General features: G+C 34.3%; 3 protein-coding genes, 3 long non-coding RNA genes and 1 pseudogene across 9 annotated transcripts in view; 4 read left to right on the forward strand and 3 right to left on the reverse strand.

Moving 5' to 3' along the window:
* Window positions 1-10,720: 10,720 nt before the first annotated feature.
* Window positions 10,721-15,208, forward strand: LOC112727150 (uncharacterized). Of its 2 annotated transcripts, XM_025776797.3 has the most exons (4): window positions 10,792-11,086; window positions 11,193-11,533; window positions 13,240-13,326; window positions 13,471-15,208. In XM_025776797.3, exons 2-4 carry the CDS (start codon window positions 11,195-11,197, stop codon window positions 14,842-14,844), a joined length of 1,800 nt encoding a protein of 599 aa, XP_025632582.1. In that variant the 5' UTR covers window positions 10,792-11,086; window positions 11,193-11,194; the 3' UTR covers window positions 14,845-15,208. The 2 variants fall into 2 exon arrangements, with proteins under 2 accessions (XP_025632581.1, XP_025632582.1); XM_025776796.3 differs by having other exon boundaries at window positions 10,721-11,533.
* A 7,531-nt stretch (window positions 15,209-22,739) lies between these two features.
* Window positions 22,740-26,196, forward strand: LOC112727152 (uncharacterized). Its single transcript, XR_003165597.3, has 5 exons — window positions 22,740-23,667; window positions 24,749-24,899; window positions 25,200-25,379; window positions 25,525-25,673; window positions 25,866-26,196. It is a non-coding gene; the product is annotated as an uncharacterized lncRNA (long non-coding RNA).
* A 4,730-nt stretch (window positions 26,197-30,926) lies between these two features.
* On the forward strand, window positions 30,927-33,102 carry LOC112729844 (protein NLP9-like; annotated as a pseudogene).
* Window positions 33,103-42,873: 9,771 nt separating this feature from the next.
* On the reverse strand, window positions 42,874-44,861 carry LOC112727153 (large ribosomal subunit protein uL2my, C-terminal part). The gene is made up of 2 exons (XM_025776799.3): window positions 44,692-44,861; window positions 42,874-43,655 (listed from the first exon to the last, which is right to left on the reverse strand). Exons 1-2 carry the CDS (start codon window positions 44,771-44,773, stop codon window positions 43,147-43,149), a joined length of 591 nt encoding a protein of 196 aa, XP_025632584.1. The 5' UTR covers window positions 44,774-44,861; the 3' UTR covers window positions 42,874-43,146.
* A 163-nt stretch (window positions 44,862-45,024) lies between these two features.
* On the reverse strand, window positions 45,025-58,818 carry LOC140177299 (uncharacterized). The gene is made up of 3 exons (XR_011869118.1): window positions 58,665-58,818; window positions 45,397-45,520; window positions 45,025-45,089 (listed from the first exon to the last, which is right to left on the reverse strand). It is a non-coding gene; the product is annotated as an uncharacterized lncRNA (long non-coding RNA).
* An 11,631-nt stretch (window positions 58,819-70,449) lies between these two features.
* LOC112727154 (UTP--glucose-1-phosphate uridylyltransferase-like) lies at window positions 70,450-71,819 on the forward strand. Of its 2 annotated transcripts, none has more exons than XM_072209045.1 (6): window positions 70,450-70,589; window positions 70,670-70,885; window positions 70,968-71,028; window positions 71,258-71,335; window positions 71,424-71,474; window positions 71,553-71,819. In XM_072209045.1, the coding sequence occupies exons 2-6, from the start codon at window positions 70,875-70,877 to the stop codon at window positions 71,685-71,687; spliced, it is 336 nt and encodes a 111-aa protein (XP_072065146.1). In that variant the 5' UTR covers window positions 70,450-70,589; window positions 70,670-70,874; the 3' UTR covers window positions 71,688-71,819. The 2 variants fall into 2 exon arrangements, with proteins under 2 accessions (XP_072065146.1, XP_072065145.1); XM_072209044.1 differs by having other exon boundaries at window positions 70,670-70,779.
* A 128-nt stretch (window positions 71,820-71,947) lies between these two features.
* The window catches only part of LOC112727155 (uncharacterized), a 2,949-nt gene continuing 2,807 nt past the window's right edge, over window positions 71,948-72,089 (reverse strand). For both annotated transcript variants that reach the window (XR_011868413.1, XR_003812647.2), the window contains exon 7: window positions 71,948-72,089. This exon is cut by the window's right edge and continues 605 nt beyond it. This is a non-coding gene — a long non-coding RNA (uncharacterized lncRNA).

Raw genomic sequence — 72,089 nt, forward strand, 5'->3', positions numbered from 1 at the left:
GAAAACTATGAAAAATAATAGAAAATAAAATAATATGAAATCAAACTAAAATAACAAAAAGAAAATTAAAAAGAAGAAAATACTATGTGATACTTATGGTTAGGTTTCTTCCCAACAAGCGCTTCTTTAATGTCATTAGCTTGACATTTGATTGTTGAATTTCTTCCTCTTCTTCCAGTTGGTTAAAAGAAATGACTCCATGGGAGAAGATGAGAAGATTAGTGCCCTCGGATGTGAATTTCTTCTAACAAGCTTTCTAGTATTGTTATCAGCTTGATTCTCCTTGCTTGTTAGGGTAGGGGTTAGATTGCTTTTGGCTGACCTTCTCTTATTCATGGATATCTACTTTTGTTCCTTAGTCACAATCCCCTTTTTAGTACTTTCCTTGATTATCTTTACCACAATGAATTCAAGACTTGGTTGTTGTGTGATAAGTGGAGTGTACCCGTCATCAAGAACTTTTTGAATTGGTGGTTCAAGGAACTCACCCTCTATGCCATTCTCTGCTTCTTTTTCAGTGGGTAACCTCTTCATAAGTGCAGCAGAGCGAAGTTTTTGCTCCAAAATCTCAGCAAAAAGAATATTAATTTGTAACTTCTTAGAGCCTTCCAAGGATTGTGAGTAGTGCTCATCCTTGGTCTCCTTTTGAGGCCTTTGAGAGTGTGGTACTTCAGGCTTTCTTCCCATAAGAGGGGCGTGTAACAGTGTGCTTCCAGCCTCTTTTTGAGAATCTTCTTCATTTAGTTCCTCAATAGTGTGTAGCACCTTAGGCTCAGCCTCCTTGGTCCTGATGAGGGCCTTGGGTAATACAGGATGAGTGTCCAAAGTGACTGGAAAGGGGTTGTTAGGGTGCCAGGGGAGAACGTCTTTTGAATTGATATCTATTGTCCCCTCTCTGGGTGATCAACGTCCATTCTACTCCCCTTCAGGCGTTCAACTTCCCCTCTACCCCCTCTGGGGCGTTCAACTTCAATCCTGCCCCCTCCTGGGCATTCAACTTCAGCTCTGTCTGCGTGATTCTTCCGCCCTTGATTAAAAGCCTGAGAATAAGTGGCATCATAGGGGTTTCTGAAGGAATTGTCCATGCAATTAACCTGCTCAGGTGTCCACTGGCCGTAGTTGTGAGTTTCACCTTGAGGGAAGTTAACACTCATATCACAAGGAGTATTTGGAGGAGCACTATGAACCTCAGCAACTTGACTTTGCATGCTACTCGATTGTTGGGTGCAAATATACATTTGTTCCAACATAAGTTCCTTCTCAGCAATCAGTGTAGCTATAGTCTCCACTTCGTGAGCTTCTATCCAAACTGGAGGCCCCTCAGATGAGTGTATGTACTGGTAAATTACCACCCTTTCGATGAGCTCCTGTGCCTCCTCAGGCATCTTCTCCATGTGCAGAAAACCACCTGCATAGTGATCCAATGACCTCTTGGCCATCTCACAGAGACCTTCTTAAAAGATGTCTATCTTGACCCAATTTGAGAACATATCAGGGGGGCATTCCCTATCAACCGCTTGTACCTCTCTGAAGCATCAAAGAGGGACTCGCTCTCTTCCTACCTGAAAGTCTGAACGTCTGTTATTAACTTAATCAATCTCCCTGAGGGAGAGAACCTGTTCAGAAATTTGTTAACAAGCATATCCCAAGTGTTCAAACTTTCTCTGGGTTCAGCATGCCACCAATTCTGTGCTTGACCCCTCACAGCAAATGAGAAGAGTATTAGCCTGGAGACTTCAGGGTCTATTTCATTAGTCTCTACAGTGTCACAGAATTACAGGAAGTCAGAGATGAATTTATTGGGGTCTTCTTGTGGGTGTCCATGAAACTGGAAATTTTACTGCATTATCATGATCAGGTCTATGTTGACCTTAAATTCATAGAAGTCAGGAGTGGAAACTGTGTAAGAGCCCGGAGTTCTCCTGATTTGTGTATTCTCCTTCGGATCCATAGTGACTTTGGTGTTCCTGCATACACAAATAAGAGCAAAGAAAAATGGGAGTCTCTATGTCACAGTATAGGGAGGTTCTAGTGAGATATCCAAAAGAAATAAAGTAAGATAAAATAGTTTACAGGAAGGTTCGAAAACAAGAATGTAAGAATCAATCCCTTCTCTTTTTTGTTTTTTTTTTAATTTCAAAAATAATTAAATAAAATAAAAAATTAGAAAACTAATTCGAAAATAAATAAAATAAAATAAAAAATTAACTTAGAAAATTAGAAAAATTTTAAAAAATTAGAAAGAAAGGTTTAAGAATTTTCAAAATTCAAGAAAAAGAAAGAGAAAACACTAAAGGAAGACCAAACTTAAAAATTAAAACAAGATAAAGCAAACAATTAATTAAAAAGATTTGAAAACAAAGATAGAAGATTTAGTTTTTAAATTATTTTTTGAAAATTAAAAAGAAAAAAGTCAAATAAAGATTTTAAATTTTAAAATTAGAAAGAAAAAGTCAAGAGAAGGAAACAAGATAAGATATGATTTGAAAATTTAAAGATTGGAGATTTGATTTTGAAAAGTTTTTAAAATTGGAAAGAGAAAGTCAAAGAGAGATTTTGAAATTCAAAATTAAAAAAGAGAAAAACTAACAAAATACTAAACTTTTAAAGTTTGAATTTAAAAAAAAAGATAAGATAACAAAATTTTAAAATCAAAGAAAAAGATAAGATAAAGATCAAAGAAGAAAAGATAAGTAAGAACATTAAATTTAAATAAAAAGATTACTAACGGGATATCAAACTTTAAAATTTTAAAAGGAAATAAAGAAAAAATATCAAACTTAAAATTTTGAAATTAAAAATAAGATAACTAAATTGAGAAATGGAAATCAAAAGATAGACAAGATAAAGATAAATAATCAAGAAAGATAAGATATGATTTGAAAATTTAAAAATTACTAACAAGAAACACCAAACTTTAAAATTTAAAATTAAAATTAATATAAAGATGCAAGAATTAATCTACAATTTCGAAATTTAAAAAGAAAAGGTTTTAAAAAGTTTTGAATTCAAAAAGAAAGAAAAAGAAGACACCAAACTTAAAATTTAAAATTAAATCAAAATAAGATAACAAGAAGATTTGAAAATTAAATTTTTAAAAGAAAAACATCAAAAGACACTAATCTTAAAAATTTTGAAATCAAACTAGCACTAATTTCGAAAAAATGGGGTAGAGAAACACCAAAAGACACTAAACTTAAAATTTTAAAAATTAATTAAAGAAAATAACACAAAAATTTTGAACAACTAGGAAAGAAAACCAAGAACAATTTTCGAAAAATCCAAGAAAAGAAAAATCAACAAAAACCCAAAAGGACACCAAACTTAAGAAATGACACAAGACTCAAACAAAATAAAAAGATGACTAAAGATGAATATTTGAAAAAAAATTTTCGAAAAGAAATAAAGAAAGTTTGAAAATTTTAACAATAAACACAAACAAAAAAAAAATAGTAAAAATACCTGATCTAAGTAGCAAGACAACCGGTAGTTTGTTAATCTCGAACAATCCCTAGCAACGGCGCCAAAAACTTGGTGCGTGAAATTAGAACTCTCACAACTGAACCGGCAAGTGCACCGGGTCGTCTAAATAATACCTCAGGTGAGTGAGGGTCGATCCCACGAGGATTGTTGGATTGAGCAAGCAATGGTTATCTTGCAGGATTTAGTCGGGCGAATAAAAAAGGTAGTGGTTGTTGTAGGTGCATGAAACAAAATAAGAATGAAAGTAATACCAAATTGACGTAGAACCAATAATGAGAAATCAGTTAAGGTCTCGGAGATGCTTGTTCTTCTGGATTAATACTTCTTACAGACTATTTTAACGATGAATGATTCATTCAATGGCAAGGCTGTAAGTGATTAAAGCTAGGGTCAGTGGTCATTAATTTCCTCTGATCCATACCAAATGCCAGGGTCAGTGGTCATTCGATATGAACGAGGGTGAAACTCACGCAATTCAATCTCTGATAATCCTACTCAAAACGTCACAGACAATGTCAGATCTTCCGGATCAGAGAATGAAGCTCATGATTCTAGCCTTAGCGCCACAAAAACCTCAATTACCCATGACTAACGAGATTTTATGTCACTTATCCAATTTATCCCAGATATTCTGTTGGAACCTGTGATGCATTCTCAAGCTGCAACTCAATACTATCCTGTCTGGGACTCGCAAGAACTCATGTAGAATAAAGAGGTCATACTTCTGTTCCACCCCAGATTCACAAGGATGAAGAATGACAATGAATCATAGAATAGAATCAAACATATATTAAAATAGAAAAGTAATGATATTAATCTATGGGAATGAGCAGAGCTCCTATCCTTAACTTAGAAGGTTTAGTTACTCATGCTTTACAAAGAAAACAAAGAAGAAGGTGCAAAGTAATATGTATGTGCTTCTCCCCTCCTAGGAGGCATGATCCTCAGGAGGAAGGAAGTCCCTTATTTATAATAAAAACTCTAAGACTAAACCTAAAAGATATTATTTTTAATTAAAAACTACAAAAGAAAAATAAAATAAGCTAAGAAGTGCTAAAATCCACTTTGGGGCCCACTTGGTGAGTGTTTGGGCTGAGCTTAGCGTCCAACTTGGATGAGTGGCCGTTGAACGCCCACTAGGGGTGTCCATGCTGCCTTGTACTCCCTTGGTAGCGTTGAACACCAGTTTTGGGCGTTCAACTTGGGGGTTGGTCCTTCTTGGATGTTGAACGCTAGAAAGGGAGTAAGTTGGGCGTTCAAAACCCGTTTTGGGCAATCCTTTCCAAAGAAAAGTAATAACTATTATATATTGCTGGAAAGCTTTGGAAGTTACCTCTCCATGTTAATGTATTTTTCTGCTGTCTTTTATACTTCGTACAAGGAAGTCGAGTGTCGCTTGGATATGAATTGGGAGAATGGCCATTCTTTAAAGCCATTAACCAACCCCATTATTACTGCTTCAGTAGGTAAGTTTTGTATTTCCAAGTAGGCTTTGTTGAGTTTCTCCATATAATCTCAGAGTGTCTCTCCGACTTCTTGCTTTACTCCCAACAGGCTTGGAGCATGCTTCACCTTTTCCTTTTGTACTGAAAATCTAGTAAGAAACTTTTTGGCCAGGTCGTCAACGTAGGTTACCAATTTGGGAGGTAAGTTATCAAACTATTTTATTGCAGTTTTGGTCAGAGTTGTCGAGAAGACTTTGCAATGAGTTGCATCAGAAGCATCAGCTAAGTACATCAAACTTTTGAAATTGCTGAGGTGATGCCTCAGATCAGTCGTTTCCTCATAGAGATCCATGTCAGGAGTTTTGAAATTTTTGGAAATCCTGACTCGCATGATCTCTTCAACAAACAGATCTTCACCTCTCAGTGGGCTTTCCTCCCGATCTGCCCGATTGCTCCGTTTTTGGAGGTCGACATCAAGATCTTTTCCTCCAGCACTTTTCGTCGTCTTGCTTTTTTTTTGTAATTCTTGTTTTGCTTCTCATTGTCGCTACTCGAGTTGTTCTAATCGTCCACGGTGATTGTAAACTAATTCCAGTATTTCCGTCGGATGGGGAAGTTTTTCATCTTCGGGCGGGTGGACCTTCGATTGAATCTGCCGCGATTGAGAGTTTTCTGACGTTCCTTTCCCGTGGGGAACATTTGTTCTTTCTCAAGGTGGAGGTAATGCTAGCGTCAGGTCGTCATGGTAGGTCTCTAGTTCTGACTCAGACGTCTTGTGGCCGTCTTCATACTGGTTGTCCGTCATACGGGGATGTAGACTTCCAAGTCTCCGATAACTGCGCCAATGATCCAAGAGTTACCTGAAAACGGTGATTTGGGTCTAAACGTGAGATCCAGACTCTTTCTGTGGCAGCGTCCGACTTGTATTGGTGCCGAGGTACTACAGTCCAAGTTCCTCGTGAGGAGGTGGGAGGTGGTACCTACAAGAGACTCCGATGCTTAACTTAGCAAAGGCTTTAGGAATGTTTTTAGTAGATTATGATGTGTATATACCTGAGGAGTGTCAGTGTATTTATAATAGGATAGATAACTACCTTTTGGAGTAGTTCTACCTTTGTTGCTGGATAACTGTTCCTTTATCTTGGGAGTTTGTTGAGATCTACCTTCTAGATGAGGTAGATATAAATAGGAGATATTTAAGGAGGTAGTTACTTATTTAAATAAGTAGGGCTGGACCTCCTTGTCGTACCCGACGTCTTATGAGGTCGGACAAGTAGAAAAGGTCACCCTTTTTTTGGTGGCCCTTTATCCTTATTGGTCATGACTTTATTTTGGGGCAGGGTATAAACATATATCATTTTGTCAATATCAGAATCTTTTGTGTACCGATTTGGTATTTACCTCTAATTAGAATAATTGACAATTAGTAGAATTATTCATTAAATGCTGATTTCATATAATTATAAAAAAGATATTTCCTAAAATAAATTTAGACAAGAGATGCAAGCATATTGGCACCAAAATGCACCACGTCAGCATTCTTGACACCAAAATGCTACCTATTTTAGAATAATATAATGATTAGTATAATTATTCATTGAATGCTAATTTTTATATAAAATATAAAGAAGGTACTTTCCAAAAAAAGCCGAGAAGAGAGAGGTGCTATTAACATAAATATCATATAAATGATAATTATGTTTGATTGACAATTATATTTTAATTATTGATAATTAGAATGATCGACAATCAGTATAATTATTTATTAAATGTTAATTTTCATATAATTATGAAAAAGATACTTTTCTAAAATAAGTTGAGAAGAGAGAAGTGCTATTAATATAAGTATCATATAAATGCTAATTATGTATGATCGAGAATGAAAATATAATTATTTACTAAATACTAATTTTCATATAATTATAAAAAAGATACCCTCCTAAAATAAGTTAAGAAGAGAGAGGTGTTATTAATATAAAAGCTAATTATGTATGATTGAGAACAAAAATATTGACAATTAGTATAATTATTCATTAAATACTAATTTTTATATAATTATAAAGAAGATACTTTTCTAAAATAAGTTGAGGAGAGAGAGATATGCATATTGACACTAGAACACGTCATCAGATACTTTTCTAAGAAAACTAACTTTATCTACATTCTATTAGATTGGTTATAAGATCCAACAATCCTTCAGTAAAATAGAGTTTATTGTCTTTTCGTTGAACTTTTACATATATGTAATTAGAACCCAATCAGTGAATACAACTCGATGTGATATTTGACGGATGTGATGCATTGTAAACGATTGCGACAAAAGAAAATCCTATTGTAACGTTAAACGAAAAGAATAAGTTTGAGTAAGGACAATTATCAAATTATCAAAAGAATAATAATAGAATGACCACATTAAAAAAAATATCATAAAAAATTGTAACTTGTATGTTAAAAAGATCAACTTCGAAGAAAACCAAAAAATATATTCTTATTCCATGAAGTAGTAAAAAAAAATAATAAATTAAAAAATTAAACAGCATATTTTGGCTCTTAAACCTAGACTCATAAACCACAAAAAATACTATATATAACCTTTAGTAGCATGAAATTAATTATAGAAATTAATTATTGATATCAATATGAATTTATGACACACATGTGTATTAGAATGAATATTAACAAAGCTATTAATAATTTTGATCATATTTATGTCTAATTATATTTTATTAAAAATTATTGGGTAAAGTATTAAATTGGTCTTCTACGTTTGGACGTAATCCTATTTTAGTCTTTAAGGTTTAAAATGTCTTATTTGAATCCAAAAAAGTTTCATTTAGCTTCAATATAGTCCCATAGTGAGGTCAAAGTTAAATAAATAACAGAATGTCCTATATGACAACAGTACAACAACAAGGTCGATAATCTGAAGAACAAGTACAAGCTCCAGAGGCACAAAATCAATCGTGGATGCATCAATACATTTATTTATCATTCTTCTTACAATTTAAATGAAATATTTTCTATAGAACTAAAGAGAATGATAAATAAATGTATTAATGCATCCATGGTTGATTTTGTTCCTCTGGAGCTTGTACTTATTATCCAGATTATCGATCTTGTTCTTGTACTGCAGTTATATAAGATATTCCATTAATTATTTAACTTTGACCTCACGGTGGGACTACATTGAAGCTAAATAAAACTTTTTTTGGATTCAAATAGGACACTCTAAATCTTAAAGACCAAAACACAATTACGCTCGAACGTAGGGGACTAATTTAGTACTTTACCCAAAATTATAGTATAATGATTGATAATTAAAATTATTGACACTGAATATAATTAGAATGATTGACAATTAGTATAATTATTTATTAAATACTGATTTCAAATAATTATAAAAAATATTTTCTTAAAATAAATTTAGAAGAGAGCCGCAAACATACTAACACCAGAATGCGTCACGTCAATATTTTTAACGTTAGAATGCTACGTGTTGTAGAATAATAATATAATAATAATGATTATAGTTGATTTGGTTTAATCAATTAAATAAAATAAAAATATTCTCAAGCCAAAACTAAATCTATCAATTTTTTCATTAGTTATAATTGATTATAATTGATTTAGGATTTAATGTGTTCCGGCCCAGCTCATTAACCTGAAATTAAGGTCCGGGCGTCCGCCCGACCCGGTGGGTTAACGGAGCCCAACCAAGGGGCGACCCGAGTGGCATCTCTCTCCGCGTGAATCTGGACAGCTGGAGAGGAAGCTTCTAGAAAAGAGGGTCTGCCCATGTGGGACTCACGTTGGTACAGACTATATAAGAGGAAGGTCCAACCCCTTCCCCAGGTACGTCACCTACCTTGACATAAACTCTCCATCTCGTACGGATACTGATTTGGGTGTCAGAGTCCTTTTGCAGGTGGAAACCCCCCCCCCCCCCCCCCACATACACGGCTCGGTAACTCGGAGGAGCTACGCGTCAAGGCTCACCTACACCCATCTCTAGTCGCCCCACCTTTCTCATCTTCAGATCCGACCCGTTCGACAAGTGAACAACCGAACCTAATGTAATATATGCATTAATTAAATCAATTAGTTGTATAATTTATTTATTATAATTGATTTTATTTGATTTATTTATTATAATTAATTGATTAATATAAATTATAATAAATTATCTAATACTGAAATATCTAATTAAATTAATTAATAATTAATTTATCGTAATTAATTGAATTTAATGAGTTATAAAAAATAAATTAAAAATCTTTTCAAATTTAAAAACATATCAAGTCAACTCTATTAATTTTTTGGTTATGACTTCATCTCTATCATTAAATGTAAAAATTTAATTTTTATATAATAAAATAAAAAATAGATTAATGCAATTAAAATTTTAAGATATATTCTAATGATTTTGAATCCTCTAAATTTTAGATTTTCACTTTAGAGGATAAAGTAAATCTTTCACTATTAAATATTTTTTCTCTTATATTTTTCTCTTGATTCTACTTATAAAATAAATAATAATAGATCATAAAAATTCAAAATTTAAAAGATCTAAAAAAGATATTTTTTCAATGAAAAAAGATCTTTTTTATTTTTTAACGTGTTTGGCAAATTTCTAGTAGTAAAAGTAAAAGCACTAGAAAAATAAAAAAAAAAAGATCTTTTTTGAGAAGCTATAATTTACATCTTTTTTTAAAAGATCTTTTTCTCTTAAAAAAAAAGATGTTTTTCATCTAATAAATAAACAAAAAAATACTTTTATATCGTTATACCCAAACATATAGGGCTTGTTTGGGTGAGCTTCTAAGAAAAGATCTTTTGTCGAGTTATCTTTTTTTAAAAGATCTTATAGAAAAGTAAAAGTAATTTTATGTTTGGATATCTCATACAAAAAGATCTTTTTATCTATCAATTATGTTTGGATATAACAATATAAAAGTACTTTTTTGTTTATTTATTACCTGAAAAATATCTTTTTTTTTTAAGGAAAAAAGATCTTTTAAAAAAAGATGTAAATTACAGCTTCTAAAAAAAGATGTTTTTTCTGATTTTTCTAGTGCTTTTACTTTTATTACTCGAAATTTGCCAAACACGCTAAAAAATAAAAAAAGATATTTTTTTTATTGAAAAAAGATATTTTTTTATTGAAAAATGGCACCCAAACAAGCACATAATTGATAGATAAAAAAATCTTTTTGCATGAGATACCCAAACATAAAATTACTTTTACTTTTCTATAAGATCTTTTAAAAAAAGATAACTCAAAAAAAATATTTTCTTAAAAACTCACCCAAACAAACTAAAGACCAACCTAGTAGTTTAACTTTTTTTTTTTTGGTACTATTATTTTAAATTTATGTGAAAAAGTACTCATATATTTATCATATTCGAATAAGTAATTGTTTATGAGTATCGTAGTAGTAGAATTTTTTTTTTGGTAACCGTAATAGTAAAATTTAATTTTAACATATTGTCAATATAAAATAATTTTATATCTATATTTAATTACATAATATCATAATAAAAATAACTATATTTTATATTAATTGTGTGTATAATCATTTAAAAAAAATAAATATAATTGTACGACTATTTTACAATCTCAATAATGCAATTAAACTCATCATAGTAATCATGAAACGGTTGCCAAAATTAACATTTGTTTTCTCATCATTATAGAAAATAATCTACCCCTCGTGATTTTTCCCCAAAATGTATAAATAATTTTGGTTCTAAATTGAGAAACTAAATAATGCATTTTGGATTGTTTAATCTTTAATGTTTATTGCCAAAATAGTAAAAAAAAAAAGAAAGAAAGAAAGAAAAAGAAAAGAAACAATTGTTACTCAACTTCTCTGTTCTCTATCCCTAGTCCCTACTTTCGCAACCTCAACAGTCTTTCTAGGCAAAAGGCGTTCCTCAATTCCACACTCATTGTGTGCACAGTGCACACAAAATCCCATTATTGTTCTCTTCAATCTATATGGCCCTTAACCTCAATTTCTCCGAAAGATTCAGCCTTTCGATTCCTCTCTGGTGCACATCACCCCCGTGTCTTGATTCTCACCGCAACCCTTTCTTTTTTCTTTATCTTTCATGATGTGAATTTTTCTGGGACAACGATTATCGCAACCCAGAACAAGGTTGTCTCAAAAATTCGTCCTTTTTAAGGTTTCCGAGGTACCCTTTTTGTTGCTTTGCTTTTTACTTTGTTGCTATTAAACATATTCCTGTTGCTGTGTGTGGAAGCCATGCCTGAGGTGTTGGAGATAAGCTCCGATGAAGAACAGGGTCCCGAGAAGGGACTGAAAAGCATGGACTATGATTGGATAAGGGAGTTTCTTGGCATGTCTGATTCTGACTCTGATGATGATGGAAAATCAGATGATTCAGATGACGTTATCATCATCCGTGAGAACAAACCTCATCAACCCAAGTCAAAGTCTTCAACAGTGGCTGTGAAGAACTTGGTGGATGATGAAGATGGTGATTGTGTAGTTCTTGATGGTGACCCTGAAAATGGTGTCACTTGTGTGGATGATGAGCCAACTGGGTCAGATGAGTTGCTTGTAGTTGGAGAGAAGGGTCAGGTATGTTGTCTCCTTTGAGTTGAAGTTTACATATTTTAGTTGTTATTGGGAATTAACAAGCATAAGTCATTTTTGTTTATGTTTTAGAAGTCAACTATTTATCTATGTTGTTGTTTTTGTAGTTGATTATTGATTGATTGGTCTTGATGTCTTACAAGTTGTTTATTGATTTTGCTTGGTGTTTTAGAAGTGAATCTAGTGATATATCAATGTATAGTGATTTGTGTTGGTGTTTTAGAAGTTGATTATGTATTTTTTTTTTGGTGTTTTAGAAGTTGGATATTGATTTGTGATGGTGTTTCGCATGTGAATTTAGTGATTTCTCAATGCATAGCAACATGATAGTTGATGTTGTAAGAACTTTGGCTTTAAGATACAGTAAGATTAGAGAGAGCAGTAAGGAGCGAGGAAGCATATGGGATTCCTAACATATGTTATTGATAGGCAAGGCTCGAGGAAGAGGAATTAAGAGGAATCTGATGAAAAATACATTAATACTACATCGCACTCATAGATTTGTCACTCAGTAATATGAGCACGTGACTGGACAAATGGTACTCCCAATGATGTATTTTGGTTAGAGGAGTTGTGGTTACTTATTGGTAAAGAATGTGTCTAGCTTTAATGGCTATTGTGGTTGGTCTTTAAGTTGATCTTGTTATCTAATGTCTTAAGCATTGGATGTTTTTCTATTTCCTGAATGTGTTGCATTCATTATATTTAATAAGGCTTCAATGGCATTATATTTTCTAGAATGCTTTGCAACTTGCCATAATATTCCTGTGCAATTTGATGTTCATTGTTTCTTTGGTTTAAAAAATTTTACCCTGTTACGTGCAAGTTTTCATTTACTTGTGCCATGCTTTTATGTCAACAAGGAAATCAAAGTAATTTTCTTCTTGAAAATTTTACTTAGGTATGATAACTTTTAAAATATGCATAAATCATAGTTTCTTCAAATGCTTAATGTTTAATGCTCTGAGTACGGATTTTCTTGTCGGATTACAAGGGAAACTGATAAAGCTTGTTTGCAGATTCAAACATGGCTTGGCATAAACACAGATTGCAAAGTTTCTCTAAACTTGTCATGTCATGTGTACAAATATATATCATTAATGTAGATAATTATGTCGTATCTTCTTCAAATCTCTATATAACCTCAACAAACCCCGTCCAAATAGTCTATTGGATACCCACATCTCAACTTGATGGTTGCTGATTTGTTAGCTAACTTCTACGTTCTAGTATGCTTTTGAATGCGCATAGAGAGAAAGTTGGTATGCATCTATTGTCGAAAAGGGAGTAGCATCCTGCATTAGACAGGGCAGCCCAATAGGGTGGCGAAAAAGAAGACCAAGAAAAACTATAGATGAAATCATTAAAAAAGAATTAAATTTTAAACAGATTTTCTGCAGACATGGTATATAGTAGGGCTCAATCTCATTGTTTGATTAATGTAGCCAATTCCACTGAATGGGTATAAAACAATGTTTTTGTTGTATATATCTACATGTAAATGTAACTTATAGAAAAGTTCCATGCTTCTTAGGTAGAGTATGCTTGAGAATATATTTAAAGGATTTGTTGATCCAAATTTACTCTTTTCATTTTTTTTCCCTTTATTTTATTTTTAATTTTTGGTAGTAGATGTGATTGGGACTGTATAGCTTTTCAAATGTGAAGGCTCATTCTGTTTTGGCTTGCAGGTTGCTTGTAGAGACTATCCTCATGCCCGGCATGCTTGTGCTAAATTCCCTTTTTCTTCCACACCCCATGAAACACATTGTGACCAGGTAAATAAGTGAAGATTATAGCCTCGCTCTATTATCTAACTTTTGCACTCATGTCTCATTTTATCTTGAATATTTCTAATTGTTACTTACTATTCGATATCATCCTTCTATCTATTATGCTGATTTCTGTTTGACACTATGCAGTGTCACTGTTATGTCTGCGACTCCCTAGCACCATGTTTAATGTGGGGCACTGGTTTGCACATTTTAGATCATTGTCATGCAAATGATAAAACTGAGCTATGGAAAATTCAGAGGAAAAACTTCAAGCTGGGCAATTTTTCTCCCTTACCAGCTTTGCCCAATCATGGTACTTCATTACGTGCGGGGCATCGGGAGTGTAATGAAACTCTGCCTCCTGAGGTTATTCACTTGCCTCCAGATTCCATTTTACGGAATCAAGCACGAAGGTCAACTGCAGTGCACAGTTATTCATTGAATTCTGTGCCTCAGAATAACATTTCTCGTCCAGCAAGATTGGTTGCTCACTCCCCTGCACTGAATTCCAGGGTGCAGAACCAGCTCCCTATCCCGAATAACATCCCTGTATACTCGAAAGCCCCCAACATATCAATCCCGAATGGTGCAAACCATGGTAGGTCCTACAGAGGTGCATTCGTTAGAAACAGACCCCAACCTCTCTTTTTTCCAAAGCATTGTCTCGGTGTGCGTACGCATGCCATCCATAAGGAGCGAGGAAGTGGTGTAAGTGGTTTAAGTCATCAGTTCCTTCATCCCCTTACAGTGCCGAACAGAGTAGCCACTGCCGCAAACTTCCCAACAGTGAATCACTCTGGTCATGTTTCGTCCAGCCTCAGCAACCATGTTAGTTCAACACAGCTACAAGGTGATGAATATCATACTGCTCCAGGATTCTCTAATCAGAGCAATGTCAATGACGCAAATCGTGTTTGGCTCCCCGGAAATTCACCGTTGTCACCAAATTCCAGGTCTCGTCCGCAAACATACAGCCAACCATTCATCCAGTCAAATGAGGGCAACAATTTCTATGAACCTTACATTCAGGATGGTGATTCACCTTTAATTTATTCGGCGCCCTCTAATAGCAACCAGCATCAAAATGAGCATCAAATGAGAAATCAAAATGAAAATGCTGTTGGAAATATTGTTCCATGTGAAATTGAAAGTCAAGAAACTTATCAATCAAATCAACAAGAGGTCAACCAAAGGGAAGCTTCTGGAAATGCGGATAACATTTCAGCTTTTGAATCAAATTGGTGCAAAAATACTGGTCAAAGTGTTGAACCTCCAATTGCATGCTCTCATCTACAAGATTCCGGATCCTCCAACCAAGTCCAACCACCCAATGTAAACGAATCCGATACACATGTAACCCCTACTGGAAATGTTGAACCACCAACCGAATGTTCCAGTTTACCTGATTCGTTTGTTGATATCGAAAACTGGCTTTTCGATAAAGACTCAGTTCCAAGGTTAAGTGACAATGGTTCCTTGCCATCTGAACTGATCAATATTCCATCTCCTGAATGGTGGTGAGAGTGTTCAAAAATTGAAAAGTTCTGAAAATAATGCTAAGGAGGCTATTGATTTTTCTGTCAAATGACTTGCTTAGCTATGAGTACTATATAGTGTATGTCACATTTTGAGGCTCATAAAATCCTTTGTTAAGAGATAACCTTGCTAGGTGTTCAACAATCCCCAAAATTTGATGATAAATTAGATTGTATAGTTAGTGCGTAGCCTATAAGCCTAATCAATTAGACATGCTTTTATTATGATTGGATACTTGGATGTATTGAAGGCTCAAAGAAAGTCTGAACCTTTTGCTGCTTTTATGAACAGTTCAAGACCTTCTAAAGTTAATGGATGAAGTGAACATGATAAATGAGCTTTGGTTGCATTTCCTTTGGTTCTTACTCTTTATGCCAATCAATGGGTTGCTGGTGGAGTCAAGGATTCAGATTGAATATATTGCATTATTGAGAAATTTCACGAACCGTTATTTTTTATCAATATTAACCAACATTTTAGATCAACAATATATTTTTATACTATTAGGATTTAGGAGTTTAACCAATACTATATCCTTTGGATATTACGTATAAAAATACATTTGTTGGCCAAGTTTTAATCCAAAATGTTAAGTTTCGTTTGTCATGTAGCATTGCCTTTTAGTCGGAAATTTTAGTATTCAATATTTTATTCACCAAATTAGTTTTCAAATCTTAATTTCATTAGACAAATTTGTCTCGACGTCATATTATTCGTCTTTCATAGAAGAACTAATATGAAATTTTAAAAAATTCTTATGAACTGTTATTTCTTTATTAAATAATGACAGAGGTTGATTTATTTAATTTTTTTTATCATAATTTGTTTTGATATTGATTTGGCTAACAATAAAAAGTTAAAGACTAATTTAGTAATTAAAATTTATTGAGAATTAAAATATTCGATTAAAAATTTCTTAAAAACTGATTTGATATTACTCCAAAGAAAATAATTGATTCAATAATTGAAAAATATTGAAATTTCTTTGCTTATCCATGTCTATAATATCTTCTCAATTTGTAGTTGTAGCATGTGGGAGTAAAGTGTTTTCTATATACTCCAAATAGTTTAGAAAAAAGTTATACACACTGACACACTAAACATAATTCACCAAATTAACTATTATGTATTTTGTATATAAATATATATATTATTAATTTATTTTTAATATGTATTTTATATTTTAAAATATATTTTATATTAGTAATTAATTTAGTAGTTAATTTTTTGTACACCTAGCATTGTTAATAATTTTAACCTATACGTGTATATTTATAAATTTAGCAAGATAGGCCAAAAGGAAATTATAAAGATTTTGCAGGATTCAATGGTTAATTAATAACTAATAAAATTCAAAGTGAATTAGCTTAATGAAAAAAGAATCACTCAGATAAAGATGTTTATTTTATCTTTTGCTAAAGATATTTTTTTATTGTATTTTAATTTTTTTTTTAATTTATTTGGTGTTCTTTTTCACATATTACTAAATTGTTTTAAAAGATTTTTTTTTTCAAAAAAACTGAATTGGACTAAAACAAAAACTGAAATAGCTTAATTATTAGGTTTTTCCTAATATTGTTTATACGAAAGAAGTATGTCATAGTAAAAAAAAAATACGTCACCAAATAATTTATTATCCGAATTATATATGAATCAAATCGATAATATGAAGATTAATACTAAAAAGATCGATAATAGGACTAAAGACTCATAAAACTTTCTTAAATTCACAAAAAAAAACCTATTTATATTTGTGACATATAAAATAATTACCATATTATTATTACATTATATATATATATATATATATATATATATATATATATATGGGAAAAAAATCTAACTGATTTAAAGTACAATTTTTTTCTAATATCTGATTAAATTGTTCTTGTATTCTTGTATTTTTTTGGACTTCTTCTTAGTTAAAAGTATAATCATTATAAATATTTTAATTAATATTAATCGAATATGACCAAAATTTCGATCCGATTTGCACTAAACTCATCAAATTGGATTCAGTATTTGCACTTTTTATATTTAGATCGAATATCAAATATATACGTAAAATAAAAAATATTAAATTTTTTTTTATAAAATAATCAATATTTTTTTTATTCTTTTAAACATATTTATTTCTATCCAATTAGAATGTGGATCAGATCCGATCTAATCCGATCATCTTACAGATTAGATCATATCCACAAATTATGGATTAGATACAGATAAATACCATAAATTTATGGATATGATCCGATCTATGATAGGTTCATTGTTGCAAAAATATACTTCTTTTTTATCATAAACCATTATTAGATCTTAATTACCATTAAAAGTCCGTGGCAGTAACAGTTGATGAATTCAATGAACCACAAAAAATCTTTGATCCAAATAACTTCAATGACACATCCAAGATACTCCATAGAAATATCTTCATTTGACTTGTGTGGTTGAGTTCTTCTGTCAACATATTTTGTCAACATATTTCATTAGCATTGTCTTTTAGCCACACAAATCAGATGAAGACATTTCTATGGAGTTTCCTGGATGTGGCATTGGGATTATTTGGATTGAAGATCTCTTGTAATTCAATCTTCAAAGAGGAAAGGACCTTGAAGCATGATCATGCTTTTTCAAAGTGTCTATTTTCGGAAGGTAGGATAATAGAGTGACAAGTAAGGACTAAAATGTTAAATATATAGTTCCATACATGACGGATGCAGCTTATAGAGTTTTATAGTTAGATAGCTTATAGAGTTTTATAGTTAAATAGTTGCAGTCAAGAGTGAGAATAATAATTTTAGGTTGCTTTTATCCCAGTTTTTGTATAAAATCATCAATAATTTGGGATAGATATTATAAATAAGTTTTTATATAATTTTGTTATTTTTATTCTCATAGGATAATCTAATTAATAATAAAAGTTAATACCAATGCATAATAACTATTATCTCTACTATTTTTGGTGTACTATTTATCCAAAAACTTACACAACAAAAAAAGGTAACAGATAAAAGCAAGAAAATATAGTAGAGACATTTTTATTAGATACAAAGAAAGATCTCTCAGATAATTATATTATCTTTTTCACAATCTACTTATCTATTAGTAATATATTATAATATTGCTAAAGGTAACTTCCGTATTTATTCTTAACTTTTTAGGATTTTTAATATGATGCCACGTCAATTTTAAGTGGTTCTAGATTCATTCTTAACTTTTTAAAATTTTACAGTTCAAGAGGTCAAATTCAGCACTATTGTTTAATTATTTCATTGTCATTCTCAATATAACAAGAATGAAATCAGGCTCTCTAAAATTTTGAAAATCCACATTCTACCGAACTAAATCAAGAGCGCTTATTATTTATTTTTTTTTAAAACATAATAATATTTATTATTAAATTTTAAGTGATCCCAATACATCTTGCCCATATACCATATACTATATATAAATATTGATATATATGTATCTCCGATTTAAATCGGTTTCAATTGATCTCTTATTATTTCTCTTTCGATAAGTATTAGTTCAAGATAGGGATGACATGATTTGAAATTGAAAAATTTATTATTTTTAGATCACCAATTTAATATTTCATTCAAAATATTTTTTCTCTATACAATAGATAGATTCAAAAATAGATATTTATATGAGTTATAAATAAAAATTTTTATTTAATAGATATTTATATGAGTTATAATTAAAATAATTCTAAAATTTTATTTCTTTAATTTTATTAAAAATATAACTATTTAAAATTATTTTAGTTAATATTATATACAAACTCTATATTCTATTAGAGAATAGAATCCACCTAATTAAGAGTATTCCAACATTTAAATTTTTTATACAAAAAAGTTTTTTGAATTTTCCGTAGAAATTGATTACACTGATGAATAAGCTTTCAATGCTTCCAAAAACTTTTCCTTTTTCAAAGAGTTTTTTGAATTTTGTTTGGATCTCGAGGTGCATTACTTTAAAACTGTCATGCAACTAATATAATTTTTTATTGTCCTACGAAAAGATCTGTCCAAAAACCCTTTCTTTTTTCAAAGAGTTTTTTGAATTTTTTTGGATATCGAGGTGTGTTTCTTTGGAAGAGCCAAAAATCTTTCCTTTTCCAAAGAGTTTTTTGATTTTTTTTTTTTGGATCTTGAGATACGTTTCTTTGAAACTGCCAAAAATCTTTCCTTTTTTAAAGAATTTTTTGAATTTTTTTAGATCTCGAGGTGCATTTTTTTGGAACTGCCATGCAACTAATATAATTTTTTATTGCCCTATAAAAAGATCTGTCCAAATTTTTTTTGGATATCGAGGTGTATCTCTTTGGAAGAGCAAAAAATCTTTCCTTTTCCAAAGAATTTTTTATTTCTTTTGAATAAGGGCAGGGGCGGATAGCAGGAATCAAACCCGCATCTTCTCCTTGGTAAAGAGAAATTTTACTATTCGACTATATCCACATTTTTAAATTGTATTTGATATGTAATATATCAATTTTATTTGTGTTTTAATTTTATATAGATTACTCTATACTTTCAATGTTAATAGGATTTTTTTAATATTATTTTTTATATTTTTTATTCTTTAATTTTATATAGGTTAGTATATCCTTTCAATATTAATAAATTCTTTTTAATAAGTATAAATTGAGTTAAATTCTAATTTATTTTTCCATTTTATATTTACTCTTTGTTATATCTCTATATATAAATCAACATTCACTTTACACAATTTCTTTATCCCTCCTCACATAATCTCATATTTCTTCTATTCTTTTTAGTGTAAATGATTTATAGATAACTAATCATATATTATTATATTAATAAAAATAATTAATTTTCACAATCATTACTTAAAAAGACATATAAATGCATGAATTTAATTAATTAGATAATTATACAAAAAATTTTATATTAAAATTAAACTCATATATATGTAAAAAAATAATAAAATAAAATATAAATACTATTAAGCTTTTGCAAAGATCAAAATTGACAAATGTAATAATAATAATAATAATAATAATAATAATAATAATAATAATAATAATAATAATAATAATAATAATAATAATAATTAATTAATTAATTAATTAATTACAGTTTTATATGAATAAATATTTTATTTGATCACCTACTAATTTAAAAACTTAGCTATACAAGGATACACATAAAATATATAATAATTAAATAAAATATCTGGCAAAAATCGAATAAAATAAGAGAAAGAAGACAAGAATCTCAATCTTCTCTTTACTGGGTATCCGTTTTCCAAGATTACAACCTTACTAGATTAGTATCCACACAAAGAGAAGACTTTGCTGGGTATCCGTTTTTCAAGATTACAACCTTACCAGTAGGGCTGCACACGGATCGGATCGGATCGGATCGGATATAGCCTAAAATTCTATCCGATCCGCACTGCACTCATCGGATACGATATCCGTATTTTTTCAGGCTATATCCGATCTGATCCGATCCGCATACTTGCGGATCGGATCGCATCGGATATCGGGTATATCCGCATAATTAAAAAAAAAAACTATTTTAAGATTTTGTTTGGCTGTTTTTACAAAAAAAAAAAAAATATCCAAAAAATTTATTTTTCACCTGTTTAAGCCTATTTACTTCTAAAATATTATCAATAAAAGTTCTCTTGAATAACAAAAATGAAATAATAACACAATATTTATGTTTAATTACTCTAAGTTGAAGTACAACATAAAAAATTAAAAACAAGATATCATAAAATTCATAAAATAACACACTAAAATTCATATCACATTAGGGTCTACTTTCTTAAACTATGCTATTTATATGAGATGTGCGGATATGCAGATTTACAGATCAGATCCGCGGATATCACTGCCAAATCTGCAATCCGATCCTACCATAGTGCAGATCGGATCTGATCCGATTTGATGACTCTGCTGATCGGATAATATCCGCAAAATTCGGATCGAATGCAAATAATTACCGCGAATATGTGGATATTATCCGATTCATGTGCAGCCCTACTTACCAGATTAGTATCCACCGTTTTTCAAGATTACAATTTTACCAGATTAATATCCACACAAAGAGAAGACTTATTTAGTCCACTGATTGAGTTTTTGTTTTTTTGAAATGGATTATAAAATGAGAGAAAGAAAAATAAATAAAAAATAAGTTCTTGATTAATTTTTTTTAAGATACCTATGTTGCAGCAAAACTTAATTATCTCTAAATCTCTGTGAGATTTATAAGTTTTTTAATTAAAGTATATAAGTTGTCTTAAGTTTTAATAGTTAAAAACCTATGAATGATTCATTTTAATTCGAATTTATATGTTTTCATAAAAAAAATATTTAAAAACCTATTATTTGTTTTTATATTTAATTATATAATATTGTATTAATATAATATCAAAATACATAATTATATTAAAAAGAATAATTTAATTAAATAATAATATAAATATATATGATACTAAAATAACATAATAAAATTAAACTCATGATATTTGTATGTTTAATTAGACATGTTGTGGTAATTAATAAAAAAATAACAATGAAATGATTTTTGAGACTTTTTTTGGATTTTATCTTTACATATAGATTAAAAAAATAGAGACAAAAAAGTACTTAAAATGAAAAACAGAGAGATAAATACATAAAAAAAATCTCAAAAAAAAAATTATCGCTCCAAAAATTAGGATAAAAAACTCAATCAAAAGAAAGAAATTTTTGTTAACTTTTCTTTTTGTTTTGTTCTCATACAAATGACAAATTTTTAAATTTTAAGTCTCTCTCTTTTTTTTTTTAAAGAAAACAAAAACTGATTTCATGTTTTATTCAAATTGATAGTTAAATAGTTACTGTCAAGAATGAGATAAATAGTTCTAAGTTGTTTTTATTCCAGTTTTTATATAAAATAATCAATAATTTAAAATAGATATTAAAAATAAGTTTTTATATAATTTTGTTGCTTTTATTTTCATAAGATAGTCTAATTAATAATAGAAATTAATATCGTGCATAAAAGGGATGGCAAAATTTCTCGAGACGCGGGAATTTCTGCAAGGATTGTCCCGAATGGGATTCGACTGTGGGGAATTTTCTCCGTAAGAATGGGGACGAGAGACAAAATTCTTCCGAGGCAGGTGCGGGGATCCGAGCAGGGATCCCCGCCCCATATCCGCTAATTCCTGAAATTCATAAATTTACTGAATTGTCCTTAATAGTTTATTTCTCATATATATTTTTAGCCATTTCCCAGACACACACACATATATAGAAACCCAAAACTCCTAATCCTCATTTACATAACTTTTCTTCAATTTAGAAATCCCTAACGCTGTCCATACTCCATCCAACCTCTTTGCAGCCACCCTCTCGCCACTCTCTCTTCTCACCGCATCGTCACACTTCACCGTACCATGATCATCACTGCGTCGTGCTCTCTATTTGCGGTGTTTCTTTCCGTAACTCTGTCATCGTATTCATTCTCCTCTCTGTTGCCACGTCTCCCACCTTGTCCACTTCTCTGTCCTCTGGCTCGCCGTTGCGTCCCCCCACTGCGTCATTTCGAAAGAAGTCACCATTTTGTCGTTTAGGCTTTTTGTATAAATCTTGTTGTTTTTGTATAGAATGGATACTTATACCTCTAATCATATGAAAATTAATAATTAGTTAAAATGATCAGATAGATGAAAAATGGGATTCTTGCAAAAACACTACTACATTTTGAACATTTGGTAACATTTATTGCTTAACATTTATTAAAGCGTTAGTGATTATTATAAAATTATATATAAAATAATATTTATAATAAAATGTTAGTAAATATATATAATTTTTTTAAAAAACTTTAAAAATGTTACCTATTCCGATCATGGAAATCAAGATAGGAGACTACCCTAACTGCTCGGAGGGAAGAAAGAAATATTTACTAACCGTTTCCATTCCCATTTCCGATATTCCCACAAAACTCGCCTTCTCTCTGCTTCCTTTAATTCTCTCTGTAAGAATTCCCAAATTTGCCATTCTAATTTCAGGAAGAAGCAATTGAAATAATTACTGAAACTGAAGGAAGGAATTGGTACATCTTCGTCGTTGCTTGTTATGGAAAGTAACGGTTTCAAATATATGTGCTTCTAGCTTTAATATTACTGGTTTAACCTTGCTTTTTATTTAATTATTTTTTTTATCTTAAATGAGATTTATTTTTTAATTATCATATATACTAGATAGTTTGATTATAATATATATTACAGATAAAGTGAATCATCTTATTATTTTTTATATTTATTATAAAAAATAATAAACCATATGCAAAATGAAAAAATTGAATTAATCTATTCGTTTTTTTGGGAATTAATAATATACAAAACTCCTTGTTTTGGTGTTTATTTATTTAATGTTAAGTAGGTGTTTAGCGTGTAATTAGCTAATTAAGAATCATGTCGAGGCCCTGAGTGGAGCTTTGAGCAGGATAAAGCATTTGAGAATGCCTTGGGTACTTACCCTGAGGACGATCCGGATCGATGGGAGAAGATTGCTGCCGATGTAATTGGGAAGACTTTGGAAGAGGTTAAACAACACTATGAGCTTCTGGTTGATGATGTCAACTTAATTGAATCTGGGCGTGTGACTCTACCGACTTATAATTCTACTTTAGAAGGCTCAACAGGCAATGCTAGTGATGAAGGAGCTGGCAAGAAGGGTGGCCAACCTTAGAATTCGAACAACGAGTCTAATAATGGATCTAAGGCTTCAAGATCAGATCAGGAACGTCATAAGGGTATTGCTTGGACAGAAGATGAACACAGGTCAGTTTATTGTTTACTTAAGTATTTAGAGAACCTGGGTACAGTTATATATGGCTGTAGGAAACTTCATAAGGTAGTTTATCTATTTTAATTTGTTACCGTTTCATCTCAATTTTGTTGTGTTAAACCATATCATTTTGGAGCTTTATCTGATTGTAGTCTCCATATCCTGGTCAATCTTTGTAAATGTCATGACAGCTTAGAAGTTCTTTTCCACCATAACAAATTGTTTCTTCTAATCTTGTTAGTTTAGTTTCCATTCACTCTTAATTGTTGAGACAATTTGTAGTGCTCCTTTGGCAGGGTTGCCATTGCTCTGGTTATAATTGATTTCCAGTAGGTTGAAATCGACAACACTTTGATTATTTCCAGTAGGTTTAATAACTAATTTGAGAAAAATAATTATTCAAAAAAAGTATTTTTGGCAAGAAGTAATGATGATGATTTTTCCCCTTTTTGACTTCTTCTCATTTGACGAGTGGAATTAACACCCATTTTTTTTAATAACAACTTATTTTCTAATTTTCTGCTTAATTACACAAAGAAAAAGTGTACATTGAGAAATATTTAACTAATCAAGTACTATATAATACTTTATGTTTATTTAATTTTCCAATAAATATCCCTAATGTGTGCCTAATATTGAGCAACTTCAATAGTAAGTGCGGATGAACCTAAATGTTGGCTGCATCCTCAAGCCAAGTCCATTTTGATTGTGTATAGTCAACTTTTTCATAACTAGGGATAGTTGCATGAACATCATTCACGCCATACTTGATTCTTAAGCAAGTATAGACATTGACTAGGGAAATAGTTGTTTAATGTACACAATTAATTCAAAACAAAAGTATAATTATTGTAAGTTTGATACTTTGATGATGGAAGACATTAGTTTTTATTGGCAGTATTAGATCTCAATCCTTCATGTTCTCCCTCAATAAGTTACATTCTATTTACAGAGGTATAAATTTTCTTGTCTGATTTAGCACATTTAAACATTTTTCATCCAAAAATTATTTGCAGCCATGCATATTTATATACTTAAAAATTAATCCTGTGATTTTGGTTTATAATAATTCAGGAACCAAGCAAGGCTACAGAGAAATCTAATGTACCTAGCAGCAATATATGATTCTCAACCATAACCACATTTTATTGGACTGCTCCCCAAATTCTGCTTGTTGCCGCTACCGATAATCCTCATTTTAGCAACTGTTTGAACTTCAAAACAAGTAGGATTTTCTTATCCATATCTTAATAAGTGAATGCATGTGTTAGATTATATGTTGTACTTGATTTTATGCATTATTGTCAAGAATTCTTTGATCTCTTCTTCTAATTGTTTGGTAGAAAGTTTGAGGAGGTACTTCTCCTATATTTAGTCTTGAGATTTTATCTTACATACCTTCTATAATTGTTATAGTGTTATGGCAAATTATAATGCCTTGTTTTGCAACAATAGTTTGGTAAAATGCTCCTTATTTTAGTTTTTTTCCTTCTCATTTTGGACATTTTGAATTTTATAATATTAGTTAGTCATGGATAAGAGTTGGATGCTCAAACCGCGAACTTCTAAGAAGTACTGCATTATAGAAAAACAATGAAAAGGACACTACATTTATGAAAAGGGTAGCAAGCCAAAACCCGATCTTTCAATACTACCAATTGTTGAAGAGTTGAGAAGACTTGCCAATATTATGCCTGGTGGAAAGGTGCTTTTCTTTTGAAAATTCTGTATTGCAAGTGATTGTTTGATCATAAGCTTCCTCTCTCACTAGATTGAATCTATATCTTCTTGAATTTGCTCGTCGGCATTAGCTTGTGTAGTGAAGCTGATAGCATTTATTCCTTTTGCAGCCTATATCTATTACTGACCAAGAGATTGTAGAGATGATACTCTTTCCAATAGTGAACGAGGCATGCCATGTTTTATATGAAGGAATGGTTATTCAAGCATCAGACCTCGACATTGCTTGTGTTCTTGGGATGAGCTTCCCTAGTTACAGGTGGGTTTACCCTTTCCTTTTTCTTTCCTAGTCTAAAATATTGAAGGGCTAAAGCTAAGAAAAGAAATTTATAAAAGCATTGCAAAATCATTTTCTTCCATGTAATAATTTGTAAACTATTTGAACTCTTAAACCATCATTTATGTTACTGCCCCTTTTGTACTTATCTAGTCCAGCATGTTTTATGATCAGCTTTTTGGTTGGGGCAAAGCATGTATATAACAGCCTAAAGAAATGGTCAGAATTATATGGTAACTTCTATAAGCCATCAAGGTATATGGAGGAAAGGGCAATTCAGGGCATTCCTTTGTTAAGACTTTATATCTGTTATTTTCTATTTGAATTTTATGGAACTTAGTATTTTCAATTTCCTTTGTACATGAGAAAAAAAATGTTAAATTGACATAGTTACCTTAGGATATTTGGATAGTTAAAGTTGAAAAACCAAGATAACTAAGTCCTGCTTACTTTCTTGTATGTGACTGCTTACTTCCTTTTGTACATGAGAAAAAAAATTGTTAAATTTCCTTGGTGTAAGTGACTGCTTACTTTCTTGTGAAGTCCTGTAAATGGTAACTAATGAAATTCATGCTCTTCTGCCTATTATACTCTCTTCCAAGATTGTATTTAATGAGGAAGTTTCTAAGAATCTGGAAGTTGGCCCCCGGGCCAGAAAACACTTTACTTCATGGTCTGGTGTGGGTTAAATGTTACTAAAGATATTGTGTATTTAAATGTTACTAAAGATTTATTATAATATTTTTTTTTGTTAGCAAAGAAAATCTTTTGTAACATTTATTTGAGTATTACTATAGAATATCTATTGTAATATTTTTTAAAATGTTATTAGAAAGACTTATTGTGACATTTTTTAAGTGTTACATAAAATATCATACAGAAAATATCTAAGGTAACATTTTTCTAAGTGTTACAAAAATTATCTATTGTAACATTTCTCTAAGTGTTACCATGAATGGTCTATTGTAATATTTTTCATAATATTACTATAGAATATCTTTTGTAACATTTTTACTAAATGTTATTAAATTTTTAGAAAAATGTTAGTAGAACTCTTTAGTAACATAGGGTATATTTAACATTTGTTAAAATATTACTAATATACATAGGTAATATTTTTAAAATTTTTTAGATTTTTTTGTATCTTGAAGTGCGTTTTTTTAGATGCATTTAATATAGTTTTTTTTTAGATCTCCTTGACAAAAGAGAAATTTTATCATTGGACTAATTTGCATTTTTAAATTGTATTTTATATGTAATATATCAAATTTTTTTGTGTTTTAATTTTATATAAATTACTCTATGCTTTTAATGTTAATAAGATTTTTTAAATATTATTTTTTATATTTTCTTATTCTTTAATTTTATATAAGTTTCTATATCCTTTCAATGTTAATCAATTCTTTTTAATAGGTATAAATTGAGTTAAATTCTAATTTATTCTCACATTTTATATATACTTTTTGTTATATCACTATATAAATCAACATTCACTTTATGTAATTTTTTTTATCTCTCCTCATATAATCTCATAATTCTTTTTTTTTTCCTACCACTTTTGCTAAATATATGTAGTAAGTGATTATGTAATTGTATTTATTAGGAAGAAAGTGAAGAAAAAAATGATAGTGACCCAACCAACCATGAAAAAGAAGACTTGACTTAAATTACTTTAGCTCTTTTGATTTTAATTGAATTACTTTTAACTATTTTATTTCATTTCTCATGTGCCTTATTATTATAGCGTAGGATTTTTTTTTTCATTTTTTTTCTCACTCTCATGACATTTATTTTTCTTTAGATTACTCTATAATTTCATATTCTCTTCTTCTCTACTTTTATATGGGATACTATATGTCTTCAATGTTAATATTATTTCTCTTTATTAGCTATAAACATAATTCATCATCTTTTATACTCACTCTTTCTTATGGTTATTATTTAGTGTTACAATTTAGGATTCTTCTTCATTTTCTTTTCACTCTTATGTCATTTATTTTTTAGGTTACTCTGTTTTTTATAATCTCTTACTATTTGTTTTTATATAAGATACGATATGGTTTTAATGTTAATGTTATTTCTCTTTAATAGGTATAAATTGAGTAATAAAACATAATTCATCCTCTTCTTTCATACTTACTCCTTCTTATATTTTTTATATAAATCAACATTTACTTGACACCACTTCTTTATCTTCTCTTTCACATAATATCATGCCACTTATTTTTTTCCTCCGTTTTTATTGATATTTTGCACAAATATTTAAAGAATTCAGTTGATAGCCACAATTCTTTTTTTTAGTTTAATAAACATATGTATGAAGTAATAAATTCTTAAAATACTATATATATATATATCAGTTTTGAATTAGTCTCAATTTATCCTTTATTACTTCTCCTACGATATGTATTAGTAAGAGATAGGGATGACAGGATTTGAAATTCAAAAATTTATTATTTTTGGATCACCAATTTAGTATTCTATTCAAAATATTTTTTTTAATAAAATAAATAGATTCCAAAATAGATATTTATATGAGTTTTAAGTAAATTTTTATTTAATAGAATTATTTTTATATAAAGATTCTATTAAAATTAAATAAAAATAATTCTAAAATTCTGTTTCTTTGATTTTATTAAAAAATATAACTATTTGAAACTATTTTAGTTAATATTATATACAAATTATATATTCTATTAGAGAATAGAATCCAACTAATTCAGAGTATTTCAATGTTTGTATTTTTTTATACAATTTTTTTTTTAAATTTTTCGTAGAAATTGATTGCGCTGATGAATAAGCTTTCAATACTGTCCAAAAACATTTCCTATTTCAAAGAGTTTTTTGGATATTTTTTTAATCTCGAGGTGCGTTTATTTGAAACAGTCATACATCTAATATAGTGATAGTGATTGCGCTGATGAATAAGCTTTCAATGCTGTCCAAAAACCTTTCCTTTTATAAAGAGTTTTTTGGATTTTTTTTATCTCGAGGTGCGTTTCTTTAGAACTGTCATGCATCTAATATAGTGATAGTGATTGCGCCATTCAAAAACCTTTCCTTTTACAAAGTGCCTTTTTTATTTTTTTTATCTCGAGGTGCGTTTCTTTGGAACTGTCATGCATCTAATATAGTAAATGATTGTGTTATCCAAAAACCTTTCCTTTTACAAAGAGTTTTTTGAAATCGTCATGCATCTGATATAGTGATAGTGATAGTGATAGTGATTGCGCTGTCCAAGAATTCTTTTTATCTAGAGCTGCCACACATCTAATATAGTTTTTTTTTGGGATCTCGAGATGCGGTCCATACATCTAATATAATTTATTTTTTTTGGATCTCGAGGTGCAGTTTTTTAGAACCGCCATGCAACAAATAATTTTTTATTAGGTTTAAGAAAGAGTCATAATTTTCTTTTAAGTAATGGAAAGGGCGAATAGTGGGAATCGAACCCACGTCTTCTCCGTGGCAAAGAAAAATTTTACTATTGGACTATATTTGCATATTTAAATTGTATTTGATACGTAATATATCCATTTTATTTGTGTTTTAATTGTATATAGATTACTCTATACTTTTAATGTTAATAGGATTTTTTAAATATTACTTTTCATATTTTCTTATTCTTTAATTTTATATAAGTTACTATATTCTTTCAATGTTAATAAATTCTTTTTAATAGGTATACATTGAGTTAAATTCTAATTCATTTTGACATTTAATATAGTGAGTGATTGCGTTATCCAAAAACCTTTTCTTTTACCAAGAGTTTTTTAAAACTGTCATGCATATGATATAGTGATAGTGATTGTGCTGTCCAAGAATTTTTTTTATCTCGAGATACCACGCAACTAATATAGTTTTTTTTTTGGGTCTCGAGGTGCAGTTTTTTAGAACCGCCACGCAACAAATAGTTTTTTTTATTAGGTTTAAGAAAGAGTTAGAATTTTCTTTTGAGTAATGGAAAGGGCGAATAGTGGAATCGAACCCGCGTCTTCTCCTTGGCAAAGAAAAATTTTATTATTGGATAATATTTACATATTTAAATTGTATTTGATACGTAATATATCAATTTTATTTGTGTTTTAATTTTATATAGATTACTCTATGCTTTTAATGTTAATAGGATTTTTTAAATATTACTTTTCATATTTTCTTATTCTTTAATTTTATATAAGTTACTATATTCTTTTAATGTTAATAAATTCTTTTTAATAGGTATAAATTGAGTTAAATTATAATTCATTTTCACATTTTATATTTATTTTTTGTTATATCACTATATAAATCAACATTCACTTTATATAATTTTTTTTATCCCTCCTCACATAATCTCATATCTCTTTTTTTTGTCCTAGCACTCTTGCTAAATATATATAGTAAGTGACTATGTAATTGTATTTATTAGAAAGAAAGTGAAGAAGAAAATGACAGTGACTCAACTAACCAAAAAAAAGAAGATTTGACTTAAATTACTTTTTAATCCTTTTGTTTTTAATTGAACTACTTTTAACTATTTTATTTCTACTTCTCATGTGCCTTATTATTATAGCTTAGGATTTTTTTTCTTCTCACTCTAATGACATTTATTTTTTCTAGATTACTCTATAGTTTCATATTTTTCTATTCTCTATTTTTATATAGGTTACTCTATACTTTTTATAGTCTCTTGCTATTTATTTTTATATAAGATATTGTATGGTTTTAATGTTAATGTTATTTCTCTTTAATGGATATAAATTGAGTAATAAAAGTATAAAACATAATTCATCCTCTTCTTTTATTTATTTTTTTACCAAAGATAGGAGACTCAAACCCGTAACCTCTTAATTGAGTATGAAGAGACTATGCCATTTGAGCTATAACTCATTGGCCATCCTCTTCTTTTATACTTACTCCTTATGTTTTCTATATAAATCAACATCTACTTGACAGCTCTTCTTTATCTTCTCTTTCACATAATATCATGCCACTTATTTTTTTTTCTCCATTCTTCCTAATATTTTGCACAAATATTTAAAAAATTCAGTTGATAGCCACAATTTTTTTTTTTAGTTTGATAAACATATGTACGAAGTGATAAATTCTTGAAATACTAGATTTTTACAATTTTTTTTTAATTTTTGGTTTAATTGTATTCACAAGTTATTTTATTCATATATTATTTCTTTTTCTTTTAATAATTATATTTTTAATATCATTTAGTTAATCTAAGGACTACTACGCCTCCACGTCTTATGTCAAGGTACTGTAAAGAACAAGCTTCCCCCAACCGCCCCCAACAACAATAAATAGAAGACAAGAGGCAAAAACAAAGTTGAACTTTCACAATGATGTGTTTTCATATGGATTTAAAAACTTCTTACTCAGATTGGTTATTTTCTGTGCAGTGTCTATCAAATAACAAAAGAGCAGCTTTAACAGAGATAATTGATGTGTTACGAGCTGTGTGTCATGCGCATAGTTTGCCACTGGCATTGACATGGATCCCCTGTTATTATAGTGAGGGGATAGGAGATGAAGCTTCAAGAATACGGATTAAAGATGGGCGTAAAATTCCTGGTGAAAAAACTGTACTATGCATTGAAGAATCAGCTAGCTATATAAATGATATTGTGGTAGGAGGATTTGTTCATGCATGTGTTAAACATTATCTCGAGGAAGGGCAAGGTGTAGCTGGGAAAGCTCTTCAATCAAATCGTCCATTCTTCTATCCCGATGTGAAGGCCTATAACTTGTACACCATGCGTGAAAATATAAGTTGAATGCTGCCGTTGCAGTCAGGCTAAGGAGTACTCATACCAATGATGATGATTACATAATAGAATTCTTTCTACCTGTCAATATGAATCGAAGTCAAGAACAGCAACTTTTATTAGACAATCTATCAGGTACTATGCAGAGAAAGTGTCAGACTTTGAGGAAAGTTTCGGATGCTGAATTATACGGGATAGAAGGCTCGAGTTTTTCCTGTATGTCCTTGACAAACAATGAAACTGAAACTGCTCATAACCAGGTATATCTTAACAGTTGCTTCATTTGAGAAATCATTTGTTATAATTTATGATTCAACTTTGTAGGATATGGAGGGATCAAGAAAGCAGATTGAGAAAAAGAGAAGTCCAGTGAAGAAGAATGTTAGCTTGAGTGTTCTCCAGCAATACTTCTCTGGTAGTCTTAAAGATGCGGCTAAAAGCCTTGGTGATAAGACTACTACAGCTTTGTCCTTGCTTATTTCTTTTAATTTATTCAATCAGCATATTATTTTGGGTTAGATGATAGATGATAAATATTTGTGAAAAACACCAAGATGATTATTATTGACAAGTAATTCTTCTTGAACAGTTTGCCCAACAACCCGGAAAAGGATATGCAGGCAACACGGAATTGCAAGATGGCCATCGCGCAAGATTAATAAAGTTAATCGTTTAAAAAAAATACAAACCGTGCTTAACTCGGTCCAGGGTGTGGAAGGAGGACTGAAGTTTGATCCTTACACGGGGGGACTTATGTCAGGTGGATCAATCAACCAAGAAATTAATGCACGTAAAAGTTCTCTCTTTCAGAAGAAATGTTCTGTAAAACATCCTGATCCTGCAGCGAAAGATGCAGTCACCATATCTCCGGCATTTGGAAGCAAAGGTAAGAATTTAGCCGTTAAATTCGAGGATGATAATGATAATGATGTCTGTCTGTTGGGAAACCAGCTTCTGCATTCAGACATGCTTATATCTAATTCCAAGGGTGAGTTGAAGAAAAACAAAGCTTTTTCTGTTGGTGTAGATTCAAAACCAATAGCCAAGGATGATGGTGGATTATGCCAGGAACCCTTTCCGGTTTCTATTTTGGAAAGTTCTAGATGTGATGTAGCATATCATAGTCCAAACTCCCTGGTTGCTGATGAGATGGAAACTTATCTGAATGGGGCTGACAAGCTCGGCGAGCATCACAATCCTACTACTTCAAGCATGACAGACTCGTCAAATGGAAATTTGAGAATCGGAAACATTTGAAAGGAAAATCACCTTGTGTTGATAGTGGATAAAAAATTATTGTCAAAGCTGCCTACAAAGAAGATATGATCCGTTTCAAGTTTGATCCTGCAGCTGGTTGTCTCCAGCTCTATGAAGAAGTTGCAACAAGATTCAAATTACGAATCGGATCTTTCCAACTCAAGTATCTCGACGATGAAGACGAATGGATGATGATGGTAAATGACTCAGATGTGGAAGAATGCATAGAAATATTGGATGATCTTGGCACCCGTGCTGTGAAATTTCTTGTTTGCGAAATGCCTAGTGGTTTGAGCAGCCGTGGATTTAAAACAATTTAATTATCAACAAAGATATAATACTTATATTGGTCTCTAAAGTTACAACTTAATTTCAAAAATTTCGATTTACTTAATTTAGTCACTTGGTAGTTATGACTCATATTGGTTCTTGATCTTATTTTTGTCACAGTCTCACAGAATCGTTAATGACATGTTGAGATAGACTACGACTACTACGCTGTACTTTCTAGCGACTATTTGATGTAACAATTAAAATTTTTATACTTTAATTTTTTTTAATAAAACACTTAAAATCCTAATGTGAGTTACGGATACTAAGTTAAAAGATCAAACTAAGTAAATTGAAACTTTAAAAATCAGATTGAAGTTCAAATATAATTTTAAAACAAAATTTTAACTTATGTAGTGATTAATTTAAATGAGAATAAACTAAATCAAAATTCAATATAATTTTTATCAATGTTTTTAAATTCAAAATTTCTATACCAAAATTAACTAAAATTTCTCTTTAAATTAAAATTTTAACGAAATAATTACTTTAATTATCTCAACCAATGTGCCAATTAATTACTTTTATGTCTTAAAAACTGTATATGAAAAAAATTAATTAGTTTGTCCACTTTAATAAATAGTTATTTGACTAACATAAAAGAGACTATATTTTCAAAATTTTTAAAAATTAATTAATATTATATATATTTTGTTACACTACATCTAATTATAAAAATTTTATTTATTTTTAATTCTTATATTAAAAATAAAAACAAATTTAAATTAGTAAATTTTAATTTATAATGTAATAATAATATAGTAATTATTTTATATATTGCTCGAAATTAAATTAGTTATTTTTTTATTTGTAAAAATTTTATGAGATTTGAGTTTTGTTATCAATATAACTAGTATGATAAATTTTACTTAAAAAAATTTATATATATATATATATATATATATATATATATATATATATATTTGATGAGTTTGACTTATTCTTTTATATAAACAATTTTAGAAAGAAATCTAATAGTTAATCTATTACTTTTTTTGTTTTAGTCTAATTTAAATATTTTTTATTGTTTTTGAAAAAAATCTTTTAAGAAATTTAATAATATGTGACGAAAAACACCAAATAAATTATATCGAAACCAATTAAAATGCAATCCGAAAACATCTTTAGCAAAACATGAAATAGACATTTTTATTTGAGTAGTCCCCTAATAAAAATGGAAGAAGTCTAAATGAGTTTTACTTATTAGACGGAAAAGGTCAAGCTTTTGAATCTTAAAGCGCCACAACAAAAAAAAATCTTAAAGCACTCTCTTAAAAATGGATAATATCTTTTACTTTTTTAAATAAGAATTTAATTTTGATACAATGTTAATGTAAAATAGTTTTACATATATATTTAATTACGTAATATTATATCAACAAAATTAATAAAACTAAGCGGCTAAATCATTTTTGAACCATGTCCAATCAAATTTTGTAAATTATATGCATGCTCGTTTCGTCTTTGTCTTTATCATCTCTTTCTCCTTCTTCTTTTTTTGTGTGATTCTTTTTTAACAACATCATCATTATGATCTTCTTTATCATCATCTTTTTTTTTATTTTTCTATGTTTAGCAAAATTATTAAGCATATATATATATATATGTTGTGCACAGCACAAAATTTTGAGTGTATAGCATACAAATTTTTGAAGAATTATATATCTAGAATTTTGATTCCCAACCAATAAAATATACGCAACACAAAAATAATGGTGCATAACATAAAATTTAGTGTATATCATAGAAATTTTTAAAAAACTACATGTGCAGAAACATTGATATTCAACAAACAAGATTCACAAGCACAAAAATTTTGATATATAGCCCAGAAAATTTGGTACATAGCACAAAAACTTTTATGCAAACACAGAATTTTTTAAAGGACCACATATCCAAAATATTGACTCATAAAATCAACGAAATACATTCACAACAAAATTTTATGTGCTATATAAAAAAATGATGCTATATATAAAAATTTATGTACTGTGTGTAAAAATTTTTTTATTATATGATAAGTTTATACTATGTACAAAAATTTATGTGCTCACCAAAAAAAAAATTTCTTTGCTGAAAAAATGCGGAAAAACAAAAAACAAAAGTGTATGACGCATGAGTGCATTTTTTTGCTGACTTATACCAACTTGATTAAAAAAAAAATGCTTGTACGTGTAACATCATCGTAACAACTATCTCTAACATTGATCAATAATCACCAAAATAATCATAAAAAAGCCAATATAATTGAATTACGGTATAAAATATTAAATTATTAATACATAAAAAATAAACTATTTAAATAATAAGTCATATTTTTTAGAAGTTAAAACAATAAAACATGACCATCATGTGAAATCCACATTTGAGTTATACTATGTCCACCAAAACTATATATGTTCATCTTTAGACACTACTTACTAAATAAGGAAATAAGGAATGTTTTCTTGTTCGTTAAAAATATCTCAACTTTTTATTTTTTATATTTTATATTAAATTTAAAATTTATGATTAGAATTTAGACTTCAAAATTCAAAGAGAGTTGCATTCTTTATTTTCTCCAACGCATTAGTAATCGCTAAACTACAACAACGAGCTAATTTGGCCGGAAAATGTGAAAAATTTAAAAGATAATTAGTTTTATAAATAAAGACTTATCTTATAAAAATAATATAAATTTTCACAACTTAAATGGATTATGTTAAGAAATTGAGAAATTCACACTTGAGTTGAAACCTGGCATAGTACATTATAAAAATTTACGTTAACGAAACATTATTTTGCTACTCTACTTTATCTAAATTACATCTTTAGTTATTCTTAGGGCAAAAAACACAATTAAGCCAAGGGAAGAATCAAATTATACGAATCAGCCAAACTGAAAATAGCTTCATGAATAAGCCAAACCAGATTACTATGTAATTCGAAACAGCTGAATTCGAATTACATTTACGCGTAATTCGAATCAATATAACTCGAATTATAAAGGAACACAAGCCCACACTAATTCGAATCTACATGATTCGAATTACAAAGAAGCATAATTCGGACTAGGTTGGTTCGAGTTACCCTTGTGAACGATTCCCCAAGTAATTTGAATGGGGCTGATTCGAATTACACTAGATTCGACTATATAAGGAGTTCGAATCCCCCTCATTTGAATCACTTTTCCATTCGAATACCCCCCACCAAATTCCAGAGAAAACAACCCAGATTCGATCCGACAAAGACTCGAGCAGAATACTCAGCCGATGGGGGACGATCCGGAAAGGCTATATTGGTTGGATGGAGTTGCTCATACAGCCGAGATCATCAACGACGAGGTTAATAGATAGAAAAATTTGTGCCAGTGGTTTATCTGAGTTAGTGATTTTGCATGCGGTTTTAGTGGTGGTTTATGTTAGTGGTTTATCCAAGTGGTATTGCAAGTGGTTTATTTTAGAGATTTTGCATGTGGTTTTGTTGGCGGTTTATGTTAGTGGTTTTTATTAGTGGTTTTTGTTAGTGGTTTTGTATGCGGTTTTGTTGATGGTTTATGTTAGCAGTTTATTTTGGCAGTTTATTTTGGTGGTATTGGAAGTGGTTTATTATGTGATTTTACATGTGGTTTATGATAGTGGTTTTGCATATGGTTTTCGTAAGTGGATTTGCATGTGGTTTATGTTAGCGGTTTAAGCATTTGGTTTTGCTAGTGGTTTATTATATTAGTTTTGCATGTAGATTCTGTTAGTGGTTTTCATAAGTGGTTTCTGCTGTTAGTTGTTTTTGTTAGTGGTTTTGTAAGTAGTTCTAATAATGTGGTCCATGTAATGTGCAGCCCCAGCGATGCATCTCGAGCATGCGGCGGCAGCAGGGCATGCGACTCGATGAGCGGTATGTTCCGTACTTGTAGATGGCAGGATTATACCATCTTGCAAGGCTGAACGATAGATGGTTCCGGTTAGATGAGCCCCTTGTCAGTGCCTTTGTCGAGCGGTGGCGTCCGGAGACGCACACCTTCCACATGCCGTTCGGAGAGTGCACGATCACACTTCAGGACGTGGCGTACCAGTTGGGGTTACCAGTGGACGGGCGTTATGTCAGTGGTTGCCTTACAGATTTCCAGATATACATCCAGGGTTGCTGTCCAGCTTGGGTGTGGTTCCAGGAGTTGTTTGGAGTGATTCATCCTCCGAGCCAGGTTCAGAAGTTCGTAGTAAACTGCACCTGATTCCAGGAGACTTTTGGAGAGTGTTCTGCGAGAGCCGATGAGGAGACTGTGCGGCGCTTTGCTCGTGCCTATATCATGATGTTGTTGGGTACTCAACTATTTGCCGACAAGTCCGGCAACCGTATTCACATCAGATGGCTACCCTACGTGGCTAGGCTTGAGGAGATGGGTGCCTACAGCTGGGGGTCTGCAGCATTAGCATGACTGTACCGGTGCATGTGCCGAGTGACCAACAGACATGTGGTGAAGTTAGCGGACCCATTACAGTTACTTCAGTCTTGGATCTTTTGGCGTTTTCCTAGGTTTAGGCCTGCTGGGTATGATACGTGCAGCTGGCCGTTGGCCTCGAGGTACCATTCTCGGACTCTTCTATTTCAAGTTAAATTAATTAATTCCATATACATTTGTAATGTAATACAATTCTGTCACACTTTTAATTAGCTATAACACCGATGTGAGATGCAGGTGGTCAGGTTACAACCCTTCCAGTAGCGAGAAGGGACCTAGAGTGCAGATGTGGAGACGGAGGATAGACATGTTACAGGCCATGAATGTGAGTATAGTAACCGCCAATGTTTATTTAATTAATAAACCTTTATGACTTTAGAGCATTAAATGGCCTGACAATGTTGAAATATTTTTGCAGTTCATCTGGATGCCGTATAGCTCCCCCGAGGTACTACAGGTTGTGCATCCGGAGGTATTGGAGCCTCGTCAAACGACGTTATGGCGGTCTGTGACGTCACTGATATATTTTCCCGTGATAGAGTGGCATCAGATAGATAGGGTTTTACCACAGTTCGGCAGAGTGCAGCCCCGTCCCCAGCCCGCCCTGAACATTGACTTTCTGATGTCGAAAGACGGGAGAGGAGGTGATCGTTGGTTCCCGTACAGTTTGCAGTTCTGGCATCTTCATTGGGAGAGCCGTGTGGACCACGTTCTCTGGTTCAATGTTGCCGCAGACCCTGGACCCTCACATGACTTCCTGGAGTGGTGGAGTCAGCATGGAAAGAGGTTCTTGTCACCAAAGATGTACCTGGGGGATCCGAGAGCCGTTCCTATTCCTGTGGAGGCTACGCAGAGGGGTGCTGGGCGAGTTCCTGATAAGGATCGTGTTGACGACGTGCCGGATAGGCGTCAGGTTGAGAGGAGAGCTTGTGTAGGGACACGACGGAACCAGCATGAGTGGAGGTGGCTGGACCAGGCTATGGACGACGGTGATACAGACGGTAGATGTGGAGGTAGACGAGGAGGGCGTGGAGGCAGACGGAGAGTGCGTGCTGCGGATCACGATCACGGTGATCATCGTGACGATGACGACGATGATCAGCACGGACCTGTGGGGGGGACGCTGGAGGGCATGCTGGAGTTGGGGGGTGCTAGTCCCTATCATGGCGGGCATGGTGGAGAGTGGTACGGGTCCGGTATGGGTGATGGGGCTGACCAGGGTGATGCTGGACTTGGCTTAGGGCCGCTAGGCGATTACTTTGTTGGTGTCCCCGCACATGACCAGACACTTCAGGAGAGTACGCCATGGGTTAGCCCGGGGACGATGTTTTCAGACTTCCTAGCCGGTGATGGTCTTGATGCGGACTTTGGCGGGTCATACTTTTTAGATGAGATTAGTGCCATCATGCAGGAGGATGATGCGGCCCGTCGGCGTGGTCAGATGTCGGGCACACAGGCACCTCTAGATGTCGACCTAAACGAGCCTCCTACCATGCCTGCTCCTGACTTTTTTGCATTGGGTGGTACCCCTCCTTCAGCCTATACTGCTGGGGTAGATTCAGATGCTGGGCCGTCTGGGGCACCCGTCCAGCCTAGGCCACCTGCACAGCCTGCCCCAGATGAGGAGGAGGATGAGATCGAGGACGAGGATCCGCTTATCCGGAGAGGCCACAGGACATGGGTACCCCGTCGTTGCTTCACCGATTCGCATCTGTTCAGATGATTGGTGTATGTTCTATGACTTTATTTGATGATCAGCATTGTATCTTAGCCACCTTTATTTATGTCTTTCATATACGTGTACGATCCAACTTGTATTCTGGTTATTTATGTTTGAGTACTTTGTTGCTTCATCATGTTTCCGTTACTTTGCAAAAGGGTGTTCATTGTTTCTTTAAGTTATTAGGATATTTTCCCCATCATGTATTCATGTAATTTGTAGATGGCATTATTGCCTTGTGTATTCATCGTACATTTCATGCTTCACTTCAGAAACGGAACATATTCATTAATTAATATCCCATGCAAAGTACATCGCATTAAGTTTAACAAATTTTAACGCTTATCAAATACAACTAAGGAAACATATAACAGTGGAATCTAAATGCCAAAGTGAAATCAACAAAGTACCAAAGCTAACAATACACCTACTGATGTCCCTCTGTATGGGCTGATCCTCCGACCTGTGGGCAACTCCGACGTGTGTCTGGGTTGCCGAAAGAGGCCACATCTCTTCGGTCGGTTCGGATCTGCCTCGTCCATATTGGTCCATATTCGGGTGGACCTGGGATGACCCTCCCTCACACGCCTCTTGTTCGGGTCTGGGATCACTGTCGGCCCATCATATGGTGGCCAGAAACCCTCCGAAATGGGAGGTGTGAACCCCATCCGATACACATTGAACACCGAACTAAGATGGTACACCTGGTGGACGTACGGCTGCCAAGTTATCCGTGAGTAGGCACAGCAGGCCATGGCATGAGGACACGGGAAATGAAGTGCCTAAAAGTATCCGCAATCACATGTCTGAGATCCAAGTGAGACCCTGTAGCTACCCAGTGAGAACGAACCAGTGGGAGTCGTCTCTGCGACGATGAACTCCGAGTTATCCCTATCGTACAAAGTCACCGTGAAGCACCTCGCCGTCTTCAAGTTGGCCTCGATACACTTCACCAAATGTTGACTGAATTGTTGTCCGGTACCCAGCTGGGCCTCAGCCTCCCTCCCCTTGCGGACAAATAGTTCGGCCAACTTTCCGTATGTTGCCTTCACCAGCGAGCACATAGGGAGGTTTCTGATCCCCTTGAGAATTCAGTTAACACACTCAGAGATATTTGTCGTCATGTGCCCGAATCTCCGACCCTCATCACAATGTTGTGTCCACAATGAATACTCAATCTGGTTCGCCCACTCACACATGGCAGGTCTTCAGACCGCATAATATCAAACCAGTAATCGAACTCTACCTCGGTCTTAGCATACGCTGCATTCACAAGAAGCCTCCTTCCATCTTTGCCCTTGAAGTTTAGGGCACAATTTGCTGCTACATGTCGAATGCAGAATGCACAGTATGCAGCTGGAGGTAGCCATCCTCCGTCGGGAGCCTCAAGCGCGGCCTTGATGCCGTTATGCCTGTCCGATATAACCAGCAGACCCGGTTGCAGTGTCACGTGCTGACGCATGTGGGAGAGAAAGAAGGACCAGGACTCGACATTCTCACCCTCGACTAGTGCGAATGCAATCGGCAGAATGTTGGAGTTCCCGTCCTGTGCAATCGTGACAAGCAACGTTCCCCAATACTTGCCATACAGATGGGTGCCGTCAATACTAACCAACGGCTTGCAATGACGGAGTGCCTCGATACATGGTGGGAACGTCCAGAACAGTCGGTGAAAATAAGCTTGAGACTCGTCCATCTGTCCCCCAACTCGAACAGGGCTCGTCCTAAGGATTGCAACAGTACCAGGCATCGTCTGCTAAACTCCTAACACCCACCTAGGGAGCTCGTTGTACGACTCATCCCAGTCACCATAAATGAGGGCAACAGCCTTCTGCTTCGCCAATCAGACCTCCTATACGTCGGCCTAAACCCAAAGTGTGCAGCCGTGGCATTTAGGAGCACCTTGATGCTGACGAATGCATCAGCCCTAACCATTGGCATAATGAATGCCGAGATCACGTGATAATCCAAACTCCTGTGGTCGCTGGAGATGGAGGTCGCGAGACACGTATGCGGTCCATTGTACCGTTTGACCTCCCAAATGCCCTTGCACTGCCTGAGACTCAGCCAAATCAACCATGTGCACCCATTCCCAAACTCAGAACACTTGCCCACATACCGGCGATAGTCAGACTCCACTACCTTGTACTGTATCCCTCGGCGGATGCTGTAAGTCTTGACACTTAACAAGGCCTCATCTTTATCCTGAAATTGCTGACCAACCTGAAACTCTGTCAGACCTGCAGACCCTTCCGCATCTCTAGTGCCAAATCCAGCAGGCTCCCCAGGAACCCCCTCCTGCCTCATGGCATCCAAGTCCAAAGATGAAAAATGTGGAAGGTACTGCTGTGTGCTAGAGCTAGAACCACCTCCGGCCCCTGCAGGCTCACTCGGACCAATATCATCGCCACTGTCATCAGCAATCATATCCGGCTCCACATCATCGTCCTCTGGATCATCCAACAATTCATCTCCAACCCCAGCCGGTGCAACACACTGTAAAGAGGTGGGCACAAAATCCCATATTCCCACCTCGACGCCTACACTGCCGTTGAGATCAACAGCGAACGAAGGGGAGGCGACAGGCTGGACGGCTGGCTCGTACACAGGGACGGACGAAGAAGCACCGGCAGGTCTGGAGCTAGAACCGGCTACCGTGCCTAAAGTGGGGATATTCCGGTTCAAACTCCCCGAGCTGGATACCACATCAACCAACTTTGCCAACAGCTCTGGTGTCTTCACTTCGGGAAATTGCCGGCGACAATGAAACATGACCTGCAAGTCCTCATCACTCCCGATCGTGAAACAATCATACTTCACGGTTTATTGGAGCACCGTGATTGGAATGCGATAGAAAAACTTCTTAACCCGTTTCACACCTTCCAGACCAAGTTTCAGCAGTACAGAGCTAACAAGGTCATCATACCTAGTCGTAGGCCTCACGATAATACAGAGAGGATCCTTATCAGTGAACTTCACACCGGAACGTGTTTTCCTCTTAATCGATCATTTTTGGTGAACCAACACTACAAAACTCTCCTCACTAGCTATTTTACCCCTCTAATGAGAGCAACTCACGTTCACACCATATATATACAACTCTGCTCCTTTATAATTCGAACCAGCCTGGTTCGAACTACACTTTGTGTAATTCGAATTAAGCCACTTCGAATTACGTTGCATGGCGTGCATGGAAGTAGTTCGAATCAACCTGATTCGAATTACATGTTGCTGTGTAATTCGAATCAGCTGAATTCGAATTATGTGGCTTTGGGTGTTAGTGAGTAATTCGAATCTACATGGTTTGAATTACATGTAAACTGAGTTCGAAGCAGGTAGGTTCGAACTACATGTAAAGGTGGTTTGATTGATTGATGAATCAGATTTTGCTTTAGCTTATTTGTGTTAAAATGTTCTCCCCTTGACTTGTTTACATTTTTACCCTTATTCTTATTTTGGTCTTTCCATATTCAAAATTTTTTAGCAACAGTAACTAATTCAAATTTTAATTTTAATATATTGACAAATTAAATTCATATATTTAAATTTTTTTTAAGTAGTGTACTTAAAAGTATTTTTTACTAATATAGTATTGTTTACTAATATAGTATTTTTTAATATATTGTGTAATTGACTCGATTGTAGTTCAACCATTGAATCACTCAGTTAACCCGATCATAATTAAATAAAAATATAAAATTATAAAAATAAAATCAAAAGCTAAAACTTAAAATGTATGTCTTTACAAACATATTAATAACAATCAAGAATCAATTTTTAGATATTACTAATAATGTAAAAAGAGATAATAAACTAGTCAATTGGCTTAACCTATTCATTCCAGGACTACAAGTAGAGACTTCTCCTAGGCAGGAGCAACAATTCCCATAACAACAATTATCACAAGCAGCTAACATTTGAAGCATGAAAAGCATCTATAGTGAATATTAGATACTACTTCCTACGTTTCAGGGGCCCGGTCTTGAATCCACTCTTAGTCGGCTTACCCCAAGGAGTTCGAGATCCTTTTCCCCACCGACCACTACTCTTGCTCTTGCCCTCTCCTCCACCATGAGGATGGTCCACTGGATTCATGGCCACTCCTCGAACAACTGGTCTCCGGCCAAGCCACCGGCTTTGTCCGGCCTTCCTAAGCTTCTTATCTCCGTGGCTTGGATTTGAGACAGTACCAACGGTGGCCCTGCAACGAGAATCAATCATTTTTTTAACACCCGAGGGGAGCTGGATAAGACAGTATTTTGATGTGGGTTCTTTCAGGATTTTTGCACAAGTTCCAGCAGCTCTAACCAGCTTGCCACCTTGCCCTGGGTTCAATTCAATATTGTGAATGATAGTTCCGATTCGCATAGAAGATAATGGCATACAACTCCCAATTCGAGAATTTATATCGGAATACATCATCTGATTCATCATGCTCTCTCGAGCATTATGAGCATTTGTGTCTGCAACAACATCCATGAAGAGTGAGAAACAATGAAACATCACAGAAATACGCCAGCAACATAAAAACTAGAGTCTCCATTCCAGTAGGACAAGAGTATCAAAATGTATACAACTCACTGCTGCCACAAGTAAAAATACTTGCAGGATTTTGGAAGATATTTAGTATCTATTCCAGGAACTCATAAATATTATGATTTATGAACATAAGACAAGACAAAATCTTATATACAAGTACGAGCAAAATATCATGTGCTTGATTTTCTTTTTTTATATAAATGAGAAATTTTTAGATGCTCCAAGAGAAGCAAATGAAGTTCTTGCTCTATTCTATTGATCCTGTGTGACACATAGGTTATCTTTATTGTTAAAAATTAATTTTTCAAAATTAAAAAGAAAAACCAATAATACCCCCTCTCTTTCCAATATTCCTGATATGTCAAACCATAAATGAACTAAAGCAAAAATTCTCATTTAATGTCAGAACGCCTAAGAAATTCTCAAATAAAAAGTAATAATCAGAAGAGAGAAATGTGCATTGGGTCCTCTTCTTCGCATACCTTAATTATAAGCATGAAAGTATGAAACTGAATCCCATAACCTCTTATACATTCATCTTATATTGGCTATGATAAAATTGGTTGTGCAGGTTAAACAATAATAACTCGCACTATTCATCTCACTTGAAAAATACTTGGATTTGTCAACATGAATAAAGGCATAAACCCTAATCTTAAGTTAACATAGAGATCTTCCCCAGATCACCGTTCTTTCTTTTAAGATAGTTAAAAATGCCTATAACATCAGATTCATAATGTTCACCTAAAACTAACGAATGTTACTTAACAAAATTAAATTTAATCCTAAATACACGGAAATGAATATGCTTTTATTTGTACAAGGCTGAAAAAAATCAAATCTTATAAAATAAAATAAAAATTGAAAGGAAACACCAATATCTCAAATTTCACTGAATAACAAGCATCATACTAAGACAAAGTTGTGATTTTGTTGAAATTATAGGGAACAAAGGGTTACCGGAAGAGAAACGGCGAAGAGAGTTGGTGAGATTGGAGAGAAGAGAGGAAGCTAAGCGAGCTCTCCATAGTGAAACAGCCATGGCTCAGAAATCAGAATGCGTTGCTGCGGCGTCGGGGATGAGAGCATAGTTATCAGCAAGGTTTTGAGAACCGGATCGGTCATCAATCAAACCGTTTTAATCACTGGTTTATTAGTTTATTAGTTTAACTGGTCTAATTATGATTTAACCAAAAAAATCGTTTTAGAATAGAATAATAAATATTATAAATAAACATCCTAAAATATAATTATAGTTTAATATAAATCTTAAAATAGGATTAGTAACAATAAAATGTAAAGAGACATGATGCTGTGGAACACTAGCAGCCACTGTTGCTACATTACCAGCTGAATTCCTGAAATGAATCGGAAAAATAAAGTGCACATTCTAACAGGTCAACACTCAACAATACAAACTTCTCAAAATAGAATAGTAATCATTAATTGGCCCAAGCGAGAAATATTGTAATTTGATTTTGGCATAGTTTCCATTTACATTCATAATTGTTCATGTTGAGAGTAAACGGCACTATTAAAATTATCAAACATTTAACACCATAAGCATCTTAGTATTGACACAAAATGATTGCAGCCAGCACATTGAAATTTTGCTTATAAAACAACCACCATAAGTTATCAAGTATGCTCAACACTGTCTCATACCTTCCTCCTGATAACTGTTGAGCAGTGCTGTGAGCAGATGAATCTAAAGATTGATAAGGACTGCTATTATCCAAGAGTCTAGCTTGAAGACTTGAATATGAATTTAGAGCAGAAGCTGCTTGACCTTGATCAAAATCAAATGGTCAGATATACTACAGTTTAACCTTTCAACATTACAATTCAATTTGACATAGTCCCAACAAAATAACTTCTTTCTTATGAGAGAAGAAACCCAATTTAGTTATTGCTAATTAGAATTTTTCATTCAAGCAAGTATGTAACATTTCACACATTCCCAATAATAAAGTAAACTTCCGAAGATAAGAAAAGTACATAATCGTCTTATATATATATAATCAGAAGTCAACTATAAGATAAAAATAGTATTTGAAAACAAAAGAATCCATTTCACTGTTGCCAAATGCTTTAAATCTTGGAAAAAATTCTCTTCTCAAGAACTAGTTACACAACTTCATACTTATATTCAAGGTTCTAAAAATTGGACTGGTCATCAAATCGTTTTAGTCATTGGTTTACTGGTTTATTGGTCTAACCGGTCCAAGCGGTGGTTCAACCGAAAAAATTATTTTAGAATAAAATAATAAATAAATTATAAAGGACCAAAGATGAGGATACTCCAAGAACTCCTATTAGATGCAACAACATTCAACATTATCACATATTCTCACACACACATACAAAGCCTTAACTCAAAAAACAACCACAACAAGTGACTTGGAAAAAAAATGTAAACACCAAAACAATCACAAGCATACAGAACATGTGAATATTATTATAGCAAATATAATAATAAAATAGCTCTTCTAATGTGTCTCCGAAAATATTCCAAATCAAAAAAACTACATAATCTGATCCACTTGATTCAGAAAGCTACATATATTAGAAAAATTAAAAATCAACTAAAAGAAAAAGAAAAGGAAGGCCTGGTTGATTTGATTCAATTGCCTGAGATGAAGAATCAAACAGGGCTGAGAAGCTGAGAGTTTAAATGTTGAACCTCAATATTCGAATAACATGATATATATATATATATATATATATATATATATATATATATATATATATATATATATATATATATATAGTCCGTTGACACTTGTGTATGCACAACTTGGCCTCATCATCTGATTCATACCTTAAGTAGAAGAAAAAATCCCAATCAGCTTTCGTTACAATTTTATCCAGAGAGTTGGGATTTTGGTTCGGAGTTCATGCCAATGATAATGACGAGAGGGATGAATCCGTGAATCAGTCACATAGGCAGGGAAAATTTTAACAAAGTTCATCACAATGATTAACAACAACAAAAAGCACTGAAGGAAAACTCAGTAATATAGGCAGTTGATAAACCACAATTTTATGGTTTATATTGTGCTAAATTGAGTGGTTTTTCATCCATTATTCTCACGCTTATTCATAGAAATCACATGTTTTATGTTTTCCTTCCTGATTTTGTGCTATAATTGAAAACATGCTTCTTTGACCTTAATTTTATTAATATTAATTCTCCCTTTATACCATTAGATGCCTTGATATGTGTGTTAAGTGTTTTCAGAGATTATAGGGCAGGAATGGCTTAGAGGATGGAAAGGAAGCATGCAAAAGTGGAAGGAATACAAGAAATTGAAGAAATTGCTAAGCTGTCCAACCTGACCTTCTAGTACTAAATCGACCATAACTTGAGCTACAGAGGTCCAAATGATGCGGTTTCAGTTGCGTTGGAAAGCTAACGTCTAGGGCTTTGAAATGATATATAATATGTCATAGTTTCTCTGACGATAAGTGACGCGAACGCGTGATCCACACGGACATATCGCAGTGACAAAAATCAGCGTGATAGAATTCGCAATCAGCAATTTCTGGGCTGTTTTTGGCCCAGTTTTCGCCCCAGAAAATACAGATTAGAGGCTATAAAGTGGGAGAATTCATTCATTCATCAATCAAGCTTTAATATAGACAATTTTAGAATTAGATGTAGTTTTAGAGAGAGAGGTTCTCTCATCTCTCTTAGGTTTTAGGATTAAGATTTCTTCTTCTCAATTTCCAGGTTCAATGTTCTTTTAATTTAAGATTCTTATATTCTGCATTTATTCCATAATATTTTTCCATTTAAATCTATTATTTGTTTAATTGTTTCCAATTGAATTTTAATTACCATGTTCCCTTTTTACTTCTTTTATGATTTATAAAAATGGCATTCATATTAACTGAGTAGACTCCCAACTTGATTTTAGAGTTGATTATTATTTGGAGACCCTTGAGTTGGAATACTCAAGAATTAATTGGTAACTAGAAGTTGTTGGCTAGCACTCTAGTTACTACGCTAATCCTTCCCAAGGGAGAGGATTAGGACTTGTGAACAGAAGCTGGCTCCCAACTTAATTTTCCTTTATTTAGTAAAGGATAACCAAGTAGAAACAACAACCTATTACTGTTAATCTTGAGAAATCCAACGAGGATAGAACTTTCGATTAATCTTCTCCGGATCAAGGCTTTTAATTTAATTACATAAAATCTCTTATTTATTTTTATTGCTTTAATTTATAATTATATCTATGCCCAATTGCCCAAACTCCAAAACCCTCAATTTACAATACTCATAATCAATAATAAGAACACATCCCTGCAATTCCTTGAGAGACGACCCGAGGTTTAAATACTTCGGTTATCAATTTATTTAGGGGTTTGTTACTTGTGACAACCAAAACTTTTGCACGAAAGGATTCTCTGTTGGTTTAGAAACTATACTTACAACGCGATTATATTTTTATAAAATTTCTTTACCGATAGAAAATCCTAACGTCAAAATGGCGCCATTGCCGGGGAATTGCAAACGTGTGCCTTATTATTGGTTATTGTAAATATTTAATTTTAAATTAATTTTTTTTCGAAAAAAGGAATCAAATTTTTATTTTAAAATTTTTATCTTATCTTATCTTAGTTTTAAATCTCAAAATTCAAATCTTTTTCAAAAATCATATCTTTTTCAAAATCTTATCTTATCTTATTTCAAATTCAAATTTCAAATTTCAATTAAATTCCAAAATTTAAAATTTAAAATTCAAAATTTAAATTTAAATTTTTAAAAAAATCAAACTTTTTCAAAATGTAAATCTTTTTTTCAAATCTTTATCTTATATTGTTGACTTTTTCAAAATTCAAATTTTAAAATTTAAAATTCAAATTTAAAATTTCAAATTTAAAATTTTAAAATTCAAATTTCAAAATTTAAAATTCAAAATTTAATTTTCAAATTCAAAAATTTAAATTTCAAAACCTTTTAATTTAAAAACTTATCTTCTTTTACCTAACTTATCTTATCTTTTCTAATCTTAAAATCAAATCTTTTTCAAACCTTTTCTCTTATTTATTTTATTTTATTTTATTTTCTTTTGCTTGTTTATTTGTTTTTGTTTCTAATTTCTATTTAGCTACTATGAATTCTCGCCTCTCTGGTTTCAAGTTTGGTTCTAATGTTATTTCAAGGAATGGAAATTATAACAGGAACATGCATCAAGGTCGAAACAATCACAGATGGAAGGAGCCACGAGGATCTGATCAACCCTTTCGGCAATAACACCTTCCAAGATACCATGGACAACGACCATCCTACAATGCATGCCAAGACAATAGTTATGGTGGACCCCTCCGTGACAAACCACCTCCACTAAATTACTATGGTCAAGAGCCATTCCAAGGAGTGTACCAAGATGATGAATATGGTGGACCCCCTTGTAGTTACCAACAAGGCCCACCATATGCTTATGAACCGCCTCCCCAACATACCTTTGAACCACCATACTCACAAGCCCCCTACAACCAAACACCTCCATATGACTCTAACCCTTATCCACCATACCAACCACCTTATGAGCCATATGAACCATACATAGAACCACCCCAATTCCAACCCAATTACTCCTAAGAACCACCACCTTAAAATACACCATGTCCATATCCATCAACCCAGGAATCCATTAAGGAGCGTCTCAAGGAAACAATGAATAAATTTCATGCAATCCTTCACCAATTGAATCAAGCGATAAATCGATTACCTTCCCGACGTTTGGACACTCAAGAAACTCCCATGGCTTCATGTGGACAATCTAATGAAGAACGTTGCATGAAGGAGATACTAGAAACTCCAGTGGACAGTACGGAGCATGACTTTGTACTGGAACAAGTGGAGGAAGCTGTAATTATTGAAGAGGAAGAAGTGGTTGAAGACTTAGGAGATGCTGAACCTCCATGGGAAAGTCAAGTTATAGAGCCTCCTTCAATGACGTTTGAAATTGATATTGAGGAGGGTGTACAACCTCCAATGCATATCATGGTTGAAGACTTTGAAGAGGTTGATCAAGAGATGGATTCAATCATTGATGAATTCTTATCTACAATTGAATCCTCTCCCATTGGACTTGACATGGAAATTAAAGAAGAAGAAGCACAACCTCCCATGCCCTTGGTGAACAATGAAGAAGAGATCAAATTGGAAGAAAGCTACCAAGAGGAAGAGGTTGAAATTGAAGAAGCTTGCAAGGAGGTGGAAGTTGTCAAGGAAGAACTCAAGGGAATGGAGCTAGAAATCACCTTGCCAAAGTTGTTGGAGACCTCTCCCCCAAAGCCATCACCATCCATCCCTTCATTCAAGTGGGTAAATCTCTCATCTCTAACCTTAATTAGCTCACTTGAATATGCTTTGCTTGAGACAGATGGGCAACTCAGAGCTCTTTGTGGCTTTAAGAGTAAGAGGGAGATGGTTAGTCGTCATGCAAGATTCAATATGGTGGAAAGCTCAAAGTTTAAATGCAAATGTTGGTGTAAAGCTCAACTGAATGGGTCTAGGAAGTTGGTTGGCCATTTTAGTGGGAATTCAAACTGCTTGCTACCCGGATAGAATCATGATGATCAACAAGAAGACGGGTGCAAAAGCAAGGTTTGGGAACTCAGAATTCAGTCTAGAAATCAACACTCTTGGGGCCTTGTCACTTACTTTAACTTGCTTGAAGGCTTTTTATGCCTAGTTTGGGATTCCGGAGGCCATTAAAATTATAAACATTGGTGGAGATTCCTCGATGAGTTCAAGCACAAGCCTCCATGACAAGAAGCTCACCAAATGTCCAACTTAAGGACTATAACTAAAAGTTCTAGGTGGGAGACAACCCACCATGGTATGATCGTTCTCTTTCAGTTTTAGTTTTATTTTAATTTGTTAATTGCTTATTTTTATTTTATTTTATTTTTATTAGTGTTCATTCATAATTCTTGCATATTCATATGCATTTGCATTTGCATTTGCATTCTGCATAAAAAAAAAAAAAAACACGCACGCGACGTGTCCGCGTCACAGGTGCATTAGGAAGAAAAGAAAAGTGAACAGAAAGTCACGCGAAAGCGTGGCTGAAGGCGTGCTTTAGGCACAAACATGCCCACGCGACCGCGTCGCTGATGCGGCCGCGTCATTTTGGAAAATAGCCTCCCATGCATCCGCATCACCCACGCGAACGCGTGCCCCTAAAAATCGACGTAAAAGAGGTGTATGGCAGCAAGTTATGATGGAGTTGGGCTGGAATGATGCTGGAAGCACCAGCCCTATCACATGATCACGTGCCCCACGCGGCCGCGTCGTTTTACAAAATCAAGTCATTCACGCGATTGCGTCACCCACGCGAACGCGTCACCCCAAATTTTGGCAATAAGCAAACTAAACAGAGAGTTGTGCGAACGCGAGGCTGCTCTCGCGCCACTAGCACAAATCAAGTCACGCGTCCGCGTCACTTGAGAATATCGCCAATCACGCGAACGTGTGAACCACATGTCCGCGTCGCATGCGTCGCACAACTTATCCAGATCAGCACCAATTATCTTATCTTTTCTTTTCTAATCCTAATTTCCTCTATCTTCTCTTATTCTTTCTTCCTCCTTTCTTACTTTCTTTTTCTTCTTCATCTCTTTAACTTCTCACCCCTCTTCACTTTCATTCTATTTTACTTAATTTATTTGCATACTTTCATTCATTGCATTTTAATTTTGTGCATATTTTTATTTTCTTTTCTAATTTTATTTTTTTTTCATTGGTGTTAAATTTTCTTATTTAACTGTTGCATCTTCTCTTGAATTATCCTGGTGCTTCATGACTTGTTTTACTCTGACTGGGTATTATTCTTCATAAGTCAATGCTACTCCTTCATGATACTTATCTTATCTTGCATTGACATGAACTTACACTATCTTGCATTACCCACACTCTCTCCCCCATTGTTGCAACTTTTACACCACTGGTATGCCATGTGCTTCTATTGTTTTCTCACTTACATGTTGTAGCTACCATGTAGTTGAGACCCCCATTATTTGGCATTAACCCACCCATACTTTATTTATTTTTTTCTCTTTATTCCTGGGTTACTTTTCTTCTTTTTCCTCTTCTTTCAGGATGGCCACCGAGGAAGGAAAACGGAAAACCTTTACATGGGGAGACAAACAAGTCCATCTGCACAATCCTTGGAGAAAAGCGTCAGTTGGAGCCACCCATCCACTTGTACATCTTAGCATGCACCGAGGACGGTGCAAATCTTTAACTGTGGGGAGGTCGATACCGACTTTTATGGGTTAGTTATTTTCTTCTCAACACCAATGTCTTATTTTCTTTATTAGTTCATTGTTGCATTTACATGTTTGATTGTATGTTTATTTGATTTTGTGCATATTTTACCACTTGGTTGAAGTAATATTTTCTTTTTCAAGAAATTTTTATAGTATTTCACTAATTTAAATTGAAATTTTTTTTGTGTAAAACTTGTTTGAAGATTGTAAATTGGAACATGAATTATAGCTAAGAACACACAACCTATGAGATTTTGAGCTTATTTATGGTTACATTATTTAACCATAAATTTTTATTCTTGTGTGTTTTCTTCCCTATGATTGCAATCTTTGCTTTGTTTTATTCTATATGTCCAATATTTAGTGTATTTACATGCTTGCATATGATTGAGGCCATTACTTATTTAGCTCACTTATCCCAAATAAGCCTACCCTTTAAATCACCCTTGTCAGCCACTTTGAGCCTTGTAAACCCCCATTTGTTCTATATTTTACCACATCACTAGCCTTAAGCGAAAAAATAATTAAAATACACCAATTGAATCTTTGGTTAGCTTAAAATAGAGATTGTGTATCAACTAAGTGTGGGAAAACTATGGGAACATGGGTTAATAAGGGAATGTGTTATGTTTTTACTTTGATAAAATATTGGGAATTTGGGTACCTACTCATGTGAGACTAGAAAAATTAAAAATTTATGTGCATTCATATGTTACGTTTACTTTTATATTTAAAAAAAAGAGAGAAAAGAGAAAAAAAGAGAAAAAAACCAAAAAAAATTCAATAAATAAATAATTAAGGGGACAAAATTACTCCAATGCTAAGTTAAGTTAAGGAAAAGATCAATGCATATGTGATAAAAATTAAAAGAAAGTTTGATGCATGAGTATGAGATGAAAAAAAATGAGAATTTTTGGGTAGCTAGGCATGATTCTAGAGTTATATAGAGTGTATGTATGTTAAGTGAGAGCTTGGTTAGTCAAAGATTCAATTTATAGCTCACTTAGCCATATATATACCTTTACCCTTACCTTTGCCCCATTACAACCTTGAAAAAGACCTCATGATGTTTGCATTGGTACATTAAATATTGTTGATTGGTTAGGTGAAGAATAAAATTTAGAAAGCATGATTAGAGAAGAGTAGAGTGATTACCCTATACACTAGAGCGATTAGAGTGCATATACACTACCAGTGAGGGTTCAATGCTTGATTCTATGTTCCCTGCTTTCATGAGTTGTCTTCTTACAAGTTTACTTGTCTTTTATTGTATGATTTGAATTAGTGGAATCTGAATTATGTTTGTCTTGAAAAATTTTTTTACTTTTAACCAAGTAGGTAGAAACATCTTAGCATGTAGTTGCATTCATATAGATAGGTTGCATTTTATACATTCTACCATTCCTCTTCACTCTTTTAGTTCTCTTGAGCTTAGCATGAGGACATGCTAATGTTTAAGTGTGGGGAGGTTGATAAACCACAATTTTATAGTTTATATTGTGCTAAATTGAGTGGTTTTTCATCCATTATTCTCACGCTTATTCATAGAAATCGCATGTTTTATGTTTTCCTTCCTGATTTTGTGCTATGATTGAAAACATGCTTCTTTGACCTTAATTTTATTAATATTAATTCTCCCTTTATACCATTTGATGCCTTGATATGTGTGTTAAGTATTTTCAGAGATTATAGGGCAGGAATGGCTTAGAGGATGGAAAGGAAGCATGCAAAAGTAGAAGGAATACAAGAAATTGAAGAAATTGCTAAGCTGTTCAGCCTGACCTCCTGATACTAAATCGACCATAACTTGAGCTACAAAAGTCCAAATGATGCGGTTCCAGTTGCGTTGGAAAGATAACGTCCGGGGCTTCGAAATGATATACAATATGCATAGTTGCCCTGACGATAAGTGAGCGAACGCGTGATCCACACGGACGCATCGCAGTGACAAAAATCAGCGTGATAGAATTCGCAATCAGCAATTTCTGGGCTGTTTCTGGCCCAGTTTTTGATCCAGAAAACACATATTAGAGGCTATAAAGTAGGGGAATTCATTCATTCATCAATCAAGCTTTAATATACACAATTTTAGGATTAGATGTAGTTTTAGAGAGAGATGTTCTCTCCTATCTCTTAGGTTTTAGGATTAGGATTTCTTCTTCTCAATTTCCAAGTTCAATGTTCTTTTAATTTAAGATTCTTATACTCTGCATTTATTCCATAATATTTTTCCATTTAAATCTATTATTTGTTTAATTATTTCCAATTGAATTTTAATTACCATGTTCCCTTTTTTACTTCTTTTATGATTTATGAAAATGACATTCATATTAACTGAGTAGACTCCCAACTTGATTTTGGGGTTGATTATTATTTGGAGACCCTTGAGTTGGAATACTCAAGAATTAATTGGTAACTGGAAGTTGTTGGCTAGCACTCTAGTTACTACGCTAATCCTTTCCAAGGGAGAGGATTAGGACTTGTGAACAGAAGTTGGCTCCCAACTTAATTTTCCTTTATTTAGTAAAGGATAACCAAGTAGAAACAACAACCTATTACTGTTAATCTTGAGAAATCCAACGAGGATAAAACTTCTGATTAATCTTCTCTGGGTCAAGGCTTTTAATTTAATTACATAAAATCTTTTATTTATTTTTATTGCTTTAATTTATAATTATATCTGTGCCCATTGCCCAAACTCCAAAACCCCCAATTTACAAGACTCATAACCAATAATAAGAACACCTCCCTGCAATTCCTTGAGAGACGACCCAAGGTTTAAATACTTCGGTTATCAATTTATTTAGGGGTTTGTTACTTGTGACAACCAAAACTTTTGCACGAAAGGATTCTCTGTTGGTTTAGAAACTATACTTACAACGCGATTATATTTTTATAAAATTTCTTTACCGATAGAAAATCCTAACGTCAGCAGTGCAAATTTTAACAAAGCTCATCACAATGATTAACAACAACAAAAAGCACTAAAAGAACAGTGAATCAGTAACATAGGCAGTGCAAATTTAAAATTTAAAATTTATCATCAAATATAATCAGTGAGCAAAGCCAATCAATCAAGCACTGACTGAGCATTCTGTTCTGATTCTGTGACTGGGAAGCAACAAATTCAGCAACAAATTCAAGTTACAGCAACAAATTTAACAAATCCTAGTAAAGTCCTGATTTACAGCAAAAAGGCAAATTTATCAATTACCAATTCAGCAACATGCAGAAATACAGGGAGAAGGAAAATCTGGAAAAGGGAGAATACTGAACCAAAACATTAACCAATAATCACAAAACACTAAATCTTCACCTAGCAATTACAAACAAAGCCAGCAATTACAAACATTAGCACATTATGAAACATTCCAAAACACTAAACCTTCACCCAGCAAAACTAGCAACTACAAACAAAGCCATCAGTAAATTTGAACAAAAAAAATTAAGAGCCATCAGCCTACAGCATTTAACAATATTGCAACAAACAAATTAGGAGCCATCAGCAACTGGTAAACCAGTAAAATACTATCAGAGCCATCAGAGTAAGTATTACTGATGCCAGGGCATTTTGACCAGTTTTACTGACCTTTTCTTTATTGTTTTTAGGGTAGTTTCATGCATTTTCTTAGGGAATAAGCAAGTTTTGGGTAGAATTTCACTTACATCTTGATTCAAGCAAACATTGTGCACTTTACATGATTTCATGAGGATTTTGCATGAATTGAATGACAAATTGGATGATGCATTTCCCATGACTTGGACTAGAGCTTTGATGCACTTTATTGCTTGATTTCAGGACAAAGGAAGCAAGGAAGAACCACGTTAGCAGCCATGTTAGTCTAACTAACGTGACCTCTAACGTGGAATGGGAGCTAACTTGCAAAGTTAATGAGAAAAGTAATCGCCAATAACGCCCTCGAAGCCATAATAGCCCACGTTAAGAGTCACGTTAACTAAGTTAACGTGAACTCTAACGTGGAAGAAATAAATGAAGCCAACGTTAGTGACACTTACCTTTGTCACTAACGTTGGACCAAGCTCACAATTGGCCACGTTAAGAGCCACGTTAACTCAGTTAACGTGGACTCTAACGTTGAGAAGCAAAAGAGAAGCCAACGTTAGTGACACTTACCTTTGTCACTAACGTTGAGCTAAGCCACAATGAGCCACGTTAACTCCCACGTTAACTTAGTTAACGTGGAAGCTAACGTGGAGGGAGCAAGAATCGCCAACGTTAGTGACACTTACCTTTGTCACTAACGTTGGAATGAGCCAATGTGAGCAATGTTAACTCCCACGTTAACTTAGTTAACGTGGAAGCTAACGTGAATAAGGGAATGATGAGCCAACGTTAGTGACACTCACCTTTGTCACTAACGTTGAAAATGGCTATCATTGCTACGTTAGAAGCCACGTTAACCTAGTTAACGTGGACTCTAATGTGGGAAGTAGGGGCACATTGGAACGTTAGTGACAAAGGTAAGTGTCACTAACGTTCTCGAAGGATTGGCAAGCTTACGTTAAGAGCCACGTTAACCTAGTTAACGTGGACTCTAACGTAGGGGGAAGGGAAGACTCTCAACGTTATTGGGAAAGGTGAGTCCCAATAACGTGTGCGAAGGACCACGAGGCAACGTTAGTGCCACTAACATTGAAGTTAACGTGGATCATCCCTGGGTGAGGAACGTTAGTGAAAAAGGTGATTATCACTAACGTTCTCGAACCCACACTCTCAGTTAACGTTAACGCCACTAACGTCCTGAGCTAAACACCCTGCCTACTTCACACTTTCTCTCTGCAAGTAAAGCTAAGCCCACTGAAGAGTATAACTGCTTCAAACTCAAGATCCAAAGGCCCATATCCAAGACTTGAAGAACCAACTAGAAGATCAGAAGAGTAGTATATATAGGGGTAGTTTTGAATTAGGAAGGAGCTTTTTGGGGGATGGGAAATTGAGAACTACTCTCTGTATAATTTACTTTTTCTGCTCTTCTAGTTCTAATTTTCATGATGTATTCTCCATCTTTGTTTTCTATTTCCAGAGCTATGAACAACTAAACCCCTTTCATTGGGTTAGGGAGCTCTGTTGTAATTTGATGGATCAATACTAGTTTTCATTACTCTTCTTCTATCTTTTCTCTTGATTTTACTAGAAAGCTTTCAATCTTCATCCAATTGGGTAGTTATCTTGGAAAAGAAGCTATTCATACTTGGATCTCTTCTGAACCTTGGAAGAGGAATGAAGAGATCATGCTAGAAATGCTTTCTCATGTTGGACCAAATTGGGTTTGGTTGGATATGGTGACTCTAATCCTACTAACACTTGATTTGGGAATGCATGTGGTATAATCAGTGACCATACTTCATCTCTTCTCATGAGCAATTGACCAAGGAATTGGCTATTGATAAAGATATGAGAGATTGAATTGCCAAGAAATTGGAATTCGATCACTTAAGATTGCCAAGGAGATCAATGAATGCATTGATTGAGGAAGAGATGAAAATGAACTTGATCCGGAGAATGCAACATCTCCTAAGCCCAATGAATCCCCATTTCTGATCTTACCCATTCTCTTTAATTTCTGCAATTTACTTTTATGAGCATCTTCCCCATTCCCATTTAAATTCTGCAATTTACCTTCTGCCATTTACTTTCAGCTCTTTACTTTCGGCATTTATATTTTCTGCTCTTTACTTTCCAGCCATTTAAATTCCTGCAACACTCAAACTAAATTCTGCTTCGCTCAACTAGAATATTTCTCTAATTAAAGTTTCTTGACCAATCAATCCCTGTGGGATTCGACCTCACTCTATTGTGAGTTTTTACTTGACGACAATTCGGTACACTTGCCGAAGGAAAATTGTTGAGAGACAAGTTTCTGTGTGCATCAATTACTGACTAAAACACTAAAATAGAGTAACAGAGTAAGTATTACTGACTAACAGAGCAATCAGAGTACAGTGAATACAAGACAGAGCAATCAGAACCATACATACAAATTTGCAAATTTGTAAAATTTCCACCATTAACCACCAGCAAATACAAGGGAATACCAAACTGGAAACCAAGACGGAAGACCAAAGAAGATGGAGGGCTAGGGTTCCTTCACTTCAGAGTTCTCCAATCTCTAGTACAGGGAGTATAGTGACAAATGATTAAATGAATGAATGATTGGGGGAAGAGGGGGGGGTTTGGTTCACACGTGGTTCCCTTTTTTTTTTTTACAAATTTAAAAACAGCGGCTTTTTATCGGAACCGGTCCGGTCTAATTGGCCGGTTCTCAACCGGTTCAACGATTTTGAAGCAATTTTTCTTTGAGCGGTTATAGGTGGAGGACCGGACCGCTAGAATCGTTGGTTTTTGGTTGAACTAATTCGACCGGCCGGTCTGGTCCAGTTTTTAGAAACATGCTTATATTCAGATAGCAACCAAGCTCATGCCAACAAGCAAGTAGTCCACTGGTCAAACACTATCAGCAACTAGTAAAACACCATCAGCAACTGGTAAAACAAATTTTAATACATACAGATTTCCACCATACAATCAGAACCATACGTACAAATTTGCAAATTTGTAAAATTTCCACCATTAGCATCCAGCAAATACAAGACAGAACCAAAAGAAGAATTGAAGAACCAACCTTCAGAACCAAACTTGAAACAGTTGAAACCAAGACCGAAGCAGACTTGAAGAAAAATGGAACCAAACTTGAAACAGTTGAAACCAAGACCGAACCAAACTTGAAACAGTTGAAACCCTCAGTGAAGATGAAGACGAGAAGCCACTAACCTGGGTCCGTGATAAACTCCAATTTTGTGATTTATCTTGTTCTTAATTTAGGATATTTTATCAACTTTTCTCACATTTATTCAATGAAATAGCATGGTTTTGTGATTCTCCCTAAATTTGTGCTTAAGTGTGAAAACATTCTTTTTAGGCCTTAAAATAGCTAAATTTAATTCACTTTAATTCCATTCGATGCCTTGATATGTTTGTTAAGTGATTTCAGGTTTAGAAGGCAAATATTGGATTGAAGGAATGAAGGAAAAGCATGCAAAGTGGGAGAACTCATGAAAAAATGAAGGAATTGCTAAGCTGTCAATCCTGACCTCTTCGCACTAAATCGATCATAACTTGAGCTACATAGGTTCAAATGAGGCGGTTCTAATTGCATTAGAAAGTTAACATCCGGAGCTTCAAAATGATATAAAATTTGACATAGTTTCCTTATATTTAAGTGATGTGCATGCGTCACCCATGCGTGCATGTCACCGAATCAGCATTGGTCATTTTAGGAAAAACGTGGCCAGCGATTTCTGAAGCATTTTGGGCCCAATCCAACTCATTTCTGATGCTATTGAACCCAAGGATTGAAGGGAGAATGAACCAAGTAGTCATAGTTTAGTTTTTATCATGTTTTAGGTTAGAATTCTAGAGAGAGAAGCTCTCTCTTCTCTCTAGAATTAGGATAGATTATATTCAAATCTCTTCTTAGATCTAGATTTTAATTATTGTTTTCATCTATTCTTCCTTTCAATTTCTTGTTGCTACATCTTTACTCTTTTAGTTCCTTTTGTTAATTTCTTATTTTAGTCATTTTTATGTTCATGCACTTTTGTTCCCTTTGATTTCAATTAATGCAATTTATGTTTTATGTTCTTTTATTGTTTAATTGATTTGTTCTTGTTATTTCCTTACATTTGGTAGTGTTAGATTTTATATTTCTTTTCATTTTACTATGCTTTTCTTTTATACCTTCCAAGTGTTTGATAAAATGCTTGGTTGGATTTTAGTGTAGATTTTTCTCCTCTTGGCTTGGGTTGAGTAATTGGAGACTCTTGAGTTATCAAACTCTTTTGTTGATTGATAATTGGAAGTTGCTAGTTGACTTGAATTTCACTAAAGCTAGTCTTTCACTATGATTTGACTAGGACTTGTGGACTCAAGTTGATTATATCCACTTGACTTCCTTCATAGTTAGAGGTTAACTAAGTGGAGCAATGGACAATTCTTGTCACAATTGATGACGATAATAAGGATAGGACTTCTAGTTCTTATTTCTTGCCAAGAACTTTCTTAGTTATTAGTTTATTTCTTTTGCTATTTACGTTTCTTGTTCCTTATTACAAAAATCCCAAAGCATTCCTTCACAGCCAATAATAAAGCACTTCATTGTAATTCCTAGGGAGAATGACCCGAGATTAATACTCTTGGTTATTTTATTGTGGTTGAACTAGTGACAACCATATTTTGTTTGATGTGAGGATTCATTGTTGGTTTAGAATTGTACTTGCAACGAGAATTTATTGTGAAATTCTATACCATCAATTTTCTCATCATCAAAATGACGCCGTTGCCGGGGAGTTACAAATGTGTGCCATGTTGTTGGTTAGTGTAAATATGTGGATATGTGAATACTTTCATTTTTCCTTGATTGTTTGCTAGTTCAATTGTTAGTTAGGATTAATCTTTGTCTAATGCATCTTATTGTCATGAGCTCTATGCCTCTTTCATTGAATGACGCGATCACTACCGGATCCAAGCTTAGCCACTTTTGATCCCGAAATTGAGAGAACTTTATTTCATCTTAGGTAAGCTCGGAGACGGTTAGCCTTTGGAGGTGGTGAAAAGGTTCCTACCAATTCACCAACCTTATCCAAGGTTGAATTGGAAACGTCATTTGAGGAGGAAACCATCTATTCTTCCATCGATACTACTAATTCTTCTTCTATCGATCTAGGTACCAAAAATATGGCCGCTCCAAGGAAAGTCACTCTTAAGGAAGCCGGTGTTCCAGACTTTATTCTAAAACCGCTTCAAGTGCGTCATTGGTGCACGAAATTGTGATCATCAACAATGGCGCCAAAGGACTTGGAGCTCTTAAACGTGAATCACACTTTGTTACAATTTCGCACAACTAACTAGCAAGTGCACTGGGTCGTCCAAGTAATAAACCTTACGTGAGTAAGGGTCGATCCCACGGAGACTGTCGGCTTGAAGCAAGCTATGGTCATCTTGTAAATCTCAGTTAGGCAGATTCAAATGGTTATGGAGGATTGATAATTAAAATATGAATAAAACATAAAATAAGATAGAGATACTTATGTAATTCATTGGTGAGAATTTTAGATAAGCGTATGAAGATGCTTTGTTCCCCCTGAACCTCTGCTTTCCTATTGCCTTCTTCCAACCATTCATACTCCTTTCCATGGCAAGCTTTATGTTGGGCATCACCGTTGTCAATGGCTACTTCCCGTCCTCTCAGTGAAAATGTTCTACGCACGCTGTCACCGCATGGCTAATCATCTGTCGGTTCTCGATCATGTTGGAATAGGATCCATTGATCCTTTTGCGTCTGTCACACGCCCAACAATCGCGAGTTTGAAGCTCGTCACAGTCATCCCTTCCCAGATCCTACTCGGAATACCACAGACAAGGTTTAGACTTTCCGGATCTCAAGAATGACTGCCAATAATTCTAGCCTATACCACGAAGGTTCCGATCTTAGATTAGAAACCCAAGAGATACGCATTCAAGCCATTACTAGTAGAACAGAGGTGGTTGTCAGGCACATGTTCATAGGTGAGAATGATGATGAGTGTCACAGATCATCACATTCATCAAGTTGAAGAATGAATGAATATCTTAGAGAAGAAGCAGGCGTGAATTGAATAGAAAAATAGTAGTACTTTGCATTAATTCATGAAGAACAGCAGAGCTCCACACCTTAATCTATGGTGTGTAGAAACTCCACCGTTGAAAATACATAAGAACAAGGTTCTAGGCATGGTCGAATGACCAGCCTCCCAAGGAGGGTTCAATCATCAAAACATGATTAAAAGATGAAAATACAATAGCAAAAGGTCCTATTTATAGAAAACTAGTAGCCTAGGGTTACAGAAATAAGTAATTAATGCAGAAATCTTCTTCCAGGCCCACTTGGTGTGTGCTTGGGCTGAGCATTGAAGCTTTCATGTGTAGAGACTTTTCTTGGAGTTAAACGCCAGCTTTTGTGCCAGTTCTGGCATTTTGACGCCAGAATTCTTAAGCTGACTTGGAACGCCGGTTTGGGCCATCAAATCTTAGGCAAAGTATGGACTATTATATATTGCTGGAAAGCCCAGAATGTCGACTTTCCAAAGAAATTGAGAGCGCACCAATTGGGCTTCTATAGCTCCAGAAAATCCACTTTGAGTGCAGGGAGGTCAGAATCCAACAGCATCTGCAGTCCTTTTTCAGCCTCTGAATAAGATTTTTGCTTAAGTCCCTCAATTTCAGCCAGAAAATACCTGAAATCACAGAAAAACACACAAACTCATAGTAAAGTCCAGAAAAGTGAATTTTAAATAAAAACTAATAAAACTATAATAAAAATTAACTAAAATATACTAAAAATAATGCCAAAAAGCGTATAAATTATCCGCTCATCAGTCATCCAGAGCTAAATGCTAATTTTGAACTCAAAACTGCCTTGATTCATCTTCTACCCAAGTTTCATGGACTCTCCGCCCAAGATCCTATTAGACACCTTAGAGACTTTCAAGGTGTATGTTCAACAACAAGGCGGGAGGGTTCCGATGAGGTTGCTATTTGGTTGTTTGCCTTCCCATTCTCACTTGAGGGAAGAGCCAAAGAGTGGTTCTACACTTTGCCCGAGGAGACTGTTAGTGATTGAAATTTGCTTAGAAGGGAGTTCTTAGATAAATTCTTTCCTCCAGAAGTGACGGATAGATTGATGAAAGAGATTTCATGCATTGTCCAAGGTGAAATAGAAACTCTATACGAGTATTGGGAAAGGTTTCGGAGACTTCTTGACTCATGCCCCCACTATATGATTAACACTCTAGTGTTGATTAGCTATTTTTGCCAAGGAATGAAACCACAAGACAAGATCCTCTTGGATGCCTTAAGCAATGGTTCCTTGACAAAGTATAGAACGGCAGAGGAGGTATGGCAATTGATCACCGATTTGGCCGAGTCCACCCAACACGCTAGACAAAGAAACAACCATCCAAGAGCTATAAATGAAATTTTTACTAGTGGTGAGACTGCTGCCCTTACCAAAATCTTGGGAGAAATGACAAACATTCTAAAGCAACTCCAACTCAATCAACAACAACCTCCATCCCCTCAACCACAACAAAGTCAACAATTGGTCCCCCAAAGAGTGTGCGGAATTTGCTCTTGTTACACCCATTACACCGATGAATGCCCAAACCTCCAAGAAGATAATATCTTGGCGGCTACTAATGCTTACTACAATCGTCCAAACCAAGGTTATCATCAACGAGGAGGCAACTATAATTTTAATCAAGGTTGGCAAGATAACTCCAACCAAGGATGGAGGGATAACTCCAACCAAGGATGGAGGGACAACTATAATCAAGGAGGAAGGGACAATGGCGGGAACCAAAGATGGAACAACAATAACAACCAACAAAATCGATACCAACAAAACCCCCCATACCAGAACCAAAACCAAAATAAGGAAGAGCCTACCAAACCTATCAAGCACCTCATCAAAGGCAAGCACCTCCACCTAACCAACCACAAGCCCTCCAAATCACTTATCCTTCTCCTTCTTCCAACCAAGATGAGACACTCCGCTCCATCCTCCAAGGACAAAAAGAGCTTCAAACAACACTTGCCTCAAGCCTTACCGGTCTTACTTCTACGCTCCAAGCCCTTATTTCCTGAATGGACCCCCCAATTGTGCTCTACCTCTACTTCTACCACTCAACCCTCAAGTTCAAGTGCCTTACCCTCTCAACCTCTACCCAACCCCAAGGGTGGCATCAATGCCATCACCTTGAGGTCCGGCACCAAATTGCAAGAGAGGAGTCATGAAGAGCCAAGTCCAATAGAGGTCACTCAAGATGAGGATGTGGTTGAGATAGAAGAAGTCGAAGAGGAGGATGAAGCCCAAGAGGTAGTTGAATAAGTGATTGCTCAACCAAGGGGTGGAATACTTAAGGATGGGGATGTCTTGCAAGATGCTACTCCAATCCCATTTCCCACATTGGCAAGAAAGACCAAGAAGCGAGTTGAGTAGGATCCCAAAATGGTAGAGATGTTCAAGAAAGTTGAGGTAACCATTACTCTCTTTGATGTTATCCGCCAAGTGCCTAAATATGCAAAATTTCTAAAGGACTTATGTATGAACAAAGATAAGCTTAATGATTTAGAAACTATTCCATTGGGAAGCTCAATCTCCGCTTTAATGGATGATGTGCCGGAGAAGTGTGGTGACCCCGACCCTTGCCTAGTAACTTGCACCATAGATGGGGTAGAATTTGTTGATTCTATGTGCGATCTTGGCGCTTGTGTGAGTATTATGCCCTTGTCCGTCTATGAGGTCTTAAAGCTACCCCCGTTAAAATGGTCGGCCGCCCGATTCATTTTAGCGGATAAAAGCATAATTTCCGTGGTTGGGATTGCGGAGGATGTTCTAGTGAGTATAAAGGGGTTGGTCTTTCCGATTGATTTTCATATTCTCAAGATTCCCCCTAGTGACTCCGGTAGGATATCATCTATTTTACTTGGGAGGCCATTCTTGAAGATCTCCCGGTTCAAGTTGGATGTGTTTTCAGGCACCTACTCGTTTGAGATCGATGGAAGAGAAGTGAGCTTTAAACTTGATGAAGCCATGAGACATCCACCGGAGGATCATTCTATCTTCTGGTGCGATTTGATTGACAATATTGTAGCCGAAGTCCATCAAGATGGCTTTGATGGAAAGAGTATGAATCAAGACCCAAGTGTGGGGAGTTCCCATGTATGTGAAGAAGAGGTCTTATCACCCCCAATGATACTGGAAGACAAAGTGCCAAGTCATGAACAAAATACGGATTTGAAGCCACTCCCAACCCACCTAAAATATGTCTTTCTTGAGGAGAACCAAAAGTTTCCGGTAATAATTGCAAGGGAACTCATCTCCCACCAAGAAGAGAAGTTGCTTAATGTCTTGAGGAGGAACAAGAAGGCCATTGGGTGGAGCTTAGCGGACTTAATTGGCATTAGTCCCCAAGTATGTGAACACCAAATTTTCTTAGAAGAAGGAGCCAAACCCGTTAGACAACCTCAAAGGCATCTAAATCCTATCATTCTAGAGGTTGTGAAGAAGGAGGTCACCCGGTTATTAGAAGCAGACATTATCTATCCGATTTCGGATAGTGAGTGGGTGAGCCCCGTCCAAGTGGTTCCAAAGAAATCCGGTGTTACTACAATCAAGAACGAACAAGGGGAGCTTATAGCCACAAGAGTCCAAAACTCATGGAGGATATGTATTGACTATCGGTGCTTAAACTTAGCCATTAGGAAGGATCACTTTTTGTTGCCTTTCATCGATCAAATGCTTGATCGCCTATGTGGTAAATCTCATTACTGTTTCTTAGATGGATATTCCGGTTATTTTCAAATCCACATTGCTCCCGGAGACCAAGAAAAAACAACCTTCACATGCCCTTTCGTAACGTATGCGTATAAGAGAATGCTATTTGGCTTGTGCAACGCACCGGCTACGTTCCAAAGGTGTATGATGAGTATATTTGCGGATCTTTTGGAGCATTGCATGGAGGTGTTTATGGACGATTTTTCTATTTACGGGGACTCCTTTGATCTTTGCCTAGACAAGTTTGCAAAAGTATTAGAGAGGTGTACTAAATCAAACCTTGTGTTAGATTTTGAGAAATGCCATTTTACAGTTAGACAATGTATTATTTTAGGGCACATTGTCTCTAACGATGGGATCTCTATTGATCTGGCAAAGGTCAATGTTATTTCTAGTATGCCTTACCCCTCTTCTGTGAGGGAAATCCGTGCATTTCTTGGACATGCATGTTTTTACCGGTGATTCATTAAGGACTTTAGTAAGGTGGTGTTACCTCTCTCTCGATTGTTGCAAAAGGATGTGGAATTTGATTTAAGTGTTATTCAGTATTTCCTTCATGAACTTAGCATATGAAGGTATTTGTTCAAGAGCCTCTGCAAAGGAGATTTTGATCTCCAACTTCCTAAAAGCTTCTAAGAATTTGGCAAATTGCCTATCCTTTTCTGCTTTTTGGAATCTTTGAGGGTATGGTAACTTGGCCTTGTACTCATGGGCCATGAGTGGTGTAGGGTGAGTGTTCATAGTACCTATAGAAGGACTACCAACTTGATTAGGACAGGTGTTCCCAGCACTTACATGTGTCTGGCCTCCCTTGAACTGGCGTTCAACACCTGGGCTGCCCCCTTCTGGGTGTTAGACGCCCCTGATGGTACCCTGGGCTGCAGCTTGTTCATCTTCTGCCATTCCTTTTTCTCCTTGCCTCTTACTGTTCTGAGGCTGGGTGTTCAGGGTATACCCTAATTGGATAGCTTGGCACTCTTCTCTTATCTGTTCAGATAAGTGCTTTCTAGTTTGACTCAACTGTGCCTCTATAGTTCTGTTAGAGGCTCGGCCTTCTTGCAGCATCGCTTGAAATTTCAACATTTGTTGTGCAAGGGAGTGCAGTTGTTGGGCTAATGACTCACTTTGTTCAGGAGGGTATTACTCAGTGGACACTGTCTTAATCTCTCCTTTCATTGGAGTCTCATTAGATGAGTACAGATGCTGATTACTGGCAACTATGTTAATGAGCTCGTGAGCTTCCTCAATTGTCTTTTTCATGGGATTGAACCACCAGCAGAATGGTCTAAGGACATCTTAGCCATATCTGTGAGTCCGTAATAGAAGATGTCTAACTTTACCCATTCTGAAAATATTTCAGTAGGGCATTTCCGTAGCATTATCTTGTATCTCATCTAAGCATCATAAAATGATTCATTATCTCCATATTTGAAGCCTTGAATGTCCAGTCTTAGCTGGGTCAACTTCTTTGGGGGAAAGTATTGATTCAAGAACTTATCCAGCAGCTTATTCCATGTGTTCAAGCTTGATTTGGGTTGATTATCCAACTACCTCTTTGCTTGGCCTTTCACAGCAAATGGAAAGAGCAACAACCTGTAGACATCCTGGTCTACTTCGTCAGTGTACACTGTGTCAATATATTGCAAGAATTCAGCAAGAAATTCTGTGGGCTCCTCTTGAGGAAGTCCCTGAAATTGGCAGTTTTGCTGCACTAGAGTAATTAACTGTGGGTTGAGCTCAAAAGGAGCTACTCCAATAGGAGGTATACTAATGCTACTTCCATAGAAGTCAGGAGTGGGGCCTGTATAAGACCCCAAAGTTCTTCTTGGTTGTACCTCTACCTCTAGATCCATAGTGCACTCTTCCTATTCTTGCATACAGAAACAAGAGATAAAGAAAAGTGGGAGTCTCTATGTCAGAGTATAGGGAGATCCTAGTGAGATACCCAAGAAGAAACAAGAATTAAAGATTTTTTTTTGTACAAATTCAAAAATAAATAAGGAAAATAGAAAAGAAATAATTAGAAATTTTAAAAATTAAAAAGAAAAAGTTAATTAAGGATTTTTGAAATTCAAAATTGAAAGAAAGAAAAACCAATGAAACACCAAACTTAAAATTAAAACAAGATAAAGCAAACAACTAATTAAAAAGATTTGAAAATAAGATAAAAGATTTGAATTTAAAAGATTAAAATTTAAAAAGAAAGAGTCAAAGGAAGATCTTGAAATTTAAAATTGGAAAGAAAAAGTCAAACAAAGAAAGATAAAATGTGAAGGATTTGAAAAGATTTTATTTTAAAATTTGAAATTTGAATTTTGAAAACTTGAATTTTCAAATTTTGAATTTTCAAATTTAAAAAATAGAAAATATTTAAAAAGATAAGAATTAAAAATTTAAGATTTGAAAGAAGATAAGATAGGAAAGATTTAAATTAAAAAGATATGATAAAGATTTGAAAAGATAATATTTGAACTTTAAAATTTAAACTTTACTAACAAGAAAATACCATACTTAAAATTTTTTTGAAATTAAAAACTCAATTTTTGAAATTTTGATAAGGAAAAACACTAAAATACACCAAACTTAAAATTTTTAAGATCAAACCAAGAAAAATACCAAGAACAATTCAAACACAATGAAAAACACTTAAAAATACTTTTCAAAAATATAAGAAAAGAAAAACGCAAAGAGACACCAAATTTAAAAATTTTGAAATCAAACAAGAGAAATAACAAGAACAGTTCAAACACCAAGAAGGAAAACAAAGAGAAATTTTCGAAAAACTAAGGAAAGAAAAACAAAGAAACACCAAAAAGATACCAAACTTAAAGATTGACACAAAATTCAAACAAAGGAAAAAGATTACTAATGAAGAGAAAAGGTTTTGAAAAGTTTTTGAAAAGTTTTCTAAAAAGAAATTAAGAAACATAATTAAAAGAGCAACTAAACCATAAAAAGTACCTAATCTAAGCAACAAGACAGTCCGATAGTTTGTCAAACTTGAACAATCCCCGGCAACGGTACCAAAAACTTGGTGCACAAAATTGACTCCGTAAGTTTCGCACAGATAGACCGGCAAGTGCACCAGATCGTCCAAGTAATACCTCAGGTGAATGAGGATCGATCCCACGAGGATTGTTGGTTTGAGCAAGCAATGGACACCTTGTAGATCTTAGTCAGGAAGATAGAAAAGATTATTGTTGTTGTGAAAAATGCATAAAACAAATAAATAAATAAAACGTTACTGGATAGGTGTGAAATCAATGGCATGAGAACGGTTGAGGCTTCGGAGATGCTTCTTCCTTCTGGATCAACTTTTCTCACCATCTACTCCAACTTCTGCTGATTCATTCTATGGCAGGCTGTATATGACTAACGCTGGGTCAGCGATCATTAATCTCCAACCCTCACTCACTCTCCAAAACCATTCACCACCCAACACTCACTTCACCACCCAACCCTCACTCACACACAACTAAACCCCAACCCTCACTCACACACACTGAAACACCTGCTCCCAACCCTCACTCACACAACCAAAACCCTAGCATCCTTTTATACATCCCTAAACTCACCATCCCTTCACCAACCCACGGCACCCATTTACTCCTATCACTTCCCGTTGCATGGGTTGTCCCCTATATAGAGATACCTCGGGAAGCAGCAGTCAACATGCAACCTGCGTGCTGTTGGGAGGTTGTCACATGGCCTTGAAACACTGCGCTGCACAGTTAACACGCAACCTGTGTGTTGCTGGGGAGTAGCCACGTGGAATCACGCATCCTACATGTTGCTGCGATGCTACCATGTGTCGAATCCCTGCTGAGAGTCTCTACTAAAATTGTCTTGAGAATCTACGCAGAATCTCGGTAAAAGTAACACACAGGGTGCGTGTTGAACGATAGCTCGACACGTGATGAATCTCTATTGTGAATCTCTGCTAAAGCTGCTTCAAATCTCCGCTAAAAGTAACACGCAAGTTGCATATTGTAAGTACAATTCTGACACATCCACAGTTCTGTAAAGTAATCCAAACACTAATATTTAACAAAAATACTTTTTTTATATCTAAAAATAATTTCTATTATTATTTGACTTTTTTTAATAATTAGATAAGATTAAAAACTTTTTAATTTAGATGATATTGTATTCTTAATTTTTATATTTTTATATAGTTATTTATAATATTATATATTATTTATTATAATCGATTATTCTGCTTGAATCACAATTAAATCCGTTAAATCAGTAATTAGTGCAGGGTTCAATTTCCAAAACCTTGATAATCACACCTTCAGGCCAAATATTGTAATTAACATTAACATCTGAAGAACATAATCCGTAAAATAGCAAAAGGAAGAAGAGAAGAGATTTGGAGTGCAGTAGACTAGCGGTAAAAGAGGCTGAAGCAAGAAGCATAAACCCTAAACCCTAAAAGCGAGCGTGAATCGAAAGAAAGGATGATGGTGCATTCGATAGTGATACAGAAGCTGCTGAGCACGAATGCACAAATGGGGTGGAGAGTGGCGACGCATCACCTGAAGGAGTACACGTATGGCATGAGGAACAAGATGGCAATCATAGATTCGGACAAAACCCTGATATGCATGAGGAGCGCCCTGAACTTCATGGGGTCCCTTGCAAGCCGCAACGGTCGGTTCATGTTCATCAACACCAACCCTTTCTTCGACGACATCTTCCACCTTATGACCACCCGCGTCGGCTCCTACTCCCCCTCCACCAACTCCCTCTGGCGCACCGGCGGCTTCCTCACCAACAGCTAAAGCCCCAAGAAGTTCCGCTCTCGCAACAAGAAGCTCGTCTTCGGCCCTACCCAGCCCCCCGACTGCATCTTCATCCTCGACACCGACTCCAAGTCCTCCGTCACCAACGAGGCTCACAATCTTCACATCCCCGTCGTCGCCATTGTCGACTCCTCCATGCCCCTCCATTCATTCTCCCGTGTCGCTTATCCCGTTCCCGCCAATCCTTCGGTCCAGTTTGTCTACTTGTTCTGCAACCTCCTCACCAAGACCCTCCTTCTTGAGAAAGAGAAGGGCAAGCTCAAAGAAGCAGCACCTCTCCAAATTCAAGAAAGTAAGGCTGCGAAGATCGATTTGCCAAACCTCGACATACCTGTCTTCCCTTATGCCGCTTTACCTCCCTTGTCTCAAGGTAGGCCATCTATTTTCTCTACCGATCCTCATTACTGTCTCTTGAAAATTGGAGCTCAGCAATTTTCTCGTTGGTAGCAGATATGGAAGAAGCTAAGAAGCTTTTGGACAAACTTGTTGTTTTGAAGTTTGATGCTGCCTCACCAAGAGATATGGGTTCGGAAGGCCCCAAATAAGAGTCTTCTTTTGCTGTTCGTATAATGCTCACTTTATTTAGGCAATCAAGAATTGAATAGACCTTCTTTTTAGGAGGGCTTCGTTATCCTTTCTCTGTTTCTCCCCCAACATGTTTGATGTGTATATTTCCTCCGCCTGTTGCTGCTGCTTTTAATTCCACATTTCACGCTTTACACCGATGATGTTTTTCTTCCCTGTGTAGATCTACAGTTGGTATTTGCAATGGACTTACATTTTTGGATTTAATAATTAACCAGATTCAAGTGAGCCTTTAGACTTCAATTTTTTTTATTTTTTACTCTTAATATGCGAGTATGGTAATCACACATGTTACACGCTTAATACTCTCTTTAAATTATTCATTACATCCCACTTCAACCTTTTATCAATAGTGCAGATTAAGCACACGTCTCACAGAGTTTAAGTATATCCAGCTTTCATAGTTGTTGCTTTTATTTAGGGTTTTAATTTACTGTTGCCTTTGTTTGTAAGACCCTATACTCCAAGTATGGATGCAAGGTTCCATTGCTTCTTTTGAGCAAAGATGACACCCATGTCAAAACCCTAAAGGTGAATTGCCATTTGGATATCGATATCATTATTTGATTCTGCAACCTTAGTTATAACTTATTATTAAAATCTTTAACCTTCTGTTCAGGTGTTGGAAAAGTATCAGGGATCAACTATTGATGTACAGAGGATTAAGCAGGTTTGAATGTGTTTCATATTTTTTATTAATTGATGATATTATGCGATTTCTGATTATCAATGCATCACATGTATATAGGGTGAAGGTGATGGTGAAGGTCTAGAATTGGAATCATTAGCTGGACATTACAGCAAGGAGGAAGTGTATGTCATCCTTACAATACCCATGTCTGAAATTGGATTCTATATGTTCACATGCATGCCTGTAGACTAAGAGATTTAAACTTTCAGCAGAAATTGTTTTTAGAGATTCTAATAATATTCAGATTAACATTACCATTACCATTTCAGTAGTACTTTCTTTTATAACATAACTTAAATTTATACGAAGCTTGTCTTTCTTGAATTCATTTTGTTGTGAGAAAAATAGATGTAGTTGATTTATATAAATCTACAAAAATACGTGCAGCTACATATTATGTTCTACCTAACATCTTGTGAATTTAGTTTGCCATGTAAAAGTGCTTGTAACATAGGCTTTTGTAGTTTCTTTATTTTTGATACCATGATATAGTCTGCCTTCACGTGTCATACGATGTGGGATTATAGAAGATAATTAAGAATGGTTTCTTATAAAATATTGGAATGACAAATTGAATATTATTGTCATGGTACA

This window comes from Arachis hypogaea, chromosome 12 (genome assembly GCF_003086295.3).
Source record: "Arachis hypogaea cultivar Tifrunner chromosome 12, arahy.Tifrunner.gnm2.J5K5, whole genome shotgun sequence".
In the NCBI taxonomy this organism is placed as follows: domain Eukaryota; kingdom Viridiplantae; phylum Streptophyta; class Magnoliopsida; order Fabales; family Fabaceae; genus Arachis; species Arachis hypogaea.

What these genes read in the sequence shown, in the direction of transcription:
- LOC112727153 (XM_025776799.3), bottom strand. Translation starts at nt 44,773, where the DNA reads ATGGCTGTTTCACTATGGAGAGCTCGCTTAGCTTCCTCTCTTCTCTCC. An exon ending in TCTTCGCCGTTTCTCTTCCG is followed by an intron (nt 43,656 to 44,691) that starts GTAACCCTTTGT and finishes ATGTTGTTGCAG; the next exon opens with ACACAAATGCTCATAATGCT.
- LOC112727154 (XM_072209044.1), top strand. Translation starts at nt 70,721, where the DNA reads ATGCTGCCTCACCAAGAGATATGGGTTCGGAAGGCCCCAAATAAGAGT. An exon ending in AATAAGAGTCTTCTTTTGCT is followed by an intron (nt 70,780 to 70,967) that starts GTTCGTATAATG and finishes TTCCCTGTGTAG; the next exon opens with ATCTACAGTTGGTATTTGCA. An exon ending in ATGTACAGAGGATTAAGCAG is followed by an intron (nt 71,475 to 71,552) that starts GTTTGAATGTGT and finishes ACATGTATATAG; the next exon opens with GGTGAAGGTGATGGTGAAGG.
- LOC112727150 (XM_025776796.3), top strand. Translation starts at nt 11,195, where the DNA reads ATGCCTGAGGTGTTGGAGATAAGCTCCGATGAAGAACAGGGTCCCGAG. An exon ending in TAGTTGGAGAGAAGGGTCAG is followed by an intron (nt 11,534 to 13,239) that starts GTATGTTGTCTC and finishes TTTGGCTTGCAG; the next exon opens with GTTGCTTGTAGAGACTATCC. An exon ending in ATGAAACACATTGTGACCAG is followed by an intron (nt 13,327 to 13,470) that starts GTAAATAAGTGA and finishes GACACTATGCAG; the next exon opens with TGTCACTGTTATGTCTGCGA.